At 32.0% G+C, this 65,316-nt stretch overlaps 1 protein-coding gene across 2 annotated transcripts; it reads left to right on the top strand.

Moving 5' to 3' along the window:
• The first annotated feature begins 11,748 nt into the window (after window positions 1–11,748).
• LOC124357260 (proton-coupled folate transporter-like) lies at window positions 11,749–62,575 on the top strand. 2 transcript variants are annotated; one of them, XM_046808833.1, is made up of 10 exons: window positions 11,749–11,874; window positions 34,464–34,611; window positions 39,631–39,870; window positions 42,277–42,451; window positions 47,548–47,734; window positions 47,844–47,982; window positions 48,975–49,070; window positions 52,582–52,809; window positions 58,519–58,675; window positions 60,974–62,575. In XM_046808833.1, exons 1-10 carry the CDS (start codon window positions 11,860–11,862, stop codon window positions 61,056–61,058), a joined length of 1,470 nt encoding a protein of 489 aa, XP_046664789.1. In that variant the 5' UTR covers window positions 11,749–11,859; the 3' UTR covers window positions 61,059–62,575. The 2 variants fall into 2 exon arrangements, with proteins under 2 accessions (XP_046664789.1, XP_046664788.1); XM_046808832.1 differs by lacking the exon at window positions 11,749–11,874 and adding an exon at window positions 26,370–26,538.
• Window positions 62,576–65,316: the final 2,741 nt, after the last annotated feature.

The following is a 65,316-nucleotide window of genomic DNA, read 5'->3' as shown; positions in this document are numbered from 1 at the left end:
TTAAATAGCCATATATTTTCGATCCATTAAATCTGTTTCTCAGATTTCGTTAATTGTTTTAAAAAATTCAGATTCTGACCAAAAACTTTCATAAAAATATCATCCTGGTTTTTTTAATAATTTCAGTGCTTATCTATATATAAAATCTGAATTATGAGTTTAAATTTAATTATAAAGTTTAATTTACCAATAGCATTCTATTTCTAATAGTTTAATGCCTTTCCTATCAGATAAGCCTTAATTCAAAAGGAGCCTGAGAGTCAAGCTTAACAACAGAAAAGATAGGTACAAATGATATTCCAAAGTAAACAGTAAGCATAAGAAGTTGCTCATTTTAACCTAAACATGGAAAGTAAATGAACAATATAATAAAATCGAGTTCAAGTGCTACATTATGGAATCCCAGTGATAAATTCTATAATCATAAGATACATTTGTGTAAGCTTTCACGTATACAACTGATTGTTTTGAAGGTTCTATGAAGGTTTTATTTACTAGTACAATGCACGAAACCTCTGGCAAATGTTCTTTTCCAAAAGAGTAGTCTACTGTAGTAGTAGACAACACAAATTAGTTAAGCATGCGTGATAGTCTCCGCGATGTGTCTGATACATTTGGGTTTCACTTCTCAACTACTTATTAGCCTGACGACTTTTCCGAGGTAACCACAACAACCTTTTCGTACATTACAAGTTGAGTAATAGATGCGCGGTTTGCGGTGAAAAACGTCCATCATATTTTTTCCGAACCTTTCTTGTTTAAATTCCCTTTCTACATTGTTTTTTATTATTATTAGGATGGTAACTAAGAGAAAAAAACATTTTTGGGTGAAAAAATCAAGCAAGCTAAACTAATACACTCTACCAAGCACTGTACTGAAGTACCCTGTAATCAAATTTGCCTTACATGAATTTAAATAAAATCATGCAATCTTATTACGTGTGTCTGTATAAATTTTAATACATAAATATCCATTTATTATATAATCTTTTACTGTAACTTACAAGAAATTTAATAATGTTTATCGAAAACTTACAAGCGATTTTGTCTATATTAACATCTTAACTTTCAAAAACAGCCCGGACGCTGCGGTCGGATCCTTGTGTTATTATTATGTTGCATTATACGAGACAAATGCAGAAGTTGGCTTGACTGCGGCCGGTCAAGTCACATGCTAACAGTTGTTACCCCTAAGTGACGGGATATCCTGCCCAGGACACCACTCACTCGTGATGTCTCAGTTACATCAACGTGTGTACGTGCTTCCTTCCTCCCAGCCCCTTACAAACTGTAATTCACTTACTCGACCACTTTTGTATGATATCTATAAAATACAAACTAACATATTTTAGTTCTCTCATTCAAATAAAACAATTAAATACTACAGATGTAATCTCTGGGTGTTCGTTATATGTTTCTGTAAAACGTTAAACCTAGATGTATAATTTATGTCAAGTGAAACATACATTTTTTTCTTTATGGTTATATTAAATACTATAATAAATATACAGAATAATAAATAAAAAATTCATATGATAAAAATTTAGTATGACACGAAATATGATTATTTCAATTTAATTCAAACTCAATTCAATTCAATTTAAAAAAATAGTCTTGAAACCGAGATCTTGAAGTCAATTTACATTGTATAACCACAAAACCTGGTTTTTCTAAAATCAATAGAGTAATTTCTCATATTTGAAAGATCTCAATCGTCAACCACGTTAGTTTTTGTGGAGGTCAAAATTTGTATTAAAAGGGTTGAAAATTGACTTTTTTATTACATCATATTTTTCTTCGCTTGGCACTTTACCATCCAAAATTTACCATCGGGTCCATATTATAATAACTATATCAGACAACTATACGAAGAGATTGAACATTTTCAGCCAAAGAATCGGCATTTTTGTGGTACTATAACATATATGTCAAAATCTTATCGTTATAATTTTTCATACTTAAAATTCAATACTTAAACTTTATTTCTCATACACACATTGTCTCATACACCTCTTGTGGACCAAACTCTAATTTCTGTATTGTCTCTTGCCATGCCATTGGTATTGCAAAGTTCTACGTAAAATCTGCTTGGTACCCAATGTGTATTATAAGTGGATAAATAATACTGTGAATAGTATGCAAAATAAAGTAAAATTCGATTCTTGTCATGTTTGGCAACCTCGTCTCCTGTACAACACGAAGTTGGTCTTAATGTCCCTTCATTATCGTAATACTACTCAACAAACACATCTGTATTGCCTGCTCCATATTATTGTTGCAGGCGTTTGGTTAATTTATTTCAGTGGATACTTTTCTTGCGTAATAGTATAAATTTATGCAATTATATAACAATATAACTGTGTGTGTGTGTGTGTGTGTGTGTGTGTGTGTTTGTTGTTTTACTCATTCACGTAAAAACATATGGACCGATTGTACTGAAATCTTAAACGGACATTCTTATGGCTCCTGGTTAACAAATAGGGATTATTTTAATTCGATAATCCCTCCGGGCTGCTTGATGATCCCTCCTCGATAGGTCTTGAAAACTTCTATAACGCAGCATTATCCATTACAGTTATGGACTTAGCTTAATCAGCAGATATTAATTGTTTTTTTAATTACATGTTAGAGTCTAGAATAATACATATAATAGTTTATACACATTTAAACAAGTAATGGTAAATGTTTCTTGTTATTTATCTAACAAAATCAGTTGCACTTTAAAAATTTTATGATGAGTGCGAAATGTTTTTGTTATTACTGGAATTTTAATCAACTGCAGTAAAATGTCATCGTTTATTACATCATAAATGTGTTAACTGAAAAGTTAAGAACTTCTACCTTAGTGTCCCTTCCGACATAGGTTTTCTCGACACTGATATAAGTCAGTTCAATTCTTACTGAAATCGTTGGAGTTATTCAATAAAATATAAAATATTCTAGAGAAATTTTAGAAATTCCCGAGACACTTATAAAAAACACTTTAAGTCTCTCACTTCAGAGCTCCACCTTTAAACTTGAATCTAAAATGGATCAAGAGATTGGAATGTCTTGCAGTGACAATCACTTATTTTAGGATTTTTTGGAATGCCATTTAAAAAGAATATGCTAATTGTGTCCTTTTTTGGAAATGAAGTTTATCTTTGTATAAAGGTTTTTATTCACTGTTTTAATACTAAAGTCTAAATCCTATTTCATAACTAAGCCAATATCAAAAATCATTGAGGAAAGGTTCTTAAAGCTTCAGACAAAACCTCGTATGTTCACGTGCGTGGAGTGAGTTACCTAACTATTATAGATCGAAGTTTTTGGGAAGAAACCTCTACATATCGAATGAATGGATATGTTTTCAAGTTTAAACTTGCAACTCCCCATTTTGAGGCTTGCTATTTTTTACTGCTCCACTCTAGTTTTATATGGAGCTCATTATATAGTCAACATTGTTTCACATATAAAGTGTAAATCTCATAATCGTTGAAGCTGTTAGTACGATTTCGGAAAAACATGTCATAGCCAAGGAACTTGGAATTCCGCCGAATACTTTGTCCACTATTTTGATATAAGAAGAAGGCGATGAGGATGAAGCAGACTACGAGCCCGGGTTGTTGCTGGAATCTGGAAATAACTTTATAACGCACGATATGACGTTGCCTTATTGCGCTCATTTATTTAACAATCCCATAAGGCTTTATCATTTCTGAACGATCAGCAAAAACTTAAATGAGCATCTTAAAACGTGGCGTGGATAATTTTATTTCCGCAAACATTTATTAGTAGCATTCTTTAAAAACGTAATTAAACTATAAATCAGAGAACATTTAAAGCTATTATTATCGTTACACAATAAATATTCATCGAATTTAGGAACTTAAGTTGCCGACAACGACCCTCGATATATTGAATCTCAGTAACGTTATCGTACTTTTTACTGTTTCTCATCAGCTTTAGTGTGCCGAGGCGCAGCTTATTTATCTATTCCACATAATATCGTTGTGTTGTCTTTACAACAGAACATCTAAATGTATATTTTCGTTGCACTTTTACCTCTTTAATCCATCTTAGATATAATATTATAGTTGTCTGAATATAATGCAGCCAATTAACATTTGATATACAGTGAAAAGTTTCAATGTTTGGCGTCTGCTTTCCTGTAAACATAGAAATCGTATTTACTGTCTGATTTTCAATTAATTTGGCAAATTATTTTGTAAATTATTATTTAACTAAACGATTATTTAACTTATTATGAACCGAACGCCACAGCATTAACTATTTCCAGTAATTATTATATAAGTAGCCCTGCTATTAATTTCTTGAAAACCTTTGCATAGTGGTTTTAAAGATTGGTTCACAATACAAGGCCCTATTTCTGTTGGCTAAAGGATGGAAGCAGTGAATAAACTGATTGGTCTAAACATTTATTTTTAAACAGGACTTCCTAAAGTCCCTGAGTCTTCTGTCTCATCTCAGGATTGACACTAAACGCATTTTTAATCTATATGATACTCTGTGTAAAATCCAATTTTCAAAAATGCCATTGCAGATTTTTTTAAAGAAAAATTATTATAAAAATAAATACAGTAATTTTATGGCTTATACCAAGAAACTATTTTGCAATAAGCGATGTTAAAATTAGTACGACACTAGCTTTTTAGCTTTTTTACATACAAACAGTGCATTGTGATCTTGTTTTATATTTACGTTTTTAAGATGTTCAATAAGTCGTTTATTAATGCTTTGATTTATTCCAGATAAATTACAGTTTTAAGCTCTAGATTTAACATAAGATTTTTTATTTTATATTATTATAACAAACTTTTAATGAACATTTCTTGAAAAGTATGCAGTTAAACGAATGTTATTACTAAATCTACGTATGTATTGCCAAAATATATTTTAATTAATTTAATCTCATGTGGTCAATGCTGTGTCTGTCTATAGGCAGCTTGGAGCATTGAAGGCAATTAAAATGTGTACAACATATACAATTATATATTAACACAGTATATGATTGTGTGCAATATTTCATGCCGCCGTATTATTAGGAACGTAGATAATACGTTAATTATTATGTATTATGTTAATAAGATAATTTGTTAACCATAGAAACTGTTCACTTATCGACGTCCTGTAACAGTTCACTGTAATAAATTTGAAGTCTTTTTTGTTTTTGTTTACTTAAGTTCTTTTAAAATTAAAATCATTGGCAACCTTTTCCTCCCCAGACTCACAGTTTATCCAAGTTTGTGTGTGGATTCCTCATTGGTCAGATCGACAGAAATTATTATTCTATTGGTAATTATTATTACTATACATCTTTTTCATCATGTACTGACCGCTTGAACTTTTTCGGATGTATTGATCCTTTGTTTGAGATTTTGTATATGATTCAAAATACTTAACCATCGTTCCCGCGATATTGAGCTCCCATATAAAAAAAGTATCTAGATATAACGAAATGTCTTTGTCCAAAATTTATAAATAAACAAAGTTGTTTTGTGAGAATTTTTTATCAAACGTTTATTATAAACGCTGTTTTACTATAAACAGTGCTATATGAGCGGTAAGTAGCCAGTAAGTTCGTTAAAGGTATTTACTTTACACTTTACAGTTAACAACCTTTGTTGGTTATTTTATTTCTATGATAGCTAATGCTATATTTGTGTTTTAAAATATGTATTTTTCAACCCAAATGAATATATTTGAAATTTGGAACAACTAAATTAGCGCTCGAGTTTTATTAAAAGTCAAAAAGGAATGGTTTAAGTAGCAAACTTTGTCGGTTTCAGATTAAGTAAAAATAGTATATTAGTATTTTAAGCTGTTTTGGAAGATTATGTAAAAGTGATATATTAAACACTTTTAAAGTATAAACATTCTCATAATACATATAATCCTGTCACTTAAACAATCACACCACATTATACTTTCCAGATATACATTTTGACACTAATATTACAAGTTCTCAAGTCAGTTATCCCAGTTCAGTTCAGAAGTCAGTTACAAGAAAACATATAGTATACGTAATGCTAAAGAGTGTTTCAAACTAGTTATAACGCCTTGGGCTTGGTGCATGTTTTTTTTTTGTCTTTTTTTTTTGCTTGGCAAACTGTAGGAGAAGTGAAACGCTGCCAATGCATGCAAGTGTTCATGAGCTACCGCCATGTCTCCTAGCTCTGTTATCTCTGCCTCTCGCCGCGTACAGGTGTATGGCTCTGTCGTCTCGAGGCATTTTTATATAAATTGTCTTTCCGAAATATAGAGCCTTTTCAGGCTAAACTATTCAACATTTTGTAAGTTGACCTGCTCGATTCTCTAAATGTTAATGTTATAATTATATAGATCACCTGTGTTTAAAATTTCAACAATATAATAAGTGATTGATTGAATATTCCTCCTATTGCATAGTTGGTTTCTTACTGGGAATAAATAAACCTATAATTTAATATATCCATCATCCATCAGTAATATCCATCATCATAAAATTGGTAGGGCATCATTATAGCTTTCGTTGGATTTCAAAACATGTGTTTCCATCCTGTTGAAATTAAGAATACAATTATTAATTGTAACAAAGGTGTTTACTTTAAACCTTACTATGTTAAAAGTGGCATCAGTATACTACATGGTTTTTTCGTTCAGCAACGATGACATTATGTTATTGGTATAGTGCAGGAAGAGAACAGAACTGACTACAGATTGTTGAAGAACTCAATAACTCCTTTTTATTTAACTTGGGACAGAATTTGAAATTTAAAATGTTCGGATCTGTAAATTATAAATAAACATAGCTACAAGTCAGGAACAACTAGAATTCCAAAGGATTTCGACTTTTCAAACAACTACCAAACTCCCGCTGTTGTTTGACACACAATATCTCTAAACAACCATATGAAATAGACTCGATACAAATACAAGACTCTACCATCGGTTTGTTCAATGGAACAGAATTGCTCACTGGTTTGAGAGCTGATACTATTTATCTCAAAAATTTAAACGCAGTGTTGAAATGGGTGTTTTGAATACTATTCTGAAAATTGACAGCATTGAGAAATGTTTTAATTTACTGATAAGTGTGATTTAAACTTCAGATACATTTTTCAATCTTCAGAAGAAAATCGTCTTGATACATCAAATTATCACTATTACAGTCAAAGACGTTGAAAGAGCCCACGCATTTACTGAATGCTACTTGGATGATTACAAAGAGCTCTTCTTCAATGAAGGCTAGCAGGAACATTGATACTGTTTGATTCCACTATTCACCTTGACTTCACTTGAGGTACAGATGGGCAAGAGTCTTGCTCACAATTTATTGAATACTGTAAAGAAAACTTGAGTTTCTCTCAAAACCAGAACTCTTTTATCAATTTCTTATGCGTGTTTGGTAAAAATGTATAGGTGTTGGTATAATAGCAAACACACACAAAAATGTTCATATATATTAAAATGTCCCCATTGCTTTTCTCCAGATTTATTTAATTGTAGGCCTACATATTCTTCTTTTTACAGTATAAAGTGTAGAGGAGAGCAGCTATTTTGTGAAAATTAGGGATCCTGTTCAAAACTTTACTCACTAATTATTATTTCATGACCACATTTGTCTGAAACTGTTGTATTAACCACATACTTTATGACGTGCTTTAAAATAATTTTATCAATATAGGCCACGATTATATTACTGATGCATTAATTCTGGAGTTTGACTAACAATTCATCAACAAAAAACCATTGTAAATCGTTTAACCGTTTTGGGGGATTTAGGACTATTCTTAAAATTATTGATATTGAAATCACCCACGAGGACGGAGTCCTGGCAGTGTTGGTTCGTCAAGTCTATCAACAAGAATTTGGATATAAATCGCCCAACAATCAATTTCGAGTCATGAGTTTAAATTTTGACTCCAATTGATTCAAAATGTCTCACTTTTGTTTTTTTTTTTATAATTTGATAAAGTTAACTATTGTTCCTAAACATAGTTCTAAAAATCATATTCTGCATTAAAGTAATGCCAGTATTACAAGTTTACAAGGTTTAGTTTTTATAACCCCGGTGAATTTATTGTAAAATAGTTTTCAGTTTAGCACAAATAAATCTCGTTTAAGGGCCTAGCAGGCAAATCGGGTCTGTTTCATTTTGTTAATTGTAGATTGGGCGCTTTGTAAAGCTGTCTCATAAAAATTATTTTGGAAATTTTCAACTATTTTTATTGTTGATTTGAATCTTTTAATTTTCCTTGTTCCTTTGAAATAGGGTTCTTAAATAATATGAAGTACATGTATTAGTGGGAGGGTGTTGGATGTCAACCGAAATAACACGATAGAACATTTACTTTTTAGATGTTCTTTTCTTGCACTGCACTTGTCTTTCTTGATAAATAAATTACAAAGTAATACATACCAGTTTGTAGTTAAATTTGGGGGTTCTTAAGTTTCCACAAAATTTTGAAGGCATTTTGGTGGACGTGTTTAATTGTGCTATATTATTTGTGAAATATTACGTGGAGTTCATATATTTTTAAAACTATTTATAGACAGTGTCGCCCTGTGTACAATTCATATATTGTTATTTAAAATGTTTGAATAAAATACGGCAAAAGTGTAATTTTGCTCTTAGTCCTGAGAACATAAACACGCCGTTGCTAAGCTACTTTACATGTTATTGGGCCTCGCTGCACAAACATTGTACGTTGGGAATTGAAAGGGCTACCATATGTAACTGTTGAGACTGTCTTGGAGATCATTGTTTTTTATATTATTGTTTCACCGATTTCACACTCTTGCGTTAAGGCTGTACAATTCATATTATGTATTATTAAAAATTTGAAGTCCATAAATATAAGGGATAGTTTTTATTTGGAAATTGTTTAAAAATTATGTTTGATATAGCGTGATGTAGGCTATGACATGTCATTATGCCCTAGTTGCCTGGCGTACTTTATTTATTTATTTATTTATTGAGTCAACGGTAAACCATTTCGTACATATCAAGTAACAGATGGTATGCCAGACATTAACAAATCCAAATAAATATCGCCAACACTTAATTGTAGATAATAGAAAACAATGTTATCAAATATCCAAAGTTTAACATAATATACTGTACATCAAAATACAAATTAACGCCTACATCAAAATAAATATCAAAATCGATTAATTATAAATAATATGAATAATATTAAATAACAGCTGAAGTTTAATTTACCACCTATTAATAAATATCTAAACATATCAACTAATAAATAATCATTAACAAACAACATCCAATAAATAATACATTTACCACCATCCAAATAGATAACAAACGGTAACAGATGGCATGCCAGACATTAAGAAATCCAAATAAATATCGCCAACACTTAATTATAAGGCCTTATTTAAATTTAAACCAATTGCTTCTCTAATTTATTCTTAGAAAAGTGTTAAAATGGGAAACTGTTACTAATATAAGAAAATTAAACAACTACAGATAAACTATGCTGGATGGCATCAAAATCAGTGACACTACCGAGCTAAATTTGACATTTATTAGAAATGTTTAACAAATATTACATTATAATCCAGTGCCAATAATTTCAACAGTTTGTAAGTCATTACTCTCTATAAATGAGGTGCTAACATATTTGAATAACCTAAGAATGTTTACTGCATATCTTAATTTTATGAGCCTGATTATTTATAGATTTGACGTCAAAATGGAAAATGGCCACTATTTAAAACATCTTTAATCATCATTCTATAGATGCTGTATACTGTAATTCTCAATATATATATATACATAATACATTGAATAATGCATTATGTTTTATTTTATTTGTAGTGTCAAATAAAACATACTGAAATAAAACCATACGCATTACCTTATCAACAATAATAATTATTTATTATGAAATCAGCTTTAAATATTGCCATTTGGTACTTATATTAAATTTAAAATAACTATTTCAGCTTTAGTTTTATTTAAAAGAAATTAATTAGCAGAAAACCACATATTTTTGAGATAATCATTAATATTATCCCTGACCAAATTGATAACAGGCCCAATTGACAGCAGATAAATCTCAACAAAATATATGTAGGATTTAGCAAGAACATATGGGAGGTTTCAAATTTTAAAAAAAAAATTATTTGCCTGTTGATATATAATTTCTTGCTTAAATACTTTGGCAAATACAGGAACAAGATTAACTGAGCAATAATGTTTTGGACCATTTTTGTCTGCTTTCTTAAATACTCGGCAACAAAATTATTTTATTTAAGACAGAGGTTAATACACATGGCAAGAGGTTCAATAATGCAGGGGTGAATGTTTCTTAAACATTATTGGAATTTTCATAAAAGTACTTGAAATTAGAGTTTTTTTATTTGAAAATAGCAGCCGTCACACCTGTGCCAGCTACAAATTTCAAAATAAATTTTCAATGTTGTGCATAGCAATTTTCAAATAGTCCATTTGATAATAAATTAGATTTTCTAAACTCTCTCTCTAATCTCCTAACAAAAATTACAAATTACAGCAATATTTTTTTATTTTTTTTAGATATCAAGCAAGAATAAAAGCAACTACTCAAAATTATTATGAATATTTGAAATAAATAGTTAGTTATCCTTAATTATATATAATATATAGATAGGTAATATAATATGCATAAGATATCTATTCTAATCGTACATTAATTTTGTTTAAAACATTTTTATTAAAGGGTTCTAGCAGTTTTGGCACAACAACTATAACAGTTATATAGATTTTTAGAATTTCGTTTGTTAATTCCTTACGTTGTAAACATAATTCTGTGAAATAAAATGGAAAACCATTGCTGTTATGTTTGTCTAATGAAGTTTTTATTGAAAAAGAGAGGCCTCACACAAATAAAATTCAATTATTATTACATTTTTTGTTTTAAATTAAGTAATGAAAACAAGTTGATGAATAAGACTTACTGTTATATGTTGTTGATACGCACAAGAAATTAAAAAATGAAGTAAAACCTGCTTTCATAAATTACTCAGCGAAAATTGTGAATTTTATCTATAACATTTTATTGAGACTTAAAGTTAAATATGTTAGTCTCTCACTTTGATTTCTCAATCCGTATTGTACTTCAGCCTTGTTGTTATCACTAGCACACTCCCGCGGCCAGGGTCAAGGTTAACCAAATGCATCGTAATGTTGACGGAATTGTGATGTTGATACCACCCACCAACTCTCCTTTCCACTCTTCTTTTCTTTCCTCAGTTTTTTTATCATACGAATTAAATTTAAATGAGTTGTTATTATTGTTATTTTGTTATATTCTTGGAAAAAGTTTTAAATAGATTTTATTGTACCATTTGCGAATTTTCTCACCTACACCATAATTACCTTTTTCACCACTATCGAACACTTAATTTTTGCTTTGACCACAAAAGATTTATGGTCTTACTATAAAGTAACTCTCTGATACGCATATCAACTGTAAAGTGGCAAATTATTTCAATAGAATAACAATATCATGTTTATTAAGTAAATACATGGGCTAAAATAATAACTTATCTTAAGTTTTATCATCACTCTCGAACACACTTGTGACTTTTAATAATATTTTACAACGTGTCTCAAAATAATTCAAATCCCAAACCCACTCATAACAAAAAGTTGTAAACTTTAATGTCGTACAGTTTTATGTTCGTCCATTGTATACAGTGTTGTGCATTGTCAGACTTTTCCGCAACAGTGACGCGGATCCAAGGTCGAGATAACAGACATCTGTTGATAGTGAGCTCACATCACAGTTCAGTCCATCAGCTGTCTATGTTTGTGTTAAAATGTCAGTGATTGTCACTCTTTTGTCACATTGAGGCCCTGCGTCCCGCCCACTCATGTCTTTTATCGAGGTAACCAAATCAAACTTTGATCTGTATATACTAATCTAAATATGTGTAAACAGATGTATCTCACATATGTACATACATAAAAGCTGTTACCCGTGGTTTCGCACAAGATTTCCTTCTCTGCAACAGGCATATATCTTTTCTAAATGATGTAACACTCGTGATATAAATATTAGCAATTGGGAAGCATTTCTATGAGAAGTACGTGCAACATTCTATTAATTTTTATTGCATAGCTCAAAGGATTTCCATAGCACTTGAACTATCTTAGGCCAGAGAGAAGGAAACTTTACGTTGGAGTCTGTTCGATTTCTTACTAAGAGCATTTATGTAATATGAAGAAATCCTATGATAATTTGGAAACGGGAGTAGACATGTTTCGAGGAACATATTATTTTAGTGTTTATGCAAACTTTCAACGGATTTATACATAGTAGCTTTTACGAGACAGGAGCACAAAAACTTAAACAAACACATCCAAAACATTTACAATTAAATTGCCTGCTTTACGGGACAACCGGTTCGCTGCTCTAGTTTGTATCCTCGGTTTTCACTACTAGAAGGTATAAATATCTGTATACTTCATGCAGTGTAATGCTTGCTCTTTAATCTCTTTTCGCAATAATAACCTTACATATTATTACGAAAAAAACCAGTTATTACTAGAATTATTACTACTATCCTGCTACAAATATTAACATTATTAGCCAAAACATCAACTACAGAAATATCACTTTATGTCAGAAATGCATTAGAATGAACCGTTAACAGTAATGTAATCGTTTGTGGCTTACCAAACAAATAGATTAAGAGTGAAAAAATTGTAAAAATATATTTTTAATGAGCTAGAAGACTAAGTGTACATAAATATCGCCAGTAACATAAATAACATGAGAATGACTAGCAATAGAGCCCGTGAGGCATCTCAGAAACGACGAAAATATTGCCAGTATAATGTGTTGTGGACTATTTGTGTGCAGAAAGTATAACTTGAACTACTCATTAATCTTCATTCTTAGTGACCTGTTTTTCCAGTACATGTGTTGACAGAAATTATGAGTTCAATTTTACAATAATTTGCAATTTAATTGGCCTATTGTTCTAAGGCAGTTTAGTAAATGTACACTATATTTATCCTAACATGTTATGAACTATAATGCATAAAACATTTATATTTATAATTCATACTAAAATTACCGTACTTTAAATTTATTAATACTACGCTCTTCCTAGTTCTTGGACAAATTATTAGCGATTCACTCTAAGTTTGAAACTGTACAGGATTTCGTTATACTTAATAGCAATTATCATATTGATAAAACGATGCCTGATTAATAGTACAAAGCAAATATGCAAATATTATTTCACTTATATTCGACTAACATTGGTTTGTTCTGGGTATTCTTTTTAGCTTATGTACATTTTTAACAATAATACAAATATTCACAAGATTTGTGAAAGAATTCCAGGTTTTCTTGGTTTCAAATGGAAAGAGACATCGTTTCATAAATTGCTTTTATGTCGTATCAGCGAACTGTGAACATAAACCGTTGGAACTATGCAAACGTGAGTACAAATGGTGTTATCTGGTTGGCTCAAATCTAAGTCGGTTTTCTCTTCGACTCTGCTATTTTTAGAGATAGCTCTCTTGACTAAAGCGTGTTTTCACTTTTACATTACACTATTGGTATTATTATGGATCAAAAATCGATATATTAAAATCCTTGCAGGTGTCATTGACTTATTCGATGAATGTTTTGTCTACTTTTGCCGATCTTTAAATATTTTGTATTAACACAAAAAGCGTGGATTGCCCGTTATATGATACCATGTTTATGACTCTGATATGCATACTGAAAACGGATATTCCTTCTACAAAACGATATAATCGATTTAATACAGTAATTTATGCTCAATTGGGTATGCAGAAAAAATTAATACCGAAATTTATTACTTAAATTAAATGTAAATTAATTTCTATCATAAAGTTTTTTAATAAAGCATGCTCAATGTCACTATAAAACAAGATATTAAAAAATCTCTTTCACTTTTTCTTTCGTTTTCTATTCTTTAAAGTTTGGTATAATTTGCCATTTAAACTGTCTGTTTCGATTTGGGCCAACGACCCAATAAGGCCCATATCAAACAAAATATGGGAGACAGTTGGTAAAGTAACACCAATCATTAACCGGTCACACACAGGACTCGGACTTCCTCTAATATTGACCTCATAGCCATAGCATTACATCACGCAGTTTTTAGCTTTTATAATTTTTGCTAGATTAAAGACATTTTACAGGAAATGTCGTGAGTTAAACAACAAAGTTTTCTTATGTTAAATATTTAAATTACTTTAATTGAAGCTATTCAGCAAGATATTAAGTTCAAATGGTGATAAGTATTGAATAACAGGCCTACTCATAAGCGATATTAAATACAGCAGTATCTTTCGTACATTATTTTACTCACTGAACTGATTTCGGTGTTTTAATTTTATTTTTATGCAAACCTCACTGTTATTTAATGTGTAACAGACTATAACTAATATAACCATCTGATCTTAGGAGAATGGCATTCACTCACAGAAGAATAAGCATTCTAGTACAATAAAATAAATAATTAAGTGACATATTGAGAAAGTTTTAAAACCAAATAGTATCACGCACATAGCTACATATATGTGCGAGTGTCAGTAAGAAACTTTGCGTCTAAATGTTGGTACTTTTGTGTGTTGGACACTTCGTAAATTGGTACTTTTATAAATCACAATATAAATTCTCAATTAAGATTCCGTGCAGTATCAGAACTACCACTTATATTACTTAACAGTTTTTAAGAATATTTAAGAACATTAACATATAAAATATGAAACCTTTCACCCCTTCGCCAAAAAAGTCAATTACAATTATTAATTAATGTTATATTTCAACAAGAAAAGTGCACGCAAACTACGAGTATTAACATATATTACTTATTTATCACAATAATAGCAGTTAATGCTCCTCATTCGCTTTTCATTGAATATACCTAAAAATATTCACTTCTACCGTAGAGCTAAAGTTACCGAAAATCAATTATTTTCTAACTAATACAGATAAGTTTTACAAAATTGTATGGTCAATGTAAACCTGTTGTACGGTTGGTGAGGAAAATCTACTTTCTCGACCAATAACATTTAAAATATTATTCGAAAAAATGTTTTTTTTTTATATTTCACTGGGGTTATATTTCCGATACATGAGAGCAATGAGGAGTGGAATACTGCTGTCTTGCGGTTAGTCCAGAAAGCAGGAATATCAACTTTCAACTAGTTTGTAAAAAGTGAGAGGCATTATAAAAAGCATTTCAAGCTTTAAATCTGTTGTAATGGGTTTAATTTTATTGAAATTTACATTTTAATCGACAAGTAAAAAGTAATTGTTTACATTTTACCTAAGTTTAATACACCTACCAATACTCGTGGGTTATGTTGTCGCCAGTATAATGAAGATGGAATCGCACAATAAATGCCTACAATTTTTCTCCTCAAAGGAACACGAAAACGTGTTCTTTTGTCCTGTAAACGCCACGTTGTCGGAGCTGATGTCCTGAGAAACTGATTATCGAATTTGCTGCTTCACTACCTCTCGTTACAGGATTCGGGTTACCTCTCCCTCTTCTTTCACTTTTTATAAAATGAGATTCCACTTAAAGGTTAAATTCCAAGAATAATGCTTATAATATATTGAATAAAAAGAAGTAGATAAATAATTCTGTAAAACATAGATGAAACCATCGAAGCTGTCCATAAAATAATAAATTATAGATTTAAATGTAATTTATTAGTAGCAATTACCATAATAAATACAGTTAGCAATTTATTTGTCTTTCATTTTTCTCTCATAACAGACTTTAATGTCATATACAACTAGATCGTCTTAGATTTTATTCTTTTCCAATTCTATCTTCTTTAAAGTGCGAATATGCCAAAACCGTTAGAAGTCTGCCTATTGTAACCATATCCCTGTGAATAGTGAAGAAAATACAATTTTTTCCGGGCATTTGACATTGTTTAATAATATCATAATATCATTGTCCAGAAAAATCCTATTTCCTTCACAATCCTTCCATCGCATTGTTAAAAACAAACTTTATACAAAGAACTTGTGAATACGCTACCTAAAATTATTCTCGAGATACCAACGTGAACGAGAACAAACGTGGAGACATGCACGATTATTGCGAAGTAATGAATAAACTACGTATTATAAAAACCGTCATTGAGACATTCGCTTTAGAAAAGGTAATCGGGTAATATTTGCCATCGTTCTCCTTGGTGACAAGTTGATCTAGTCATAGCTGGTGGTACTGGTCAAAGAAATAAATCCTCATCTCATGTCCTCCACCTCCATTGCACTAGGCCGAACAGATGTAATTGGACAGATTCACCACCATAGCGAGTTGTTCCCATGCTTTTCTGTGATAATTACGACCTTGAAGGAACCTGTCTAATCTTACTAAACATTCGAAATTTTTGTGTATACAATGTCAAATGACACATTTGAATATCAGGAGAAAGAGTTGCTCTTCCGGTTTGGGTAAAAAGGCAATGTAAGGTGCACATATCTGGTAAAGCTTTCATTAACACTACAGTCGATGAAAACCCTCCCGTAAGGGAAGAAAGTTTTATTTCTGCTCTCACGTTTTCTTGCTATAAATAAGCGAACTGATTATTATTTAGGCTAAAATAAAACATTATCTATGTTTTGGGGTATGTAAAACAGTCTTATGCATTAAGATTCACCTATTAAGTAGAAATTATCAGACTGCTTTTTAATTTGCTTCCTTCTATCTTAATTCTCACCTCTTGGTTGCTGCTACTGATTTTAGATTATGTAGTACAGAATATGTCACAAGTTCATCAAATATAAACTCAATACATATTAAAAACCTCAATATTCTCATTGCACGGACAATGTCAGATCGGAACTCTTTTTTCTGAAAGTGGATTTAAGATTTAGATTTTGTTAAAAAGATAAAAGAATTATCGAGATCCGTCGTGTAGTAAGACATACTCCTATTCAGTTGACGAGAGATAAATACTCTGCTATTTCTTTGAAGTTAAATAAAGAAGTCTTTTAAGAAAGAAATACTGTTACAGTGACCTCTTTTCTATCACGTTTGTCACTCGTTTCATCTGCATCGTGTAAGCTCAAAAAGTCAGATTCCTTTTGGGAAAAGATGAGCTAACGATAAACGCTTTGTGCAAGTTTAAACTACCTCTCGTATCCTTAAAATATATGTTTGAAAAATCTCTTGCCCATCTTTTATTAAAAAAATTATAAAATCTCAATATTATAACCTTGCATATAAATGAGTACAGAATTGGCCAGTTCTGAACTTCAAATACTGACCAACCTCTTTCTGAGCAGACTAGGTGACGCCGATAGAAATAAATTGGTAAAAAACATAGTACGGATTTCAACCACAGTAGTTAACTTTTGAGAAAACTGACAACGGAAGGGTCCTCATAATAATCACCTGTATTTATCAGGGCCAATCTGATATTAGTGCACAAAATGTAGCTCTATCATATTTGACTCGTCATCCGTTACATAGTTAGTTATTGTCTATGTTCAATTACTCTACGGAGTAAATTAACTTAAGGCGAGTTATAGTAAAAATTGCTGAATTCTATAAGTTGATGAATAGTTACTAACTTTAAAACTTTACTTGATGAACCAGCGTTTATATCACGATAGAGCCTAGTGAGATAATATCCGATCTAGAAGGCCTATTTTCAAATTTATTAAATATTCCAATCTGAGTATTACAACGTTCTAATCAGATTATATAATAATTTCATATAAATATATATATATATATATATATATATATATATATATATTTATATATATATTTATATATATATATATATATATATATATATATATATATATATATATTGATAGTAGCTCGGTATTTATTTAGTGGGTGACCATTCAAATGATTACTCATAACTTACGAGTATATGTTGTATACGTATTACAAACTTGATTATAATAGCGGTTTCCCCCGATAATAATTTGGTTTAGGTTAGTTTAGTTGTACTAAAGTATATAAATATATTCTTTCATACATCTTTTTAATTATTTCAGAAGTGCATAGCTAGCCACTTGCACGTCTTCAGAAGCTTACTGGTGAGGTATCCCAAAAATTATAAAGTGATATCATGTTTTATTTCCAGCAAACGCTTGCAAAAACAAATATAGCCTTGAACAAGTCTCGTACATTGACCACATTTACAAGTATCATGGTCAGTGATAACAAACACAATAGCGATTTACTTATCAGAGTTCATAAAACATACTCTTGCCAGTTGAGCTGATACCCGTGGCTATCTTATCAGCTAGAATACAAATTACGTCAGAATGCATACGTATTTGTTTGGATTATACAATATTTACAGGGAATCTAATTTCTAATTAGAGTAATATTTCAATATTACTCAAAGATAATCATCTAATTGGTATGTTAATGTTAATTAATAAACATACAATAAAATACTATACTATATTACTAGATTTTAAACAAAGCTTTATTTTAAATCCTCTCCTCTACATTGTTTGTTATTATTTGTTACATTCAAGTACTATAGATGGGTACATGCATTATAACATCGTAACAAAAATTTACTCGAACGTTCTAAATAATACATTTTAACCTACATAGGGCCTAGGATCATATCCTTATTTTTTTAAATTACTCTGAACACAGTTTGGTTGAATGAATTTCAGCCAATATATTCACATAAATGTTATATACATTGCTGGTAACCAGCTTTGTAGCCAAGGAGCCTTGATCACTGGAGGAACCCCGTTTTATGCATAACTGCTATAGACACTTCGCGGATAGATGTATTTTGAAAAAAGAAATGGTGAGAATGTCCTATATGATAATAATGTTAACGTTAACACGTAATTGTTATTCAGCGCCCTTAAATGGAAGATCTTGGAGCTCTAAAGTCTAATCTATGATGTGTACAATTACTTGTGATTAAATCAATTTTACTTTACTTAGTTACACTCCGTGCGGTTAAATACATTTTAACCTAATGTGCGTTCTGTATAGTACCATGCTCACATAACAAATGTTATTCAGGCATGAATTTCGCGCTCTTTGAGACATACGGACAGAACAATAGGTAAACAATAAAATTGTACTTTACAAGCTTTGCGATTGGATATAATTTATAAACTTGGTATGAATGTTACATGAATGATATAAATCGACCATAGCAAAGAATTATTTATATTTTTATAAGAGAGCAGAGCATAACTCTTAAAGGCCGCGAGCTGCCAAAGACTGGCAGATTCTAGAGAGTGGCAGGTTCCAGAGACCGGTTTTGCCAGAAGCCGGTACATATAGAAGTTTACTCCTACATTAGGTCAGAGCCTGCTACAAGCCGGGGACTGTCAGAAAACCCAGAGTTCCTACGGGCTGAGAACTCTCAAAATTCGAGAGGTGCCAGAGGCCGGAGGCTGGTAAAGGCTAAAGCCTGCAAGAGGCCGAGCCTGTCAGTAGCCGGGATGTCTTAGGTGCTGTGAGCTCCCAAAGCCTAGGAACTATCGAAGTTAGAGAGAGCTACACCATAGGCTTGCCAGAAACTAGGAAGTTCTAGAGACGGACACCTCCTAAAGTCCAGTCTCTGCCTCATTCCGGGAGGCTCTAGAGGCTAAGAATGAAATTTTTCTATATTCCAGCATGTAATATCCCAGATTCTTAGAGGTAGCAGAGCATGGTTAAATCTCTATGAGGCTGAGTGCTTTCGGAGTGTGAGACCAAGGAGGCGTCACTTCCATAAGACGTCAGTTTAGAGAGTTTGTTTCACACTTAGCTAAATATACATTCATATGGCTTGATTTTGTACGTAAGTTGTTTATTAATGACCTTTCAACGTACCAGTCGTAATACGTGCAACGGAAATCTACCTAATTGTTGTGATCGGTAGACCAAAATGTCTTTTTTTATTTTTAAATCTCGTAAATACCTACAAAATTTAGTACCCACTTTTTATGACCAATATTAAACCATCAATTTCAAAAAATAAATACTTTTCAATATTTAATAAGATATGCTTTTAGTCATATCACCTGTTCTGTGATGTAAACAAATTAAAAACCAAAGTTTTTAATCAGTTGGAAACATCACCTTTTCAGGTCAGTTTTGGAGTACTCCTGAATAATAAATCATTTAAACCTTAACATATGCTGTCATTAAAAACGTTTGGATAGTCCGTACCCAAAAAGTGACATCAAATCACCAACCACATAAAAAATTCTATTACTATCATCTGTCATTATGTGTATTTATCCTATCGTACGCCTTCTCCAGACACAATTATATAATAGCTTCAGGTTATTGTGAACACTGGGGCTATCTGACCCTGCTTCGTGCTGCAGTCACTGACCTGAAATCTGGAGTCCACATCTGTCGGAAGAGATCCAACAAGACCAAAACACCTTGGCAATATTACGTAGTACATGCCAGCATCACCAGGATACTGAGATAGGGGAACAACTAATTTCTAGAATATTTGTGAATAAAAATAACTCTTGGTATAAGTAAATTGGTATACGTAATAGTGAAACAGTGTTACATACTACTGAATTTTACGTTTAAAAAAAGAATACACTCGTAGTCAACAAATTTTCTTTTTATTACTTAAGTTAATAACTATTTAAATGAATAATACTATTAATACAACACATCACATCCTGAACTAAATGTGTGATTACAGATTTGAAAGGCACGTTACCAGTAATATAACGAATTTCATCTTCATCACTGTATATCGGTAAAAATAGAACAATACTAATCTGATTGTTATCCTAGACTAATCCTAAAGAACATGTGGTTTTGGCATGTTTTACTTGATCTTAACTGGCAAAACTCTTTTCATTCCAGCACCTGGTAGCCAATCTCTTACACTTTTGCTTAATTTGAAGAAACTTTTCTCTCCAGAAACATGTAGCTATTGATGTACACGCGTCTGGTAGCGATTGCATTGGTGTATGTAATTTAATTTGAAATCCATGTATCTCTCTTTATCCTGCTGCGATACTGAACGTTCATTGCTGGATCTCGCCTCTTTTGAATGGTGGCGAATTATAAGAAATTCACTGTCTTGCAATGGCACACTAATGTGTGTCACACTCATGTCACCGACACTCCTCTTTCTCGTTATGTGACTCCATTTATCCATTTATGTATATGTGAATATATTGACACGATAGTGCTGGTTCGGTTTGTTCACCCTTTCTTAAAGCTCACGGTCACCTTGTTTTTTTCAGAAATTTGTTTTTACTATAAATCTCTTGAGACATTCTACTCGTTCAAATGTGCAAGCTGAACATTTAATGCTTGTGCTCAGCTTTCAAGACATTTATTTTGTCTGATACTTTAATTTACTTCATTTTTATAATGTCTATTCATCCCTTTATCCATTGTGCTATCCAAATAACTCCGGTCAGAAAAGATCAATTGGAAAGATGCCCAGCCACCCTTCTGACGACTTTAAAAACACTAAAAATCTCTTTTTTATTTTTTTAAGAGAGGCCAATCCTCATTTTAGCTATATTTTTCAGTCTTCATGAGCCGCTGACTTGTGCGAAGATCTTATCAAAATAGAATAAGTGGGAGAATCAGTACGGGTTGACAGTACCGTTAAGATAAAAAGTCCAACAGTCACAGACAGAATTCTAACCTGCACTATTTCAAACTCAGGCTCAAAGTCCGAGGACGCCGCTAGGCCATTGGTTCTCCCAAAAGGGTTGGGATCTCTAAAAGAATAGTTAAACAGGAACCCTTACAGGGCAACTATATCACTTTTATATCTATGAATCAGATGATCTCAAGAGGTCATATATCATTCAAAATCGATTTAAATATTTAAAAATTGTGATAGGTAGGAATAACTCAATAGTATCAACTTAGAAAATCCGTGTAAGTAGTTAGCTCAAAGACAACATGAGTAAATAGTATATGTCAATGATTATAGTAAAGCTTTCAGAAAACAGTCACAAAAAGACCTAATAAATATCATATTATAACATTCGTTAAAGTGATTATAGTAAAGCTTTCAGAAAACAGTCACAAAAAGACCTAATAAATATCATATTATAACATTCGTTAAAGTAACCTATTTATGTATATTTTGTTTCGGTTAATATACGCCTAAACCACAAATATTTGGAATGGCAATACAGGTAATAGTTAATACAAAAAGCAGCAATTAAAAACCAATTAGCGAGGTAATATAAATAACTAAGCATCAGACTGGTATAACGCATGGTGAAGCGATTAGTGCATCGTTCCGTCTTGCTGTGCACCATATCTTTCCAAACTTCTAATTCTGCAGATCTTTGCTCAACTATTTCATTAAAATCAAAACACAAGACTTACAAAGGATGTCATCTGTGGTGGTATTTTTATTTAAAACAATTCTCGTTGGCCGTTGAGACAAATTACAATATCTGAAGTTTTCGTCTTGTATTGTTTCGTTTGCCCTTTTTGTAGCAGGTCCGATAAGATGGCTGCCGACTGGATTATGTAAATTCCAGACACACATGCTAGCGGAACACGTGTAAATCTGATATGTGTTCATACAATTTGCAGCTCACTCACTGTTCATATATTCAGTGTTTTAGTTTTTTATTTGTTACTTCAACAAACGTTAGGTAAAAAGAGAACATTTTCTTTGACAAAGTTGATAACGTACCGAGGTCAAACTAAAGAAATGTTTATGAAATGAAACATTCAGTATGTACGTTTTATATATATAACATTCGTGTTAAGGTTTCATTATTTTTTTATGATTAATGTAATTTACATGGTATTCTAAGTACTAATAAATTCTGTATTCCTTATATAATACGTAGAATATTTTATATTTTAATAAAAACGTATAATAATTATGAACCTTAAGTTTTATGTAACTGAAAAATTATTACTTTTGTTTAGATAGAGTAGGTGAATTGATGCCGCAGCTATGGGAGTGTGCTCTGAGAGTTACACAACATGAAAAATTAAGAGTCGTAACAAAAAGTGGTTGTGACCTTCACTACAAGAAACTCGTGAATGTATTACGTATTTGCGTTAAATGTCAGTCTAAGATTAATAATAAAGAGTATTACATTGATTTCGATTGTTTATGTTTATTAGTTTATTCTTCTTGATATATAAAATAATATGTTATATGAATACATTGTCTCTATGTATGAACTACTCTGTAAACACAATAAAACAACTCAATTATTACGTAACAACTACAAGTGCAGATTAATTCTATGATACAATATTGTAAAAATATTATTATAGTATATAAGTTAATAATGTGTGTGTGTGTTTGTGTGTGTGTATTTGTAATATGTGTGTAAAATAACTGTTGTATTAGATGAAAATACAAATTAAAACCATATATAATAGTTTGTAAAATACTATCTAAAATGATATATGCACTATTTTACAATTACTAGAAGAATCTGGATAATTGACGTTTGTGTAATTAAGAATTTACTTTATAAATATGTATTTATCATCAGACCATATGCACGATTACCGGAGAGCAAAGCGAACAAGATTCCTGACTTCGATATTAGATTTTAAAAGCAAGTAATATACCCATCAAATTATTTCGTTGATACAGTTGAATTACAACCTTTACTATGGTGACATCTTGAAATCCCATCCTTCCACTATTCGACTGTAAATATAGGCTTCAGAAAAAGTGGTTTTTTTTATTTGTATGCAGATATTAGTTATTTATAAGAGGGGCTGAAGACAAAGGATATTGGTGAGAAACTCAGAGACGCGGTAGCTACTATAAAGAGAGAAGACAGGTCTGGTCACAAGAATCTATAGAACTTGAGTTTCTGAATTAGGGAGACCGAATTTCATCTTCTATACGCAGGTTGAAACATGGCTAAAATATTTGGAACCTTTGAAAAAGACACACAAGGTAGAGTTGTACGAATATACCATTGCCAATTCGCTGACCCTCCTAGTGAAACCATGCTTGGATAAAGGTAAAGTGAGTATATTAAAAAGCTAAATGTATAATACATTGAACTTAAAAATATTTTTCCATGGTATCTGAAAACTGTTTTTCATCCTGTAGGCACTTAGGCACACTTTAATGAAGACTAAAGAAGATTAGTGCAGATTAATTAAAAGTTTTCCTTTTAAGTATCTAATACATTTACTTCTAGTATTGTAAATTAAAACATCATAAAATAGTTATACAATCCAAGTGAAAAATAACTTATGTATAAATACAGCTGATACTTATGTGTAAAAGCTGATGCCATTAGGTACTATCAAGAATATCGACAATTCAACAATGTTTCAATATAATATTTGTTAGGTGAACGAATCCGGTTCTCAACAACGAGGCGGAAATATTTAAAAATGTTTATTGTATTATTAATCTTTCGACGTGGTGACAACCACAAAACTTAGGCAATGTTTGTAGTATCTATGTTAATAAATAAAGAACTTTTGATAATATTTGTTCGGAACTACTTGTCTATAAACATTAAAGGACCTACATCTATTTTATTTAAAAAGACATTTTACACATAACGTTTTCAATCCACCCAATACAATTTGTGCTATAGCAATACAGTATATCGTCGTAGATGAGAGTAAAATAAAACGAAAAAATATTATTGTTAGATGATATGAAAGAAGTCAGTCAGTTCAGATCAGCCTGATCGGGTTTGATAAGAAGACAAGAATTAGATCAGACAGTCCCCAGGTGCGTGTGTACGTATGTACAGCTCTTGAAGGAACAAAATGTGGCAGTGAAAGCGCTTGTAGTTGTACGACGTACTGACTTGGCACGTGTATGTAGACCCAACAGTTTGTACCTATCTTATCACTCCAATAAGACGTTTTACTCATAAAAGTTGCCAACCAATACTATTGTAACAACAATACATATTGATGTTTAGTAATAACTTATTAACATTATTTGTTAACTGCTACATTATTCCTTAACTTATTTACACTGCAAACAATAACTTTTAGGAAGGAGTAGACCACACAACTTGTGACGTAACAGACTTCGCTGAGGTTGCACGAAGAATTTCAAATCTATAGCTAATCTCATGCTCGAGATAGTATACAGGAACTCAATGATACAAAAATGAATTATACACAACAATGGTTCATTATAGAACTCATTCTTTTAGAAATACAGATTCATACTACATTTAAACAGATTTACTACATCTACGTATGAAATCTTTCTCCACATATCTTACCACTTGATACATTCAAATGTGTTTTATTAAATTGGGTTTCATATCGTGGTTTAAATAATAAAATTCTAAACAGCAAATTACTATACAAGTTTTATTATTGTTGGGAAAGTTAGACTACATGTGGTTATATGTTACATGTTTCAATCTCTTGCTGGTGTATTTAGTTTGATTAAAAATTTAATTACTCTACTATTTTCTCGTTTCCAATATGGTTACCCATCCGACCAATGTAAAATTATACGCTAACGCTCAGCAAAATGTCATGGAATAACATGCACCATCATTTAACTCAGTTTTTCTCATAAACAAATCAAGATTCGTGCACAATTTCAAGTCTATAGGTCACAGTTCATCAAATACACAGCCAGATAGAAAAACTGCCAGAAATGGATTTTATTTCAGTCCCTCGAGCATTCGCTAAAAATAAATGCAATTTCAAAATATCCAACTAGATTCGATTTTACAAGGTAAAATGCAAAATTAAGGAAAGATTAATACACAAAACTCAGAGATTTAGTCTTCATTGAGACACACCAAATTTTCACTTTGTGACGATGCAAGATAATGTTTTTAATATATTTTGTGATTTATCAGAAATACATATTGAACCCTTATAAGTCATTAGCTATAATGTCCTACATGCTATTAGCTATTCAGATATTAACATTTAATTTAGCGTACCTAAGGATTTTTAAATTAATGTCATTGCTGTGCCATGTACTACAAAGTGAGGCATAGTCAAACGAATTTTACATAAATTCACATAAAAGTTTCTTCAGCTAATGTACACTAATTAAGGTTTTATCTGGTTCATACACAAGACAATTTACGGTTTATTTCCTTTATATAGAGTATAAGCAATGTACTGCGGACATTTTCATGTTGATTAAGAGTAAGTTGTGGATATTTCGATGTGAGGAAGCGGCGCTGTGGCGGGAATCAAGTCTGTTGTATTGCAGAATTGTTTATTCCAATGAGCTCCTAATACAAACTCGACTATCTAAATTAAGGTCTGCCATTAAGAAGAGCGCAATAGAACCCCATAAGAGTTCCATGGTCGTAGGCCATATTGTACAAATAACCCCCATTGCATACATACAGAAAGGGTTAGAACCCTTTTGAATAGGGGGTAAAGAAACAACAAATGGCTACAATGTTGTGATCGGAGATCAAGTGGCTGGCCTTCGATACCACTGAGCCAGTCAGTGCAGTGGCGAGCCTCGTCCGTTGCTGACCGCGGGTGTGTGGTAAATACCAGTTATCTAGAGTGTCCAGTGCACGGTTATACCTGCCTGCCTGTCTCAGCATGGGGTTTATAACAGCCTACACCAATTTTAAGGACGCCGAAAATAATAATTATGAGGTAAAACTAATGGTTTTCTTATCGCAGTATTAAGAATTGTTTTATTACATTTTAGATGCATTTAGGTATAGCTTTTATGATTAATTTGCACCATGAAATGTATTATAACTTTAAAATTGGTAGCATGACTGTTCTAATGTCATATGTACCATTGCTGTTATGAAAATAAATTATTTTATATGTTTTTTCAATCTTTTTTTTGTACTTATGTTTTTTTTTGTATTTACAAATTCTGTAGTGGTATGTCCGATTCTGATATTTTTAATCATATATATATAATATTTTTTTTCTAATATTTTGTTAATCAATATATCATTACAATATCCGATAGTAATATTGAATAGTGATAAATTTGTTGCATGTTTTGTATAGTGTATTCGTTGTCATAACCTTTTTTTAATATGAACTATATTTTGTTATTTTTTTATTTTTATTTTGTTAATCAAGTATGAATTGTGTTTTATATAATAATTTTGTGATCGGATGCGGGTTGTTTGTGTATTTTGCCAGAATTCATACATTTTTTCTATCCAACGGTTAATTTTTCATTTATTTTCCACCGATACAAGATTAGGGACGTGTAAATCTTTCGAGTTCATACATGTAATGTTTAGAATCCGTACAGAGAATTTAGGTTCTCACTTATTAATAAATTACTCAGTACTACTAAGTAACAATCATTCTTTGTTAAAGAATTACGTAACATGTACAAAAATGAAACTTTATGAGCAACTTTAAAAAAACAAAGGATCTACAACCAAAATATGTTACAGTTGTATGACTGAAGAGCGCCCTAACATTTACTGTGAAATAATTATCGTAAATCAACCATTGTGCTGTGTGTTATGTAACCACACGGTCAGCGGTACTCATGTCACCACAAGTAGGTGGCAAGTGAATATTCGTAACAGGTTTTATTGCAACAAAGAAACATGTCTAATTTATCAATGTTCTAATTTATATAAATTGGTACAGTTACAATTACAAAATTTAATAAACGTACAACAGCATTAAGTCGAAGAGAGGAGTGTTTAGTTATGTAATTGCTTTAGTATTACCTGCATATACCCCATATATTCCGGGTGATTCCGAAAAAAAGTGTGCATTTTTCAGGATTGATATAGGATGTGAATACAAAACTTTTTGTTCAATACACATGGGGTTGCAAATATTTTTTCCGAGAAACTTTAAATTTAAATTTGTGAAACGCCTACATGTAGGCAACACCAAGTGTTCCCTTTGAGATTCCCCTTAAGAAAACCACAAAGCTACTGAAACTAAATGTGTTTTTCTTCCTAATTACAAATTAAATAACTACTTAATTTAAACAGTTTAAAAAATATTATTAACTAAAAATACTGTCAATAGAAAATACTAACAATTAAAAAAAAACTACTACGCAACCGAAGTGGGAGAAAACCCCGACTTTTTCAAAATGTAAGACAGTCGGTGTAAATTATACCTTAGCTTTTGTTAAACACAAACGGGAGAAATGTTATTATTCGCTGTAATAATAATTTTTCTTAATTCTTGTTTACATTATGTGGCTCGTTTATGTGTTATTATGAAGGAAATAAAGTTTTGTTTCAGCAGCTTTGCGTTTTTTGCTCGAATCTCAGAGTACACTTCGTGTTGCCTACACGGAGGCGATTCAAAAATTCTCAATTTTCTTGGAAACTAAACATTTACAACCGTATGTGTACTGGACAAAAGTACTTTTATTCACATTGTCTGTAAATCTTGAAAACGCGCAATTTTATCGTATCGCTCTGTATACAGGTATGTGAAGGAAACAGGATTTTTCCGGACATTTGCCATCGTTCAGTGAAACAAGAAATCAGTAACACTACGTTTCAAGATCTGCAATCTGATCTCTTATGTCGAGATAGAGAGATCAGATTGCAGATCTCGAAACGTAGTGTTACTGATTTCTTGTTTCACTAAACGATGGCAAATGTCCGGAAAAATCCTGTTTCCTTCCAAATCCTTCCATCGTCAAAAATAACCTTCAAACAAAGGGCTTTGTATATATTTATAAAACATTGATAAATTAGACTCCAACACAACTGGATTTCTACACTCAAAGACAAAATACAACTCAACTGTAATGATTTATATCTCTTGTTCAACAGTTTTGCAAAGCGTACAGCAAAGCGCAGCTTTGTAAAACAAATGTTAATTTATTTTACATTTGTTTTCATCATTGTCATATAACTAAATAATGTCTTAATTATTTTAGTTTTGTTCCAGCCCCTTTTCCGTAAATCTATATAAACTGTTTTGCGTTTTGATGAATTTAAAATTATATTAGTTAATTAACTAACATGAATTCAGCGGTGTCAAATCTTAAATTTATCTTTTTTATAAATAAAACATGTAAGAGTTTTATTACAAGCCTATTTTTCTGAATATCATCTACAAAAGGTCTCATGTCCAAATATGTTGTTAATTTTGTAAAAATTTTTAAGCACTGATAGTATGTTCTTCTAGGAGTATGTTCTTTATTTATTAGAACATATCATTTACGAATTCTAAAAACACAAATGATGGAGGATTAAGTTATTTCTTAATATAAAAGAATTTTTTGGCCTATTCAAATTCTACAAAGACAACGTCTTATAGAAAAAATCAGAATAGTGTTTTTTTTAATTTACTAATGTTCAAATAAGTAATTTTCTTGATAAAAATATCAATACACTTGAAACGTTTATACAGTTGGCAACAAAATGTACTATTCTGTTTGACTTCTCTTGTAATTTAAACTAAAATACCTAAATGATGTATCAACCAACCAATGAAGGCACTTCATTCTAGTTGGTTTAAACTTTAAGTTACACCTACACTGGATACAGCAAAAAGCAAAACCCAATGTTCCACTTCATCTGGGCAATCACTACCCGCACAAGTCGAGTTAATAGTGTGGTAAAATGTTATCTTTTTATCTGGTTATCGATATTATCTTTTCAATTCGAAACCTATAAGTATACTGTCCCCTATCCGTATTTAACTGGAATAGGGTGAAACAGAGATGGTCATTTTACTATAGCCAACAAAACATTCCCATGAAATGAAGTTAGCGCAGATGTTTTGCATTTGTTGCATAATGAAGGATCCATGATCGAGATCAACTCCGTTCTTAATGTGAACTGGTGATAAAGTGAGAGAGTAGTGGACCGGTTCCAATTCCAGCCCAGCAAGCCATATAAATGCAAAAAAGAGTACGTGCTTTTTGCAAATGTTTTTGCGCTGATTGGTTGACCGCTGATTTTTGATACAGTTGATATGCTAGTGGAATTCGTATTTCGATAGTAGACTATCTTTGTTTTAGAATCCTATAAACAGCTAGTTCCCAATTTATATATATAAACAATAGAAGAAAAAGACTTTACACAAATCCTTTAATATTTCGACTATATTGTCGTTTTCAAAAAGGATACAAAAAGTGTATAACCTAAGAATTAAAAGTAAACATATAAATTTTTAGAATCAGCTGAAATGTTCTATTCTGATTTATAGTGTAATTTTATAAACTCCTTGGTATATTATACGAAAAAGGGCTTTATATTAAAATTGAAATTGAGATTAATAATATAAAATATAAAAAGGCATCCTAACAGCTTAAAATTAAATTAAATATTAACAGGTTTGTAGTTTTGTAGCTGTACATTCATAACGTATATATATATATATATATATATATATATATATATATATATATATATATACATTATGAATATATCATATATATATATATATATATATATATATATATTTGTGTGCGTGTGTGTGCGTGTGTGTGTGTGGGGGGGAGTGATTTTATATAATAATAATATAATTTATATTATATTATTATTATATAAAGTTTTTTCAATAAACATTGAATCTCAAAAAGTCCTTGCTCCGCCGGGACTCGAACACGGATTTCTCACTTGCCGGATGAATGTGCTACCATTACCCCACAGAGCCCTTACTTTTTACAATTCTATTATTTGTTATTTAGCCGTATCTGTCACATATGTGTTTAAATAACCAAACTAACATATGATCGGAAGGCCAAATATCTGTCAAATGACTTTTATTTTATTAATTTAATTTGTATAAATGGCAATAGCCGAATTTAATTTTTTCAATAAACATTGAATCACAAACAGTACTTGCTCCGCCGGGACTCGAACCCGGATCTCTCACTTGCCTTAGATTGTTATTTCATGACCCGACTATTTTGTAATTCAGATAAAATTCACTGTCGGATAGAAAATCCGGTCATTGGTCTGTTTGTCCGTTAAACACGAGAGCACCCCACAAATGTATATTTAGTCCTTAGGTGGCATGATGGATATTGTAGTTAATAGAGAAGAGTCTGATAGTTTCATATAAAGAACAATATATTTTATTTTTAAGATATGCAGGCCTGAACCTCTATAACTGCTCAAGAATAGTGTTCAAATAAATGAAGTATCGAATTTGAGGCTTTAACCAAAGACTATGTACAATATTTCTCTGGCTGAAGTATCGTTTTTGGAAGTAGCGACTGTGTTGATGGATCTAACACAGTATTATTGAACTATAGAGTGTTTGTTTATAAAAATACACACATTTATAGAATATATACATATTTTATAGCAAGTCTGCTAGTTTCATATAAAGAACAATATATTTTATTTTTAAGATATGCAGACCTAATCCTCTATAACTGCTCAAGAATAGTGTTCAAATAAATGAAGAATCGAATTTGAGGCTATGTACAATATTTCTCTGGCTAAAGTATCGTTTTTGGAAGTAGCGACTGTGTTGATGGATCTAACATAGTATTATTGAACTATAGAGTGTTTGTTTATCAAAAACACACACATTTATAGAATATATAAATATTTTATAGCAAAGCCTTAAATTTAAAATATTATAAATTAAAGAGGAAATACTAACCAACAATAAAAAACCATGTACATTGAAACCAATGTTGTAATTTAAGATAACTAAGAATAGTAGGTCGAGACTTACGCAGATGGGAGTAAGCTTGCAAATTTTACGTTCTTCTGGATAGCGGCGTCTTGGCGAGAACATGTACAATTTCTCTAGAATTAAACCCATCTATAATAAAACCAATTCTTAAAGTGATGTGTTTGTGTGAATTGTTTTTTTTTCGCTAGCCAACTATTAATGTAATGTGTTTATTATGAAAGTTTAAGCTTATTGTACAGTTAGATTATAAAGTTGGGGTTTGTTCTGCCTAGGGCCAACGACACCAAGGACGAAATCTGGAGACGTGAACGATTTGCACTAAACAGAAAGTGTACGAAAATCCTTGATAGGCTGGAAACTTTAATAATATAATATAGAGCAGTATTCAGCTAGAAGTGTTCTTAAGGATTTGCTCTCAGTAACATCTCTTCCGTAAAAAGTTTAATTAAATTATTACAAATAGGTTATTGATTAATAATAACGTGATTTAATTGATACGAACAATTATTTTCTTGGTTTGTTCTAAATTTAAAAACTAAATTTAAATTTTTCAACAAATTCCAAATACTTTTCCCGTATTTAAAATATATTTTTATACTTAATGATATAAAAATTACTGACTAGTTTACTTATGGAACAAAATACATAAAAAAGGTACAAGTTTTTGTAAGAGTAGTTTTCAAATCATATTTTACCGTATTATATTATGTACCTCACATAAAGGAAGCTAACCAACAACCTATAATAATAATCTTATCCAACAAATTTGGGGTCAAGATTATGTGTAACAGGCTTAAATGACTGATACAATATCAGCAACAACTGTATCAACTAGTTTATGAGGTCAGTTAATTTCCCTAGTCGGCTTATTTGAAACCAAGTTGTTAGTAAAACAACCACAATATGGATATGCAAACTGTAAGTTAATTTTCTAAAAGCATAAGATCCTATTAATACTCATTAATAAAGTTATAACATAACATTTAATATAAACAAATTAATGTTGTTATCCTTTACGGCTCCAAACGAGAGATTCGATTTTATGCGCAATCTGTTTAAACATCTAAGAGAACTTGACCTTTTATTCATTAGAAATTAATTTTTGTAAATTAAATTATGATAACAATGAATGAATAAAATCTTTCAAAACAAAACAAAATACTATATTATAAAGAATATTCTGGATTATAAGAGTTCCTCAATATATTTTTACAGTTAAATATTGTAATTATATGATGTTTATACGGAAATGAATTCATATGGATGTCAATTCACCTTTGACATCTTCAATGTCCAGTAGTCGAGAGCCAATTTACATACAAAAGTACACAAACTAGTTTTTTGTAAATCGATAAATACATTTCTACTGAGAAAGTAATCAATAATCAACCACGATAGTTTTGATGGAAACCTAAATAAGAGGGTATCAAAATGGCTAAAAATACCAATCAATAATTTGTTATCAGGGCATATCTTTCTTAACTTAACCCAAAATTTATACCGTGTTTACAAAAACTTGTGGAACTATTTCCGGGTATTGTCGTCAATTTCGCTTCGTTTATCCTCCATCTATATTTGTAAATGTTTAAAATCGTAACTGATAAATATTTTAAGTTACAGCATTGTAATTTTGCATTTATAGGATATTACTTTCAGGAAAAAGTTCATCATTAGTTTAAAAATGGCGGGTTTATACAACTTCAAAACAAAATTAACAATAATTTAAAACTTATAAAGACATTTAAAAGTTTGATACCTCATTAGTTAAAACCTGATTATAAATAACGTAATAAACACATGTTTACTATTTTCGTGCAAACCAATATTTAATCAATTGGATTGTGCACGTCATTTTGAATAACAGTATGAAATACTTTTTTATTTCTTGTTAAATTTTCCTTAATATGAGAACATCATGAACCAAACATGTTAAATTCTCGGTACAGAATAATAATTTCAGAAGAACATTTAGAGAAATGGATATTTTATAAATCATCTTTATGAAATATCCACACAGAATGTGTTGGAGCCCAAGGATAGAATCTATAAACAGTGACAAATCCCTCCCCTGTTCTAAATGATCACTTGCATTCATCTCGTAAAAGCTATGAATTTTGTCCAGATAAATCACATATTACCCACAGTGTGCGCCCTCTTCTTCACGAATGATTAGCTGCATCTGTGCATTACTCCTAAATTTGTGAGGTAAAATTTGTAAGCGTATTTATTTGTGGTATACAGAACGATGACCTTTGATGTAACCAACCTAAGTTTGGTGGATTTAATGTGATCAACTCTGTATCAAATGACTTTCTGTATACGACATATCACTTTTGTCATTATATTGTTTTATAGAAGCTCTTGATTTCAAGATGAACAAACTCAATAAAACAATAAACCGGAATCGAAATAAATCAGAGTTCTATCAGGTTGATTGAGGTTTTTAATTTAGAATCTCCGAAAAAAATCCGAAATCGTTCATCGAACTTTGAAGTTGTCTAGGTCGCTATTGCTACTAAAGCTACGTTTTGCTGTTCACCACCATCACATCACATGTAAGATCATTGCGATCCTAAGCAATTAACTTCTAGAATCATTCAAAAAAAGAAATTTCTGTAACGACCAGGAAATGAATAATTTGCAGCCTGCTGAGCATCAACCATTAGAGGGTTCGTACTTTTTTTAATCACAGAAAGTTAAGGGAACTTAAAGTATAACAATGTTAAAATATGTTCAGTTACTCCACGTAAATGTTTAATTTTATGTGTATTTAGTAGTATTCCGTATTATCAGACTGTAAGAAAATATAATCGTATTGCTTGATAAAACATTAGTGTCTCGCCTGTTTGCCTTGCAGTTTTGTAGGTATGAATTTCAGTGTCTTCAAAGCCCTTCGATACAAACTGAATCAAAATTTAACCTTAGGTAATAGATTTTTCTTATTATTTTTTTTTTATTTCTAGATCGAGAACGAGGAGCGACGGAAATTGCTTTCTGGTGGAATTCAGGCCAATTACGGAGATGTAATAATCCATAGTCCCTCGCCAACGAGAGGCTCCACCATCATAGAGCCCGTTCTACTCATGTTCCTGCTGGCCAAGACACTTTCAGGTTAGCCCATTAACAGATTTCCTTTTACGAGTATTATAGCACAATCGCTGTTAGGATTCAGTACAAGTAAGAAGACGTGATCATCTACAGAGCCGTGTTCAGGAGTAGCTCAACCATCCTGAAACCCTCCATACTCATATCCCTGCTGGCCGAGACACTTTAGGTCAGTCCACAAACAGATTCCCTATTAACATTGTTATAGAACAATTACTGCTACGATTCAGTACTATTAAGAAGACGTGATCATCTACAGAGCCGTGTTCAGAAGTAGCTCAACCACCTCGAAACCCTCCATACTCATATCCCTGCTGGCCGAGACACTTTAGGTCAGTCCACAAACAGATTCCCTATTAACATTGTTATAGAACAATTTCTGCTACGATTCAGCACTATTAAGAAGACGTAATCATCTACAGAACCGTGCCCAGTAGGAACTCCACCATAGTAGACAGCGTGTTGTGCCTTTTAAACATCCTACACACTCAAATTATTTGGTGATCACGAATTTAGCAGTGCCTGTAAAATAATATTTAAGCAGTATGACTCAATTGCTATTTACAGTTAAGCTACTTGTAATATTTTTCGTCTTATATCTGAAAAATAAATAGATTTGTTATTGTTCTGTTTCCACAGGTCACTAAAAGGAAATCCATTAAAAAAAGTAATATGACAAGTAAAGTAATGTAAAGTTTGGGTAATTTTTCAAAGATTTTACACATACTCGTATTTTTTGGAAAATGTCTTAATGTGTATCAAAAACATCGTCAACTGGGTTTCAGAATCAACACATACTATTTATTGAAATAAATAACTAAATAAATTATATTCGAATATTCGAATCCTAATGAATGATATTCCAAAACTTATTTATCTACAAGCATAAATCTTAAAATAAATATTATTTAAACTTAAATATATATTTGTAATCATCTCAAAAATATAAGTGAGGTAATATAATAAACAATATAAATATTAAAATATTGAAGTTATTCAAATATTTAGTTCTATATTACATGAAAATTATATGATGATTGTACCGCTACAAAGCACGAATTCCGTTCAGAATACAAACTATGTAGAATAATGTATTGTTAATAAACATTAAATATGTTAGTTAATACTTTAAATATGTAAATTTTTCTAAAAACATAAATATTCCAGCATAAAAGTGGAAAATTAATAGCTTCTAAAACAAGTTTGTTATCAAATATAATTTTGACCTTACTGATAAGAAGTGTAGACAGTGTCTTTGTAATGTAATTACTATCCGCGTATCCAACCAATTTTGATAGTGCAGTGTCGTTACCTTCAATAATCTCTTGCACTTTGTCTAGTTCCTCGTATGAATAACTTTTCCTCATAATAATAGCTATTCCTTGTTAGAATACCTGGGATAATAAAAGTATATACAAAGACTTTTATCTTTATTGTAATTAATTTCATAAATATCATGGATTGCTGATGATGGTTGTAATGACTAATTTTTATAAAATCACAGCAGGCCCGATAACACTGACTTCTCATTATATCTGATAACATAGAGTAATTCATTAATTTTATTAGGGGTCGGTATCTGGTCTAAAATTGAAGGTCGATTAATGCATTCTACCAATAAGGGTATGAACGGTAACTATACTTTATTCTACAGACTATCTTCCATTTGTGTATCTTAATATAACAATCCTTTAGATGTTGAAGACTATAATTTTAATTTCATTTTATACCATAACACGTAAGAAAATTCAGCACGAAGTTTAAAATCCCAAATGATCGTCGAGCCCACAGTGTTAAGGACAATTAATTTATATCAGCATTAGGACATACGACTTCTTAATCTCACAAAATCAGCGTATTTAAAATGTTGTCCCTTGTTTGTTGTATAACTCAACGTACGTAGTCAGGCTTAATGAATATTGAGAGAATGGACCAAAATACATTTGTAATCACCATGAAAGGTTTGGGAATAATTTCCCAACAGTAAGTGCTGTTATAAGGTACTTATCAGACCTAAAATAACGGAACCCCTAGTGTAAATTAAATTAAAAGTTCATGAGCAGATTGATGATTTTAAAGGTTATTAAAATTAAAGGCTGTTTCTGTTGTTAATGATTAATGTCAGTAATTTAATTATGACTTAGTTTTAAGTCACAAGATAGGTCAACGTTCATGATTATTAAATGAGAACATTCTGTTTGGCAGAATAATAACTGCCAACTCCAACTCTCGTCCACAACATACTTACCGGTCAAAGAGAAATTGTATATAACTGTTTAATATGTTATAATTTGTGAATACCGCTATTATTAATGACGACGTCCGTTGGAGTGGTCCTGAATTTCAGCTGAAACTTCCAAGATCCTTAGTAGAGTAGAAAAGTGTAGGCGTCCCTTGATTTTACTTGTAGCAGATTGCTTATTGTACTTTTAATTAATAGAAAACCTTTTTAGAAATCATAATTCGTTATTATTGTACATTCCTCAATAGTTTTATTTGTTGAAAATAATTATTTCTTTTGTTTGTAAAAATGTAAGAATACAAAAATAGTTACGTCAAACTTGTAACTCACCTAAGAGAAGTAACCGAATAACGCAGATTGAGGAAGTACCTTCTAGGGGTTTGTTAGTTGTTCCTATAACTCTGTTATGGCTGTTGACATCCAGAGTACAAAGTTAGTGCAATGTCTCGCCTGTTTCAAACAAAGACATTAACAGCATTAAGGAATTGATTTGATTTGGTTAATTCATATTTTTATGTTCTATGAAGTATTTAAAACTTTAAGTTAATGTGAATAGCGATATACCTGTTAGTAACGCGTCTGTTAAAGGTGGAACATTCGTTATAAATCATTTGAATATTAAACGTGCAGGAATTCTATGTTGATCAGTTTAATTATCATGAACAAAATGTGAGGTCACATCCCTCTTAGTGAATCGTCTGAAATATGACGCTGCCGCATGCTTGGGTGGTGGAACCTGGAGTCATATTCGTCTGAAGTTATTCAAAAGGAATCCAAAACAAGTCGCCGACGAAGAAGCCCAAAACGAACTCTTTGCAATGAACGAACTCAGAGACGCCTAGACTACAAAATATAGTGTAATATAGTTGAAGATGTATTATAATAATTGCTTCATCAGGTGCATGTTGTATTCTATTATGTTGTAAGTGTTTCTAATGTAGAAATGAAGCAAATGGTCCGTTTTGATCTTCTTTGTCGCCGACTTGTTTTGGATCCCTTCAGGTGAACATACCTCCAGGTTCTAGGAATCTGCGACAGCATCATATTTCAGATGCACTAAGAGGAAGGTGTACTGGAGCTAACCTCAGTATTCACATTGAAGTACTCCTTCCCACCATAGCTAAGTTATGAACAAAATGCTCTAACTTTAGATAGATGAACTTTCTGCATCTTTATATGATACCTAATAAATGTTAAATGACATAAATAAATTAGCTACATATTTCACAGAAATGTTTAAAAGATTATCATGATGATCAAAAATAATATTCTTGTTCAGTAAATCATACCTCTACTACTCTAAGTGGAGAGGTCAAATATTATGTAAATTTTGCAAATTTTATCATAATAGGATTTTAGGCTGTACCTAAAATTGTATTACTTTTTAAAATTGTTCTGTTACTTTTGTAAATTAGCAATATTGGATCATATCGTGAAGCCACTGTTAGCTATTACCTGACCAATACTTTTTCTGCTTTGTATTCTTGATGGAAGTGAGTAGGTTTTAATTGAAAAGAAATTTTTTATTCTTCCACATTTAAATTTATTTAAAAAAAAAGCTCTTTCGCCGGTTAAGGCATCATCAGTTAGATATTATTTATAGAAAACAATACGGTATGTCTAAAATATAAAAAAATATGATAAAATAGAATAAAATTTAAAACTAATTGTAAAGACCAAAAACTAATAAATTATTAAAAGAATTGTGTAGAAAATATGGTTTGCAATTCATAATTTTGGGATGGATTTCTTCTTTTACTTGATGGTATAAAAATATCACTGAAATTTACAGAAGGTTGGGAAATGTAATTATCTTTTAAAACTGTCATACATGCACTTTCAATTTTATTTCTTATAGTCCAGGAAGATTCTTTAAAAACTACATTTGATGATTCAAAATTTATATGGTAATTTTCTTTCAACTATGTTATGTTCAACTAATTTAGATTTTTCAATGTTTTCTTTTTTATAATTGTAAATATGTTCTTTTAGCCAAATTGCCACAGGTCTTGATGTATGGCCGATATACGTCTTTTTGCATCCACAGTCAATTTTATATATTACATTCTTGGTTTCCTGTTGTTTGTTTTTGGTTTCAATTTTGTTAAGTAGCTTCTTAGATTATTTTATGACTTAAAAACAGTGCAGATGTTAAATTTAAAATTTATCTTACGAATTTTTTCTGATGTTCCTTTTACATAAGGAATAGTTACGGTAGTGAGATAATTAGGATTGTCTTTTCTATTCATTTGCTTGCAACTTTTGTTTTTAGCCTTAGCTCGTTCAATAGTTAACGGAGGATAGTTGTTTTTAATCGAAAGATCTGTAGTATAATTTTCCTTTAAAATTTTATCTTTGTTATCAGTGACCAAATTATTAATTTTCTGGAAAAAACTTTGTACTAATCCAATTTTTACATGTTCAGGATGATTTGAATTATAATTAAGGTACTGTCCACTGAAAGTCTTCTTGTAAAATAATGTTGTTTTAATAAAATTGTGTTTTCTTTTGTTTTTTTTTATGAAAATATCAAGAAATGGAATTTCACTGTTAACCTCATTTTCAATTGTAAATTTTATCGATGGTCTAATTGTACTGATGTGTTTTAAAAATTCATTTTGAATGTTAATTTTATTTTCCCATACAAAAAAGACATCGTCAACATACCGTAACCAAATTTTGGTTTAATACTCCACTTTTCAAAAGCAATGTCTTCAAAGTGGTCCAATACCAGAAACCTACTTACCATTTCTGATACTCATATAAAAGTAGTGTTATTGTAGACACTGTGATCACAAACCTACTGGAGTACCGGACGTGTAGAGTTCTACTGGAGCTACCTCACGACAACTGTACGGATCCTGTCTCCCCCAATGTAGAGGACCTCGTGCAGCCCACCACGGCGCACATCATCACAGGGCGTGCCCTCCTGGAGGCTTTCGTTCCCTCCTGCATGGCTGTTCTCATTGGGCCTTGGAGCGACGCCAACGGTCGTAAACCTTTCATGGTCATCTCATTAGCAGGTTTGTTTTTGTGTGTTGCAGCCGTTATTACTTATTTAATCACCATTCAATCCTAATTCTAACTCAGAGGCTGGTACTCTGACAACAACAAACAGATAGTTGTACAGTGATTTGTAGTTGTCTATCCAAAATTTGTTAATAGAATAATATTTTGATTCTGGAATTAAATAATAAAACTTTATGGTTCAGATTTAGGCTCAAAAATATTAACTGGCTAATAATTTTTCCATTTTTTTCCGCAAAAGTGTTTGTTCCATTGACTTCTTGTACATTCAGAGTTGTTATGAAACAATGTTTTGTTCCTAGAGCTTCATCTCTTGGTTTCAAAGGTATTAAACCTTTGAAGGTAAGAAATTAAGGTGAAAACTACAGTACCGAAAAACGTTTATTTTTAATTTTAAAAATTTCTAAAACTGAGAAACTATTTAGACTATCATTTAGACCAGTTTTATATAAATATCTTTTAGCTCTGAGGTCCAAAACTCCTTATTCCATGGGCTTGAACAATAGGTTTCTACTTGTCTTTTACTTTTAGAATGGCCATGTTGATTTTCGTAAAGTAATAGTTATTGAGGGCGTAATCATGATTATAATATACAGATAGGGTAAGTACAGTGTGTACAAATCAGCCTAAGTACTTTTACAGAAAGATTGAGGTTGAGTGGTAGATAGTCCTAACTCAGCCTCTTTAACAAAGGTATTTTTCATTAATGGATGTTCAAGGTAATGTATTTATAATAGCTGATATATTAAAAATAATAACTTTAAATCCAAAATACTTGGAAACTAGATGCCTTGAATATCGTTACCTTGTAGATAACTGTGTAATATGCAGCCGTTAATGTTATCTATGGTAGTTTCATGTTACGACTATCATCTAGTGAATCATAACAAGACATTTGCGTAAACCTCTATAATGCTACAGCATTAATTTCCATAACTTGTTTAGTACTCTATTTTCTAAAATATTTCTAAGATACTAATAGAGAAAACTTCTCCATTTTGAGTACTGAAATCATTTTATTTTGTAAATAATTAATATTTGTTTTGTTGTTTCACCCACAACCATTTCTTATTTAATTACAAATAACTACTAAAGTATAAAATAAAATTAAATAATATAGTTTTAAATTGATCTTATTGCCCATTTTACCAACCAGCGTTAAAGAAACCCATATTGCGAAAAGAAGACAAAACGTTAAAAAGTCCAGAACTTGGCACTCACCATGCAAAAGTCAAAGTAAATGTTTTATTTTTCAAGGCTTTTTATTATGTATAATAGCTTGTAATGTCTCCATTCAAAATATGTCTTGTTCCCTTCACTAACTAAAAAGAATACATTGAAACAACCATAATTTAATATTAAAATGCCATATAATTTAACAGCTTCTGAATTTTATCTTTAACAATAAATTATTCATTATTGTTCAGCTATATTTTATTATGTTCACTATTCTAATGTTATAGCGATTTTAACAATAACGAATGCGGTATTTTTAATTGCAATCTTGGAAGCCATTGTCGGTACAGATCCCGAGATATTAGAAATCCTTTGTTAAACACAGTTACTGGTTCAGATCTATTGATCTGATGTCGGGGGCCTATCAGTTGACCTGCAATAATTAACGTCTGAGTCAAAATCTCGTTTTTTTCTCTATTATCCATTTCTTAATTGCCCTTCCGGCTCAGTTTCTTGCTGTATCTGTATTCTTTACACAAAAAGGTTCAGGAAACGTTATAAGCACTCCAAATCACTGTTTATTTTGTTCTCTAGGTTTATAATAATGAGAAGTGAAATGGTTAATAAATTAAGAAATGTTTAAAAGTTTGAATGGGTATCATATTAAAAAGGGAGTACCAAACTGTTTATAAGATAAATTTTGTACGAAATGTTCAAACTTCCTTTCGACGTTTCGTGGGAAAAAGTCTTGTGATATATTCATGTAATAGATATAAAAAAAACATCTAAAATTACTAAATGTTTTAGATATTCTATAAGCGTTTCAAAAGCCTTTTTATGTAGGTTTATAAATAACGATTTTTTTATTTTTATTTGGTTTGAACGTCTGCCATATTGAAACGAAATGGCGTAACAAGGTGGCTACCAAACTAAGCAGGGATATGTATAAGGTCAATTATTATACTAAGTTTCAACTTTTTGTGTTTTGGGACAGTTATCATTTCCACAAGTCGTATAATATAGCGTATACTTTTGAAAGGGGACTGTGAAGTTATGTAGAAATATTTCTTAAGGGCTGCCATGAGGACAATAACTGCAATAGGCTGACTTTGTATACAAAATTTAACACCAATCTGCCGTGTAATATGTTGACCAAATCTAAATACTGACTCTCTGAAAGGCCTTCAGTTTTAATACACGTTCTAACCAAATAACGTTGTTCCCAGGTATATCGCTGACATACTTTTGTTGGGGCTGCTTGTCGCTACTACCCAATCTACATCCTTATGTGTTTCTGCTGGCTTCGCTACCGATGTCTTTGTCCGGGGGATCTTGCGCCGTTTATCTTCTGACCTACTGCTATATCAGTGATGTCACAGATGAGCACACGAGGTCCTTCAGGTAGGCAAACAACCGCCATGGATCTGTAGATCAGAACACTTCACGTGAGCCTGTATGGAACAATTATTCACATTCAGGTATGCCCCGTATAAATTCAAGACTCTCAACAGAGCTGTTATTGATCATCTCCACGCAGGTTGGTATTACATTGATGAGAAATCATTTTGTAGAACTTGCTAAAAGTCTATAAATTATATTAAGTATTATAATTTTGTATGGTATGCAACGAATAAAAGGACTAACGCTTCGGTTTTTTGATAACGCAAGGGAGCAGTAGCTTTGTATCTTTTCCTACAATATTAACTAGCTTATCCATTACCTCTTTAGCAAGGGGAATTAATAGAGTATTCTAAAATCAAAACCCGGTTTTTCGTTTAATATTACTTCATTGGAAAATGGGCATGGAGTAAGGCTAAGAACTACACTAAAACGCGTTCGAGCAAGCCACGACAGGTAGGCTAACAGATAAGGCGCACTTTTGTCTTTAGCAAGTCGCGACGTGAGCTCGATAAGTACACTTTTTTGTAGTGCGGATGTATCAGGGGTCAAATAAAATGTTCCTGAACTTACAAAAGTATTTTGAATTACTGTGTACTCTATCAAATGCATAGATAAAACATTTGGGAAATAAAACATTCGTAATGTTTTATAATTAATTATTCTACACAATTATCGACAGTGTAAAACAACTAAAATACGGATTAACATTACTGCCTGTGCGCTAAAATATGACATATTCGTTGGGGTAAATCTAGTACATCGTAAAAACAATCAAGTAAAATCCTGTTTGTTAAATTTGAAATCTAACACTATTGTCTTCATTGTTATAAATTCCATATGTCTATATAAACTATAAATGTAATCAAAACAGAAATAAACGTCATCACATACATGTTAAAAAATGCTGCGTAATCTTAGTTTGATAATAATTTAACTTATAGACTTTTCAAATATAAAGTAGTTGTAATGTCAATAACGTGGAAATCAGTACTTCTTCAAGTCTATCTGGCAGGGAATATTATCAGTTGCTTTAATCAGCTTGCTTCAGTTTTCTGGGAAGAGTAATTGAAAGAGTTTTGTCAAGACTGAAGAATTTTCCAAGATTGCAGGTAATTCCTAAATTTTTTAAGTGGCTAATCTAATGTAGAGAATAGAAATTTCAAAAGTGAATACTAGCTAAATACAGTTATTTTCACTGAGGAAACACAATTACCGAACAAACAAATCTTTTAATAGTTATATTTATATGTGTCTTGCTAATAAGCAGTAAAAAATTGTACCTCCCAAATGTTGCCATTTACAAAATAATCTCAATATACTGACGAAGATAAAAAAAACTGTTTAGTTTAAAAAAAAAGATTGCATAATGGTTTAAATTAGATTGTTCGTGATAACCAACATGATAAAACAAAATTCTACAAATAGACAAACTAGTATATAATTCTAAAAAGAATAAAAGGTGATTTTAAACACGTAAATGAATACTCCAACCCGCCTCAGCCACTTATTAAAAAGTAATAGTTAAAATAACTTAAAATTAATATTTTGAATGTTTCTCTCTTGTACATCAGTTTCATATAACCTGACAAATAATTTTGCACCCTCCATTTTGGAATGTCCTGAAGTTTTAAATTATCATTATATTTAAGAGGGCGACAAAACGTATCAAATATGCTCGCTTGTATAATACAGAGGAAACCCTCGCTTTTGATAAAACATGTCCACACTTTTACCTTCTGAGCAATTGTAACATACGAAACACACTTTTATTCCCAAAATCTCAAAGAGTCAGACAGACAATCGGAAATAAAACCTAAGAACTGGCTTGTAATAATTTGTAATTTAGTTACTGTGTGTTTCATTATTCCTCAAAATTACTCTGAATACATTTCAAACGCCGTAAATATTAACTGATGTGTTATAAACGTTAGTTCAGTGCAAAAAGCCGTACTGTTTTTATAGTATAATGAGTTTGCACAAAACATTCAGTAAGTCTTACAAATATAATCCAAGCCACTTGGCTGCTATTGCCCGGGTATAACAGCGAACTTACTTCCCTCTATTGCAGAACTAATAAGCTGCACTTCTAATTGCTGATAATTGTATGATAATCACGTCTATGAGTAAGTAACTGGCCATTAGTAACTTGTTCATACAATTTTTAGAGCTTTGGTGAATAGATAATGCTTTTTAACATTACATAATATATAATAAGAGTAAAGCTTATTAATTGCAAGCTTTATTATTAAATGCAAGCTTTCTTTCAGGTTCTGGAGGGTTAAATGGCGATACCAATAAAGAGATAAACATTCAGTTGTACATACTCTTAATATTTTGAGGAGCAGTATAATTCGTCTATTTGGATTGTAAGGAAGCCATGCCTTATTAAAACTATTATATTTAGTTGCATTAGCTTTTCATATATAGCTTTTAAAATATAATAATTATCGAATAGAAATATTATTGGTTTTGGTTTAATGTTAGTTACTTTTTTTGCACGTGTATTGCAATTTTGTTTAGCTTCTATACTTTTCAGATATGCATGGATGATAATATATCCTAACTCAGCGCAGACTAATTCAGTTGCTAAATCATAAATTTCAAAGTACATGCTTCAGGTCTTACCAGCACTGCCGAGTTCCTGTCTTCTAACAGGTATGTTCATCTCTGATACCAAGTTTCTGTTAAACTTAGAATAAATAAAGCTCTACGCTTTGAGTATTATGATGTATATGTTTATTAATTTCAGATAATATTTGTTCTTAGTTACGTAAGAACAGAGTTCGCTTGAGAACACTTTAAAAAATTAATTGAAACAACTTGGCAGTCGTTTAAAGTGCTCATTAGTATGACTGAATTTCTTTATTTACAATTTAATCTTATTTACAGAATATTTTTAATATTTATAATATGGTTAAATTATGGTCCAATTTCTACTTCGAATTAAATTATGTAAATTATTTTTTTTTTATTAAATTAAATTATGCTCCCTATTTCGATTTTTTTTTTTTTTGTTGAATGTCTACACCTCCAACTTACTATATTTTGTTTAAACAAACTATTTGTAATTCTCATAGCACTATTGATGTTCAAACCTGGGAGATCCGGTTTCAGCAAAGCAAAGACGTTGGACTTTAGGATCTGAGTTACGATACCGCAAGTTCAAATCCTGTCTGCGACCTAACTTTTGTACCAGTTACTGTACCAACCTTCTTCTTCGTTTTGTTCGATAAGTTGGTCATATTGGCCTTACCTCTAGGTATACCTAAAGAGCTTGATAAAGTAAGCATACAAATGGGACCGGCTTCTCATGTTAAACGGATCATAGTGCAATTTGTATGACATTTATTAAGACGCGAAAAACCCCCACTTGACAATTACCCTAACAGCGGCCTCCAAACAGCATAAAATATTCAATAGAATGTGTTTCAAATAATTATTTTTACCAAACCTAAATAAACATTTCAGTGTGGGAATCAAATATTAAACTCGCTACCCACAACGCGACACAATTCCCGCGCAATAGACAAATGCAATACGTCACTTTAAATATTTATCTTTTTTACATTGACCATTAAATATTGCTTCAAGCTCGCTCCAATTTAACTAACTAAAATATAGAGTTTAATGAGTGAAAAACAGAACAAAAACAGAACAGAGGGTAGGCTTAGTATTGTACAAAATGATTGTAAATATTACATTTTTATCAGACGGAGTTCAGTGATTTCGTTCAAAAACGTTTGTGATAAAACTTTTTTTTAAATAATACCAATTTAAGAACTATGGAAATAGTTCATTAATGACAGGCTATCCTTGAACCACATAGTAGTAAAGTTTACAAATGTTAAAATGTAATGAAATTACAGATAATGGAGTAACTTCGGCTTATATTATTATAACAAAAGATGACTTAGTAAAGCGTAATTTTGTTACAGTTGTTTCAAAAATCTTTATGATCCTATGAATACACTCATGTAAAAATCTATTACATTTTAATATTTTAAGTAATCGAATATTTAAGTATATGTATTTTAATATGTAACCCTATATTTATATTTCTAATGAAAATAAAACTCGCAAATCTCTGATTAAGACAATCAATCAATCAAACTGTCGAGAATTTTAACTGTTAGATTCTAAATTTGCATCATACTGTTAAAATAATCCTTAAATCCATAGGAGTTTATTGAAAACATATGAGTAATTTAGAAGAAAGAAAATAGTGCTTAATATAATGAATTTAATATTATTTTTCATTCACTTGAGCGTACATTTATAATGATTTATCAAACAATATAACATAAACTATTTTTTAAATACTTATAGACCCATCTAAGAAAAAACCATATCATGAACTATGGAGAAATTAATGCGTGCAATAACGTGTGAATAAAAAAAGCAATATTTGGATAAAATTCATATGAAAACTAACCGCCAAAACCGTGAGTGACTTTGGTTATACTCCTATTAGCGTTATCCGCCAAAAACTGCCAATTTAAGTATAAACTAAGAATAAAGAATTTAATTGCCATGTCGTTCAATAGACTAGAGATATCCTTGAGCACATTACTTCATAGGCTAGCCGTTTCCATTTTCCTCAGAATACGAACATGTACTATAGATTTGAGTTACATATATAATCTTTTAAGATGTTTTTCTCAAGTGTTTTATAATTTATTTTAACACAGGAATTCTCCAGATTTTGAATAAACAAAAGAGGTTGTTTTTATGCTTTTCGGTACAGTACAGCAACAGAGTATAAGAATGTTTAAACAAATTTAATCTCTGAATGTTAATAATAATAATGTACACGCGGTTCGTGAATCTCCTAGTTTGAACTTATTGAATGTTGGACGCAATTAAATGATAAATTTCCATGTTAGTTTCAACTTAAAAATTCTTGCCGGGAATTATTTTTAGCTATTACAAAAACTGAAAATAAAATCAAAATTTTGCACATAAAAGTTTACAGTTCCAATTATTTTGCGATAATCCGCCAGAACAGAATATTGATATTTTAGTAAAGTAGTTTTTGTTTATTTCGATCTTATGTTTTCATTGGGTTACTGACATTTCAAGTAGACGACTTTGTGCAGAATGGCTGGGCTGATGACCGCTTTTGCCGCCAGCAACGTTTTTGGGGTAGTACTGGCTCCCCTGCTGATGGACTTGCGACAATCTCTCAACCCCTATCCTTCTATCTTCTTTTTGAGCGCTTTCCTACAGCTCGTCAGCGCTTTCTACACCCACTGGTACATCCAGGAGTCCGTCCACGTCCAACTGGTAAAGAATACTTAAATTTATATTTCATGAACAATTTCGTTTCCTTAATGTGCTTTTCCGATATTCAGATTTCAGTTTGTATATTAATAACAGATTTCATATTTTATAGATACGAGAGAAAGTGTTCTTAACGTTAAGTCACGTAAGAACACTCTTCTCGGCCTGCTTTCGCCATCGTAGAGGAAATGCGAGACCTATGATTCTTTTGCTCGCCGCTACGCTGATTCTAAGGATCTTCATAATTGAAGGTAAATTGCGATTTGGATATCAGCATGTATTATACGTCAGGTCAACTTGAAGACAGTGGACGTAATGAAATCTGCAAGCGTCTTAGTCCAAATTCAAGTTAAAAGCTAAATAACAATTGTAATAATAAGGATATCTGAAATTAAATCATGACATTGGATTTATCAAGAGGGAACCCTAACAAGTGTCAGTTCTGTTATGGCTATAACATGTTTCGTTACTTTTAAGTACAGTAGACGAATTGCTTGAGATGTAGGAAGTTATAAGGACAGGATCGCTTAGTGATCATTCACTAAATAAACAGCTTAACTCATTGTTCCCTGTAATCTTATACTGTTGCTTGGATTAGTAGGCAAGTCCATAAAAACTGAAAGGCAATGGACGTCTTCAATGAATGGTGAAAATCTGCAGATTTCTCAGAAATACTCTGATCATAGGAATTCAAGGTCTAAACTTGCATCAAAGCTATACAAATAGTAACAATACGAGTTTCAATCGCAATCAGTAATGAGTAATCTTTGTCTTTTGAGAGGAACTTGTACCATGAGTGGCTTCGTTAATTCATTCAGAAACGTGAATGGTCCGCTTTGAAAGGTGATCCTTCTTACTTAGAAAGTCGCTTATTCAAGCAGGATTTACGTAACATCCTTCTTCACTACTTGATTAAAATTACAATCTAAGTGAACAGAAATTCGTTAAGTATAAAACCCAAGAACTTCTTAAAATAGAAAATTTTATGATTTATTAATAATAACGACAATATTTTTAATTGTGTCACTATTAACATTCCAAGATAAATTTATTTAGTAAGTGACAATTAATATAAATAGGTACACTTTAATAATAAACTCTGGACACATCATTTTACCCAACTCATGTAAATACCGATACAATGACATTTATATACCTTAAACACATTTACTATTTACTTCGTACGGTATATACCACAAACCTAGGTATAATAAAATTTAAAAAAGCCTATGTACATTTTCAGGTGAAGAAGCGATCCTCTATCTATCTGTGAGGGAGATGTTCTCATGGCAACTGCACGACTATTCGGCATACTTTTGCTTTAACAATATCGTCATAGGTAACTATAACTTACAATAGAATGTGTGGACAACTTATTATGTGTATGATAATATCCAAAACATACATGATGATAAATAGAACATATAATTGATTAAACAGAACTTCTACGCCAAACAGGTTTGATCTGCAAAAACTATAATAGGCTAAAACTATTATCATTGAACACGAAAGGCCTCACAAAAATAAAATTTCATAATTATTGAAGTGTTTGTAAGACATATTTATACACCATAAGTATTCATTATCATCTCCATTTCACATATTAAGAGACCACATGCAAGATTATTAGATGAGAATGGACCTCGTTTCATTGTATTTTCTAAGAACCTTATCGAGTAATATTTCTTTACATTGACGCCTCAGGGTTAAAAACGTTGAGTGCACATAAAGTTTGTACATACTTACTCATAAATACGCGAATGCACTATATCTTGGTTTTGGTGTAATATATCTACCCACTTAATATATTTATTAGATTAAAATCTTGTTAAACGTATTTTTCATAACCTCATTTAACGAACAAAAATTTGGCCTTATACGAAAATAACCATCTTGGATTCAATTTTCCAACATTTCCCTTTCAAATTAATATATGAGTAATGTCCATCTCTCCCAAAACGCATGATGTTCTTAATTCTCTCGCCTCACCTTGACGTACTGAAAAAATAAAAGTTTTGTGAATAAATATTAAATGATTAATTAATAGTTTGTATGAAACTTATCTAGTTTTGCTATTTAAATTTTCACTTAACTAAAGACTTAGGCCTTCTGATGAATAATTTGATAAATAAAATGAGTAGGTACAGTTAACAAACAAAATGGACGGTTTATGTAGTGAAAATGTTCAGAAATTGAACAGAGTAAGAAGTGTTCAATTTACAATAGGGGCTAACACAGTAAAAAGCGTCAAATAATTATTTAGTTTTAAGTATAGTTTATTTAATTTCGGTACATCAAAAGTTTCTAGGCGTAATTAGTAGTACTGGCTCAAAAATATTGGATGACAGCTTCAATTATTAAGCACGCTCAATATATTCAATAAATTGAGTAATGATTAAAGTTCTAGTAGACAAAGTTAATTGAAATTTGAAAGATCTTTAATTTTCAGGAAGTGGGAAGTATTTTAAAGTTCAAAGTGGTAAATACGAAGCCTGTCTCACCACTGGTGTTTATTTTACCACAGAATTGACTTGATGCTTAAAAAAGGAATGCGAAAATGACCGTGGTACTGTAGATTAGGTTGAGAACATAATTAATTTAAGTTTAAGATTTGAGGAATAATTTATTGGAAATGGTACCCACAATTAACGAAGACTGTCTTCACCTTCTGTCCTTGGTGGTAGTTGGAAGAGGAGTGACAATTCAGGACATGGTAAAAAATAACAAATTAGTTCAACTATGGGGACAGGAAATTGCACTGTTGACTCACATTTTTTCTTTCTTACTAGTTACTTCACTGTACTATAATTTGTTGGCTAGGATATATAATATATAAATTTTGAATTTCAAAACATTAAATAAATTTACATTAAGGTATTCTATAACAATTACTATTGTACTTACATACTTCTGCATTTATTCAAAAGTTATATTTTTCACTATGAGTCACTATAGGCAAACCTATCTTGTAATGCTAATTAATCATTTGCTATCCATCCCCACGGCCATTTCTTACTCTTTGTTCTATATATCTCCATGCCTTATTCTATCTCTCGGGGAATACCCACTTTAAACTATCTGACCTCATATATTCTATGCGACAGGATGATTTTCCTCACTCAGTACAGCAATAAACTACCCCATATGATGCCCCTCTTCAGAGCAATACTTTAATCCATGCCATCGTCTATCCCCACAGTGGTAGTTAATATCCCACTGTTATATCTCCCAGTACTATCTATGCAGTAATATCCTCCTTTGTGTTCTAAACCCATGAATGTTGTTCCCACATTAATACCCCACTTTAAATGGTATCTACTAATCAATATCTTCCTGCCGTGTTATTTCTGCAGAAAGACCTTACTCTGCGCCCAATACCTTCTACTATGCCGTAACATGTGCTATGCCCGCATTTATACCTCGCTTTATATGCTATCTCCTCCGTCATACCATTCTGTACATGTTACTACTTCCCCAGAAATACTTTACTCTTTGAATATACCCTCTACCATACCATACAATATGTGCTATCACCACATTAATACCACGCTTTATATGCTTTAATACATCTCCTGAGCAGTAGCTTTCTGTACTTGTTATTTCTGCACAAATACAGACTGACCCAGAATAAAGTGAATGTTTGAAATTAGTAGTGGCAGCCATGGACAGTTGGCAGCATTGCGTGTTCGTGGCACTCAACGAGTGAATAGCCCGCCATTTCAGTAATCATGGATCAGTGGAATGGACTACGGTCAGTGATAAAATGTGTTATTAAACAATGGTAGTTTGGTAGCGGCGTAGAGGGAGTTTCGACGTTTTATAATGTAGGACTTTATGATGCTATTCCGTAGAAACCGCGATAAAATGTTTGATTGATAATTTTGAAAAGACTGGATCTGCCCTCAAGAAGAAAGCAACCGGGCGACCAAAGTTTACCTTCTCCAGCTAACATTGATGTTGTACGCGAGTCTGCCTACAGAACCCACGGTGTTTAATTAGTAAGCAAGTGGCAGTGGTTAGAATGTCCCGAGAAAGTGATCGCAGAATTCCTTATCTTTATTTAAACTTTCATCCGTAATAACTACAAGAACTGAAGCACAACGATTACCGGTTACGATTGGGATTCTGTCAACAAATTATAACAGACATTAACAATGAAATTAATTTCTAAACAAATTGTGGATGTCAGATGAGGCACATTTTCACTTCACAGGTTATGTGAATAAACAGAACTACCGTTACTGGGCAAATACCAATCATATGAATTTATGAGCACCCTTGATACGTTACTAAAGTGACAACATTAACAAAACAAAGTTTGATCACACGGGATTACCGGACCGTATTTGTCGCAAATGAACAGGGAAACAGAACTGTCAATGCTGATCCTTACGTGGGGATGTACGAACTTTTGTTACACCTGCATTGAAAACTTTCCGGAACGTGCAAGAAGCTTGGTTTCAATAAGACGGAGCGACATCACACACTGCACGGCAATTAATGCCATCTGTGCGAGAATTCCTCGGCAACCGTGTGGTTTCACATTTTTGTAACATTCTCTGGCTTCCGAGATCGCCAGTTTTATCCGTTCGTGGTTTTTTGGGGGGGGGAGGGGAGGGGCTACCTCAAGAGCTACAAGAGTCTATACGACTCGATCAAGAAACCTGGCTGAAAGGATGTAATTAAAAAAATGATAAATTACATTAATGTTTCGTAAATGGCAACGTTGAAAGATTTCAATTACTATGAATTAAATTTATTTCCATAATCACTTCTTGTGTGTAATATACTCTCTATGATACCGTACGATATGTGATATTCCTACTACTAAGACCTCATACTTTCCGCAGGAGTGGGTGCCTTAGTTGGAGTATGGTTGTTCACTAAGGTGCTAGGAATACCCAACACCCTGTCAGTTGCCATTGTGTTTTCTGCTCACTGTCTCCGCTCCACCATGATGGCCATTGCCAGCTCAAGCGAACAATTCTACTACGCTTCACTTGTGAGCATTTTTGTCACAACCTCTGACCCTATCTGCCACACAGAATTGAGCCGTATTGTACCACAGCAAGAACTAGGTAAGACACGCTCTTTAACTTTTGTATGTGATAGTTTTGTATTGACTTTTGACTTTTATTATCTAAACTCTCTTGTTACTGAGTAATCCTTAAAATAATGACATATTAATACGTTCTCCTCTCATGAATCAACGACTTGATAAGTCATCTACAGTTGTCTAAAAATATATTTGTTATCTTATTATAAATAGGAAACAACAGATGATAACAGAATGCTCTTCCTCGCTATCATACGTCAACCGCTTTAGCTTTCTTATAGTTCAGACGAGGCCCGATTTAACCACAAAAGACTGCAGTGACAAAATTTCGTCTCCTTTAGTATGTGTCTTAGTGCCATACCGCACACACAAACACAAACCATTCATGGTAATGGTGTGTTACCATTTACCATTATTGCATGGCACGAACTCCAAGAACCTTGCATTGGATCTTCTGGTGTTTTATACTATTAAGTTTTAAGTATGGTCTGTTATGAACACATAATGATTATTTTTTATGAAAAATGGACCAACTTATTCTTGATAAAGAACTGCTGTTAGATTGGTTGATGCATATATATATTTTTATTTATCATGATGAAAACTTATTAACATTATGTATAATTATTGTAGTGTTGTGAATTTTAAATTGGCGCCGTAGTAAGTGATTTAAACTGGAATATTCTGTGTCTGGTGAACTTGGGAGGGGGATTCCGTAACGTGAGGTAGCGCAATAGTCAAATTTTGCATTTTACTTCTAGCACAAACTTTCCACGTTTACTCTATGCTCCAGACTTCGGTTTCCTACTCATGAATAGTATCTTATATCAACTAGCTGTTATCAACGGCTTCTCTAGATAATTAATCGTGGTGTAGACTCAATTATTAAATCGTTATTATTGATTACATGTAATACTTATTAAACTTCTTAATTTCTTAATACAAATTTTTTGGACGCAAAACGTTCTAAACCATCCTTAACGTTATTCAGAGCAGTAATAGTCATTTTATGAAATACAAATCCATTCTTTTCGCGGTATCAGAGTCAGAAGCTTGTACAATGTGATATCCTCAAGGTCAACCAGTGTAATTGAATCAAATTCTTATTTCCTTGAAGTATTCCATTGTTTTCTAAACTGCTTGAAAGTTTTCCATCAAGCTATGTCATAATGTGGAGATTAACCTCAATTGCGATGGTTTTCATAGTATCCTTAGTGTATGGTACTGAGGATAAATTTCTATCGCCTTTTATAGAACTAAGTCTTTTTCACTAGGATGGAAGTTCATGACCACCAATAATGCCACCGGGAAAACTATATGTTGACAAAACGTCCATAAGCATAACCTCTCCCAAGCATTCCACTAAAGTAACACAGAGAAATACTCCGATGGTAGCTGATGCGTCTGAATTCCCCTTCTTAGCTTCAACCCATAACACTGTTGCCAGTTTTAGGTGTAGGATAAATTACGAATTCGTTTCAACATCTGTTGCAATAAACAAACATGATCAGCAATTATCACAAATAAAATATAAGTATAAATAATGTCATCTACATGTTAAAAAAAACATATAAATAAGCATATAATATGTAATCATTGCCACTTCATAGCAGAAATAACTGATAACCAGCATCAGAATAGCAACACCGCCTCAAATGTCATCGGGATATTTTTATATGGGTTACAATAGTAATCGTTCTTACCACCTACCAGTGGCCTTAAAACTAATTTATTAATAAATAAGTTACAATAATAATATATTTATTGAATTTTTTTCTCTATTTTACAATTAATCGTAATCGTCAAATCATACTTTACTAAAAAGAACCCAAATCTACACATACACTTAAACTTACATTGCATAAATTTACTCCTGCAACAGGCACACTAACTCAGATACAGCATCCTTCAGAAATCCCTTGACTCATCATAAGTTCATCAACTAAATAAAACTCTTTATACAGACACCAAAAGGCGTTTGAGATGAGTTCTGAGTTTGGTTATCCTGAATCCAAATTGTTTTGGATTCAAAACTTCTTTTTTCAGAAAGCTTACAAGTCTTTCGTAGAAAACTTTTTCACAACATTTCCTTAAAACAGGAAGAATTGAGATTGGACGATAATTGCTTGTGAGGCTAGGATCGTCGTTTTTGAAAATAGGAGAGACTTTGGCTGTTTTCAAAAGGCATGGAAAAGTTCCTGTTTCAAATGATAAATTTATCGATTCCGTGAGGTCTCAATATGTGCCGATGCGACGTTTGTGTAGCCACACTGATATTCCGTTGCCATCACCTGATTTTTTCGTATTTGGTCTCTGTATGCCAGTGGCATGGATGCAACCAGCAATTGTCACGTAATATTTGTGTCTTTTGAGCAAAGAATTCAATGCAGCGCATAATAAAAGTATTGATCGAATTCATTTACCATTAGTATTTGGTCTTCAACAATTTTGTCCTCAATTTTGATTGAAATTGATTTTTATTATTTATTTAGATTTATTTCTCAAGTAAAGGTTAATAATAACTTTCCGTGCAGCTTTTTAAACATTTCCACAAGGCTCATGTATCATAGGTAACTTGCATGACTTTCCTATACATCTTCCGGTACGTTCTAAATAAATTTTGAAGTTCTCGTTTGAGCTTTGATGAATATTTTGTGGGAAATTGACCTTTCCTCGATAGGAAGATTTGCTTTGGTTAACGATGAAATTTTGTTTGTTTGTGGGTTTTATTGTTTTTCTTTAATTACGGGCAAGCAATGTCCAAATAATGTTTGAAGCCCTGACTGAATGCTCGATACACATGGTTTAAATCTTCAAAGTGATTTAAAAATCTTCACGACTTGTTTTTTAAAATATTCATTTAAGTGCCAATTTTTTTTTTTTCAATGAACAGCCCTCAAAAATTTGTATTTAACATTTTATTTATCCGGTTTGCACCTATGACCCACGACTTCTTGCGCAAAGTGATCACAGATCGTGTCAGGAATATTGGTTATCACGTTGTCGATGGCGATAATCGTCGTAGTGGTTATTCGTGTTGGTGTGTTTTCGAACAAATTTAAATTTAAGGAGTTAAAGATATCGCGAAGCTGCTAAATAAGGAGGTCGGCTTGGCCCATCAGAATAATATTGAAGTGACTACGGATTAAAAATTTCTTTAATTTATAAAAGAATTAATTTAAAAGCCTTTCGAGATTTTCAGGAAGAAATTGCTGACGATTGAGGATCTATCCAATCCAATAATAAATATGTTTTCACTTGAATTCTACGTAATTGTAATACCATCGATCCCAAAATTAAGTGTAAGCTGTTAATTTTAAATGGTACGGCCTCATCATGGATTGGGTGGTCCGGATGTGCGGCAGGTTGGCCAGGACAAGTTCGGTGTCAGCTGAACTAGTCGCGATGTAGTCCTCCAGGCCAGGGCCGGGGAGAGCTGGCCCTGCTCCAGGCAGCGATATAATGTTAAATTATATGTTAAATTATTACGCTGCCAGTGATCAGTATCTCCCAGAAGGGCTCTGTTTAAACATCACGCCTGCGCCGGACACGCATAGGGCGCCAGCTGAGGTACCCCGGCTGGAATATTGAAATCTTTCGTTTTTTAATACTTCCATGTACAGGCGTTAGTACAGATGAGATGTTTTTCAAGTGTAAGTATCTTATATTCATTTTGAAGGTTTATTAGAATTTACTAAAATTAAATTTTACTCACGGCTGAGCACCGCTGAACCCATTGCAAGAACAAGTCTCTAGCTGAAACTTCAAATCTTGTTTTTCGGCCTTAAGAACTTCAATGGTTGTTTTAAATGAGTTTATAAGCTCAGCATGTTTTTATACGACTCTCCCGATAGACTCCACTGCACGCTGGAGTCTGATAAATCGGACGCGGGGTCTTCTGATGGGCTGAGAGTAGGGGCGAACAGTCCAGCGGTCAACTCTTTGACGCGTTGCAACGTACTTGCAGGAAATATCTCATATGTGAAATTCAGCAAAAATATGTCCAATTCAATGGTATAGTTCAAAAGCTTATCGTTCTCCCTTCTGAGTCTTTCAATCTCAGTTTGTAGCGGGGAGTTCTCCATTGTTGGGTTTTCTGGTTTGTTGAAGGTAGTGCTGTCGTCCAATCAGGTCCCGGGCAGGGTCTGGAATTGGCAGGAAGGAGTGTGGCGGGTTCAGGTCTTGAATTGAAAACACCTCTCCTTGAAATAAATTAAATATATCGGAATTAATAAATAAATCAAAACAATTTTTTAATGACAATAATAGGCTAAATAATGATAAAAATAAATATAATAAAATGCTGATAATCAACAACCAATAAAATATAAAAGTTACAACGATTTAAAACTGGTTTTCTCATTAATAAAAAGTTGTGTTAGGTACTGAGAAACGAACCGATTGTCTTAATTATCACTGCTTAAGGCGCTACCGAAACCATGATATAAGGTTGGTTAATACCAGTTGATAAAGTTTGGCGCTCCCTAGTCGCGTCAAAGGGCTTGGTAGTTGTAGTGATGTTACAAGTCTAACCTTGTAAGCTAGGTGGTGAGCTCTTACAGTAACTACTTATTTAAAAAAGAAAATAGCTTTGTCCTCAATTAATTAAATTTCACACTAGTTAATCTAATTAGTGTTTTGTATATTGAAACCGTCACTGTTATTTACTTATTTATTTATGTAACGTATACATTTTATAAACGAACATATTTTATACATTAAACATCATTTTGACACCAATATCTGCATTTCTTTAATTGGCAGTCTAGGTCCACAGGCTTAATTATTCTTGAAATATGAAATACGCTTTTATTTACGTGTCCGGTTACCAAAAGTTTAGAAGAAAGTATTTTAAATTGTAATATGTTCCTGTATTTGAAGATACTTAGGTCCATATAAAACAAACAATACCAATGATTTTCGTATATATTTTTCGAGTTATTTTATTAAGCAAGTAGGATTTTAAATAGTTTATACAATAGAATTACAAAAGGAAACCATGCTAACTTAAGCGTAAAAGACCTTTTCATATTTGAAATCGGTAATTTAAATCAATTGTACTTTTAACCTCAACGACGCATTGGGTGTTATATTCGATAATGTAATTTGTTTTTATTATGTTTTGAGCATGTCGATGCTTTAGTATGTAAAATACTATGATTGGATAAAATCAAAATTATTTAGTTTATGTACCATAGAGTTGATCCGTCATAAAAAACGAGCGTTAGCGGGGCCAATCACCTATCTATATTTTTGGAGAAATATCTCATCTATAGACTTTAGATTTTGTATAAAGCTTTATTTATATACTAACAACACTGAGTTTAATTTTATTCATAAAGTAAAAAAAATAGTGGAAAGTAAATGGTGAAACTTGGTTTTTTTTTTATTCAGTGCACTCATGCATTTAAGTACCCTCCTAGCTCACCCGAACTGTTATTATTTAAACGCTGTTATAAAACTAAAACATAATGATAAAATATTATGCATACAATCTCAGCAAAGTATGTCACACGACACGTATTGTGGTATCCTCCGACCTTGTATATTTTTAATGTTGCTCCTTTTGAAGATAATAGAGATGAACCTTGCGTAAAAATATATCTGTAGAAATAATCGTAACAAAAGTGTTGTTCTCACATGCATTATGCTATATTACGCTCTGATATAATTACTCAGTTTTATATTGTGAAGATAAACTTTTATATTGTTCTTTATCTCTCAACTTTAGGTAAAGTATTCGCTCTCACGTCTATCCTCGAATCTTTCACTCCGATTGGAGCTGCACCCCTCTACACCTTCGTGTACCGGAATACTTTCCTGCAGGTCCCAGGCGCTGTCTTCCTCGTGTCCGCCGCCCTTTCCATCACTGCTGTCCTGATGGTCTCGTAAGTCAAGCTTCAACAGATCATTATCATCTTCCGATATCTATACGACAATGCTTGTTTATTTAAAATGTATATACTTTTGTCATAAATATCGTACACTGCACCAGATAAACAAAATAGACGTTTCAAGTTATCGTATTAGCTCTTTTTTCAACGATTAGTTTGAAACACGTAATACTTTCTCGTGTATATTACGCATTGTGTTTCTTGATTTATATACGTTTAAATTTATATTAGCATAGGTAGTAGGGGTTATCAGCAGTTTAGAGTGTATGGAGAATGAAACGATCTCAGAAAATACCCATGGTTATTAGAAAATATGCCAAACATAAATTAGCTGGATGGCAAAAAATGTTTGAGAAAATTAGCATGTATGGATTTTTCAAATATTTCTTTCTTTAAGCCCTCCTCTTTCCTACATTGCTGTCTGAAGTTTTTCACCCATGGGACCTATGATATTTGTACTCTTTACAATACTTACCAATTGTTTTCAACGGTTGGCATTCTGAGTGTTCTAAACTCGCAGTTTGTCTGTATTGATTGGATTAATTCTCGGTACTTCATCTTTAAATAATGATACATATGTATTCAAAACAGTAAATACAATATGGAAATTAGACGGATTTTGAAAAATTTCAATATATTATTGACCACAGAGGCATTTTTTACAAACAAATTTGAATAATCTTAATCCTTACGCGGCCACTGTCATATCTAATGTCAAGGTCCTCCTAATCACACCAGACGAGCCACCTTCAGTAAATCGAAAATGAATGGTCGCCTGATGATAGCTCCTCGCAGCAAGGCCGAGATATTTTATGAACATAATAGATGCGAACAATGTTCCGAAGAAGTTGAACAGGAAGATTTTGATATTAGTTAGATTTTAATACTCATTAAATAATATGTTGACTAGGAAAATGTATTTACGATCTTAAAAGCGCTTTAATCAATCTAGTTATATGTATTTACCTGTGAAGACATCATTTTTTTCGAACATTACTCATCGTCCAGTGATCAGCGGAAATCGGTATCACTATGTTTCCAGATCTGCAATCTCATCTCTTTCTCAGGTGGATAACTGTAACCTAACACATAATTACAATCTAGGTTAAAATAAACAAATTATGCCAGAGCTTTGTGGCACGCATAAAAGCAGGAATCACAACAAACATGTTGCGTGTTAACTCCATGCACATTATATCTAAAACATGCACTTAATAAAAAGAAGACACTAATTATTAAAACTGAACTATAAACACAGGTAACATAGGTCTGCACTGCACAGCCAACTATTGACAACTGACTAGAGGCAAATAGTAAATGGCAATCATCACGGCAGAAACAAATAGCAACAAATCAAAAACGGGGTGGAATCATTTTATATCATTAATTCATTCTAGATGAACTTCTGAAAGCCATATTGTGATTACATATTTCCGCGCTTGCGCGCGCTTGTGTGTGTGTGTGTGTGTGTGTGTGTGTGTGTGTGCGCGCGCGCGCTCGCGTGTGTGTGTGTAAAAATCATATTCAAGATAAAAATATCTTTAATCCTCTTTTTTCAAATGTCAATCTCGATATAAACAGAAATTAGATAAAGCATTTAAATTTAGACAACACAGCAACTAAACACTAGGCTACAGTATCAATACAAATCAAAATCAAATTAGTTTTATTGCAGCGACAAACATTGTATAGCAAACGGCATATAATTTAATACAAGAACTACAATATCGTAGGACTGAATTAATTATAACACAACTACTGCGCTTAATAATTAGAAACAAGATGCCGGAGTTAAGTGACGAGGGTGGAGGAAGGTTCTTGTTATTGTTCAAATAATCTACTTAGTAGATACCGCAACGCATATATTTCTCAATTTTCGTTGTTAAGTTTCCCAATGAATATCTTTACTAATAAAGAATTTCTACCCAAGATAAATGAGTTATACTAGTATTTGTGATAAACTTTAATGTGATGTATTTAATGTAAATGCCGCTCCTTTATTGATAACTTTAGTTTAACAATATTTAGAAATTATATTGTTTTCCTTATTCAGTGTTTTTTTATGTAATTAATATATATATATATATATATATATATATATATTCTTTTATTAAATGTACGTTGCTTATTTCATTAGATGATATGTATTTTTTTGTAAGTATGCAAAACTTTTAGTTTCAACCTAAGAGAGTTTTCCAAATTATTTTTTTAAGTAAATAAATATTTAAACAGCAAGTTGTAACGAAAATAATCAGGCGCGGGATTGATCTTCGTTTTTTTTCTTTTTTTTAGAATTGTGTTTCGTCATCCAGAAATTTGTAATGGAAGAGTGCTACCCAACATGCTGCCTGGAAGAATTCAACGAAGAGCCTACTGAATGAAATAACTGTGATAAAGGATACAACATCCATCTGTACACAAGTTGGACAAATGTTATTTACATAATATAGAGTATCTACTAATTTATTTTAATAAAATAAATTTAACAATTTTACTTCACGTATTATTGTATAAATATATTATGCGAATTTGTTACTAATTACTTATAAATTAGTAACAAAATCTTTCTTGTAAATTGTGTATCTGTAAGTACGCAAGAATTGTGTTTTGAAGGCCTGTAACGAACTTGTTATTCATGTTAATGGCCAGTGCAATCCCTTGCGGTAGTTTATATGTGAGCTAAGCCGTTCCATTCGCGGAACCGTTACCGCAAGTTCGCAACAGCCGTGGAACGTTTTCGGCAAACAATTCCGTTGCAACGGAACGCTAAATCCATTCAGTTGCGTTTCCTTTTTAATTATTAAACAGACTATAAGATTATATTGCATGCAAATGCTCAAATCTGTTGCTACTTGAAACGCGATTGTGCTGTAGCGGCAAATGAAATAAACAGTGATATATACTCTAAACAAATAGGCAAATAATATTACTCTAAACAAAAGATTTATTATGGTAGGTTTATTTACAAGTCGTCAAAAAAAACTAGGTTTACCAAACAAATTTCTGCCACACAATCCCCGTAAGGTTGCAAAGTCTATTCCCTAAAGACAAATGTCTCAGCGACTGCGTTACGTCATGTGGCGTTGGCATATCTCGGTTTCACTTCTTTGCAAAAAAACCAATTAATATGTTGGTGGTTACAATTTTGTTAATTTTTAGAATCCACTTTCAAATTAAAGTGATGTATTTATGCATCATGCATCATGCATTATGATTTTTACAAAATTTATGCAAAATCGTTTATAATGCAAAATTTGTATTAGGGTTTTTGGTTAAATATTACAAACCGCATTAAATATGGTACATTAAAAATTATGTTATAATAATGTATAGTTAATTGAATTTGTTTATTCTGTGGTTTTTTCATTACTATTATAATTAACCACAATATCATGCAAAACTGTTTCAATTTTAAACTTTTTTTGTCCTTTTATCTGTTGACAAAATCATTAAAGCGGTACAGTTTTTCATTTGACCCAGAGGAACCGATATACCGAGTTTCAAGTCTCTAGAATCTTTGTATTAAGACTTGTCAGGCAGACGGAGAGACAGAATTACACGATTTTAAAAAGGTCCTTAGTAAAACATATTATTGCGGTTATCTCATCCTTCCAGTTTTCGTTCCAGTATTCAATACCAGTCGAGAATCCGTTTTACCGTAGCATCCATTGCAACAAAGCGACGTAACGGTTTTATAGGAATATTTTATTACTTTTCTGTTGCGGTTTCACAACAGTTCCAGCTACAGAGCGTTGCAATGGAGCAGTTTCTGTTGCATCGATCTACATCTACCTTAATTTACTCATACACCGGTTTTATTGTACAAATAGTTTATATCATTCACGCATACTGATGTATAATGTCTTAAATAGCAATAAAGCCATATAAAATTAACTATTTACTTATTTTTCACCTTCTTTTCTGGTATATATTAGAATCTATGTTCTTTTCATTCTAAAGGTATTACTTGTATTCAGAGAATTAAAAAAAGGCGAGCATCATACAACGTGTCGGTTTTTGAACACTTTGAAATGTAAACTTGTTAATAAACACTGTATAAACAAACAAGTCCGTCTGAACAGGGACTGAGTAAACGTACAAAGGGACTTAAAGGATTCCTGGACAATGAAAACAAAGGCTGTAAATGGGATTATTCCAAGCGGATCCTTAATGCTTCTGCTCCAAATAGGCCACTCTTTATATACTCTCTACCCACATTTCTGTGGTGCAAGTTCTACTATTTCTTTTTTTATATAAGTTGTTAGATCGCGTTGGTGGACGAGTATAAAATTATTGTTCTCTAAAATGGGGTTTGTAACTATCAGGTGTATTGTTATTAGTATCTAACGTTGGGTAACCATTGAAAAAAATCAGCAATTGAAGTCCACCACGTTTTGGAGGGAATTAAAGATTCCTACAGTTTAACCACGGTCCTACATTAATTATGTGTATGGCTAAGTATAGCGATATAAAATATACAAATTTATTGAGGTTAATACTTCTTGTCGGGAAGAACTCAATGTCTTTCATTAATCGAAAACGACAATATTTCAATTCAATCATACTTTAAACTAATATTTAAGTTTTGAATATTTAAGTCACTATTTTAACCTATATTATTTTAACCGTTATGTAAATGTTGATAACCATTTGCGTTACTTATGTCTCCAATTATATAGCTTTTGAGATTTTTATTTTTTTCGAAGCCGGTTTTTTACCTCGTACAGGTATTGATGGTCAAATTACACTATTCTTATGTAGAATCCGTTCATAGAATTTCTGTTATATGTATTGTGGACCGGACCGTTATTGTGGCACTATGAATGAATATTCAGTCATTATAAAGCCGAAAAATCATTGTTCTTCAAATATTTAAAGATAATGTAGTAACCTAGTCTGAATTGTAATCATTTTTACAAGTACCACACATTTTTTAGTCAAAGTTATAATTTTCCTCTTTAAAAAACACTGCCACAAGAGTGTTTCTTGTATGTATCGTATGAACACTTTAACTACTAATAGTCTTAATGTGTCATAATGCGAGTGTCGTCACATAACACAACACTGTACCGCTCGGTAGCGAACGTGTTATAAAACATGCATTTCTGTTAATAGCTGGTAGTTTCCGAGTATTTATTATTCAAACAGTAAAAACCAACATCAGTTTTAAGTAACAGCAGTTTTTCTTTCACTTTATTTCCGTCATGTCGTAAAATTTGATCCGGATTTTTGAATACTAGTAACACCTTTAGACTCAAGTATATCTGTTAGTGAAAGTGTTCACAAGTACACCCTACTGGAAAGTTTCACAACGCGTAATTAAAATCTTAAGGTAAGTATAAAATATCTTTTACATATTATATTTTCCAGCCCCAAGCACTTTTCAGTGGGTCTGACTACAGCAATCAATGCCCAATCTGTATTATTAAATACAACAGGATCATGTAACAGGTAATTTACTTTTGTAATATATAAATTACTTCATGAAATTAACATAATCTATAGCTACAAGCCGAATTCGTTGGAATAATCAATAGATAATGGCCCTATACGAGGAAACCGTAGTGCTCAAAATGGATGGCTTCAAAAAATTTTGTTTTTAGTTATCGCTAAAAAAGTAAGTTTTTACAATTCTAATTTTAAAAACAAATATACAATATAAGTGTAGATATATATATATATATATATATATTTATTGAAATTATATGTGTATTTATATATATATATATATATATATATATATATATATATAATATATAGTATAAATAGATAAATTGTATGGGGGGTGGGGGGGGGGGGGGGTGGGGGGGGGGGGGGGTGGGGGGGGGGGGGGGTGGGGGGGGGGGGGGGTGGGGGGGGGGGGGGGTGGGGGGGGGGGGAGGGGTTAGCTAAAGGCAAAGAGATTAGCTAAAGTTATCTTCAGGCACAGTTATTGGGCAATTCGAAAGACAGTTCGTACAGCCGCGGGAGCTGTACTGTAAAGTTGAAGTAGTGGAGACCCACACCTGGACACATAGCACTTTGGAGAGGTGGAAAAAGGGGGTTTTCATATGTTAACTTCTTAAAAAGGGAGTTTAAGAGGTACTTATGATTTATTGGACAGCCCAAGAAAACCGGGAGTACGCGGCGGGCTCTATACCAAAGTAATGGTCCGCTGATCATACTAGGGATGAGTTGCATTGAAGAAAAGCTGATTGCTGTCGCGTCGGAGGACTCCGGCTTACTTTTGGAATTGATTTTCTAGAGGGATAGGATCCATTGCTCGTTATGCTTTATCCCCTTTCATTCCAAACGTAGAGTAACCACTTATAAGTAAGTTTTAATATTATTACGAATCAAATTGAGAAATATTACATCTTCTTAAATAACTAAGAGGTTGAGTACTTCAAAACCAATATTCTTAAAATTCATTCTTAAAAAAATAAATTTCATACTATAAAAAAACTCTATATTATTAAAATATATGACTTTCAACTACAGTTTTACGAACTCCGTTATTGAAATCTTTTTGAAATCTTACAAACTCTGGGATATTATCTTGGCTTTGGATTGGAGTTACAAGGATCTTGCAATGTCTCTTATAATTCTTGACTTCACAGATCATTTGATGATAGATCTAGAATAATTCATTGCTA

Source organism: Homalodisca vitripennis, chromosome 3 (genome assembly GCF_021130785.1).
Source record: "Homalodisca vitripennis isolate AUS2020 chromosome 3, UT_GWSS_2.1, whole genome shotgun sequence".
In the NCBI taxonomy this organism is placed as follows: Eukaryota; Metazoa; Arthropoda; class Insecta; order Hemiptera; family Cicadellidae; genus Homalodisca; species Homalodisca vitripennis.
This window is presented reverse-complemented; position numbering and strand designations above follow the sequence as displayed.

Coding starts and splice junctions, on each gene's coding strand:
- LOC124357260 (XM_046808832.1), top strand. CDS start 26,482: ATGGGGTTTATAACAGCCTACACCAATTTTAAGGACGCCGAAAATAAT. Junction 26,539..34,463: donor CCGAAAATAATAATTATGAG/GTAAAACTAATG, acceptor TTTTATTTCTAG/ATCGAGAACGAGGAGCGACG. Junction 58,676..60,973: donor ACTGCTGTCCTGATGGTCTC/GTAAGTCAAGCT, acceptor TCTTTTTTTTAG/AATTGTGTTTCGTCATCCAG.